This window comes from Notechis scutatus, chromosome 3 (assembly GCF_049901735.1).
Source record: "Notechis scutatus isolate UNSWTSFEM ecotype Mainland chromosome 3, rNotScu1.2, whole genome shotgun sequence".
Lineage (NCBI taxonomy): Eukaryota > Metazoa > Chordata > Lepidosauria > Squamata > Elapidae > Notechis > Notechis scutatus.
In genome coordinates this window covers 160,105,643-160,177,731 of record NC_142011.1, presented here as the reverse complement: position 1 = coordinate 160,177,731, position 72,089 = coordinate 160,105,643, and the positions used below count along the sequence as shown (strand labels likewise).

The window sequence follows — 72,089 nt, the reverse complement described above, 5'->3', positions numbered from 1 at the left end:
AAGTTCAGTGTGAAGTTTCCACAGTCTGTGTTGATTTGGGGAGCCATGTCATCTGCTGGTGTTGGTCCACTGTGCTTCATTAAGTCCAGGGTCATTGCAGCTGTCTACCAGGAGATTTTGGAGCACTTCATGCTTCCTTCTGCAGACGAGCTTTATGGGGATGCTGACTTCATTTTCCAGCAGGACTTTGCACCTGCCCACACTGCCAAAAGAACCAAAGCCTGGTTCAATGACCATGGGATTACTGTGCTTGATTGGACAGCAAACTCGCCTGACCTGAACCCCATAGAGAATCTATGGGGCATTGCCAAGAGAAAGATGAAAGACATGAGACCGAACAATGCAGAAGAGCTGAAGGCCACTATTGAAGCATCCTGGTCTTTCATAACACCTCAGCAGTGCCACAGGCTGATAGCTTCCATGCCACACAGCATTGAGGCAGTAATTGCTGCAAAAGGGGCCCAAACCAAGTACTGAGTACATATGCATGCTTATACTTTTCAGAGGTCCAATATTGTTCTATGTACAATCCTTGTTTTATTGATTGCATGTAATATTCTAATTTTCTGAGATTGTGGATTTGGGGTTTTCATGAGCTGTAAGCCATCATCATCTCAATTATGACAAATCATGGCTTGAACTATCTTGCTTTGCATGTAATGAGTCTATCTCATATATTAGTTTCACCTTTTAAATTGCATTACTGAAATAAATGAACTTTTGCACGATATTCTAATTTTTCGAGTTTCACCTATATAGACTAGATTTTTCAGCTCCAGTTTCATGCACTTTTTCTGATCATTCTCTGTTAAATTGATCACAAATATTCTAAGATGCTGAAGTGCTGTGATGAAATATGCAACATTAAAAATAAAAAGACCATGGGAGATCTGTCCACCGCCTTAATTTGCTAGGTTTATCTTCTGTTATTAGTATTTAATGGCATCAGATCTGATGGTGTGTGAAATATTCACCTCTCTGTTTGATAAATATTTCTGCCATGGAGATCCCTCTAACTCCCAATAAAATAAGCTGATGCCCGGCTTTTATGTCATCTTCCTTCAGGTAAAGCGGCAGGATGCCGTCCATGTCCATGTTTTGAGAAAGGTGATTATTCTGAGTTTATAAATTAGCATCATTCTTGCTATAGTTTCATAAGGAGTCAACAGATACTCACTTGCAGGGGATATTTAATCCATGCTGGGTTGTTGATAGCAAATTGAGCCTTATCCTCTTTTTTAATAAACCTAATTGTTAAGGAGAGAAAAATAAAAGGTGATAGAAAAAAACTTCTTATATTGAACTGAGATATATCTTTCTCCATAGTTGGTGGTTCGTGTAGCTTTAAATTTAAACTTTAAAAAGTTTAAATAACTTTGTATTCTTGGTCTCTTCCGTTATCCCTGTCTGTGTACTGTGCTGGCCAGTTTTATTGCAGTTCCTATAATTTTATTGTTACCTGAAAGGAAATGTTGATATGTTCAGCATCGTTGAGATATTTTATTCATTTAAAAAAATGGGGGGGGGGGGAATCTCTTCAGGATTTTCAGTATAATAATCAAACTACTAAAACAAGAGGACTACATTTCAAAAACAGTTTGGAAAAATAATTGAGATTGGGTAGGCATCATAGAAATACATTAACTGACCTCTAGGTATTTGAATTTATATTAACTAGTTCATAGTTCAATAGAAATCAGCAGTAGTTGTTAATAGTAGTTAGCAGTTATTGTTAAGCTTTTATTATTTGGAGTAGGTTGTATATTTCAGGAAGATTTCATCTCAGTGATAAAGACCATAGAATGCATAAGGTGCCAGAACAACCTCTAATATAGCCAGGTATAGAAGGAAAAATTCCAGCCCAAAATTCTGGATCATTTCCAGATAGTATAGGATTATTTTTGACTTAGTTTATTGTTGGAATTCAACCACTGTAGTTCCAAAATAAGTTTATGACTTTGTGTATTGTTTGAGTCTAGTTGCTAGAATATCTTGGGCCAATCATTCTAAGGTTATAGATTTTTGCGACACAAAAAGAACAATAAGTGCTGCCCTGAACATCTTGGAGAAAAGGTGGGATAAAAATTAAATAATTATATATGAAGATTATATGTGAAGATTATATGTGAAGATTATATTGATAATCATAATTTTTTTCATTGAAATAAATAGGAGCAATACAACTGCCATATTTTTATGCAGAAAAAATATTTGATTTGCCCTTAAAGTTTTGATTTTGGATGCAGCATTTCGATCTCAATTGTTGCATATATAAATGTGGAATTGAGAAGAAGTAATGAATATTTCACCATCATTGATTTATCAGAATTTACAGCACTTAGTTCATCACTCTGTTGGTCTTTTCCCTCTGATTGTGATTGAAGTATGGTGTAGCAATTATATTTCAGCATTATCTAGGAAATGGAAGGAATAAAGTTCAGAAGAAAAATGTTATGCTAGGGAACATGAATAGATGAATGGGAATGAAATAAGAGAAAACAGAAAAAGTGGTCTGGTCATTTGAAGACCCAAAAATCAGTAGGAAGATGACTGGCAAATATCTGTTTGGAAGAAAGTTCTGGTTTTTTTTTTATGCATAAGTCTTTCCTTTCATGCACATAGCAAAGGAATGGCTCCAGTTGAGTGGATCCTCTTTTGGGTGTAACATTATCACATTTGGAAACCAGCTTACATTTTATATATTGGGTTGAATTTTTAAAATGTTGCATAGGTTTTTTTTTTAATTTATTGCTGGTTTTCGTTCTATGTCAAAGAACAAAATAACACCAGAGCAGTGGTGGAATTCAACCAGTTCGGCCCAGTTCTGGCGAGTCAGTAGGAGCAATGAACAGCAAAGACCAAACCGGTTCTCTTCACCGCTCTGCTGTTGGGCCCACCCGCCCGCCCGGGCTCCCATGCTCACTTAGATCTGCTGAATTTGAAGTGCAGCTGCTTTGCATGGCACAGAATAGTGCCGCGCGGCAGCTGCTGAAGTGACCGGGATTGTGCAGGGTTGTAGGAAACAAGTTAGACCATCTCTGCGCCTGCGCAAACGCCTCTGCACCTGTGCAAAGTGCACATTTGGTGCGCACGTGCACGCAAAGCACACCCACCAAGCTACACCCACTGAACCAGTGGCAACAATATTTGAATCCCACCACTGACCCAGAGTTAACATTGTTTGAATTGGGTGGTCCTATAAACCCCATAAATAAATAAATAAACAAACAGACAAACAAACAAACAAATAAATAAATAATAGAGTTGAATTATGGAAGGTTTTGTGAGACTTTAGAGTTGAAATTTGGTTGCTAAGTATGATTAAGAATAGCATACAATGCATGTAAGGCATGAGTGAGTATATATAGAATTTTTAACAAATGGTTCAACATTGAATGAGATTAAGCCAAGGATGTGTAATAAGTTCTGAATTCCATTTTTATAACTATAAGGAACACTTATGAAGATGGTAGAAATATATTGATTGGGAAAGTATCTGTATTTTGCATATACAGTTTGTTGTTGATTGGGGATTCAAGTAATTTTCATCAAATGTTACTATATAGTATGCTCCAATGGAGCATGGAGCTAAAAATTAATGCATCAAAGACAAGGTATTTGTCTCATAGGAAAAATGAAGAAGCCGTATATTTTCACAAAGCATTAAAGATAGGGAAAATTGAGCATTAAAGATGGGAAAATTGAGAACTTTTAAGATGTGAAATGAGGGAATAAATGCATGTTATAGAGTCTGTTGTGAGAAATGAATCTTGTTTAATGAAATGAAATGAAACATGAATATAAAAGCATGTATCTGCCCACTATGTTTTATGGAAATGAGAGTTGGTATGTCAAGAGAAACATAAGAGTCAGTTGAATGGAGTGGGAATGGTGTGTTTAGGCAGTGTATGTTGTAAATAAAAAAGGAATTAGGATTAAGAATGAATGAGCGCTAATTGTACTCTATATGGCTTGAATTTAAAAGTGAATGATCAATGTGAAAAAAATGTGGAGATGAGTTGTTCTTATAAAGAGAGTAAACGGGGATTAAATTGCAAAAGAAATAGATGAATAAACAATGAACAGTTGAAAAGGGAGACTGAGCAAGTCATGGCTGAAGCTGTGAAATCTTGAAAGAGATGCAAAGTTTAAAGAATAAAAGGCAACCTTTGAAGAGATTGGCAGAGGCAAGGATGGTCTGTAGGACAAAAAGATATGGAGGGTATAGTGGATGATATGGGTATTTTAATCAGCTAACTCTTTATATCTTGTTTCATGCATTTAATCCCAGTGGCTGTTTATTCCTTTTATCCTTACCTCAAAGGATATGGACATATAGGCTATGGGTTCGGAAAACTGAACTGGTTCCTTTTTAAATGACCAAAAATAGTTACAAAGTTCAGTTTTATCACCTTTACAACTATTGTAAAAAATTATAGAGCTGAAATAAATATTTTTAATTATAATTTTGGTTCTCTATGGATAGAGAAATAAGGGAGAAAATAGAACTGCAAGAAAAAGCATTTGCAACCAGCCTGCCTTCCATTGAGGACCTGCACTGGTCAGAAGAAGGACTAAAAAATATCTACAGATCCCTCGTATCCTGGACATAAATTGTTTCAACTTCTCTCCTCGGGATGCTGCTACAGGGCAATCCATGCCAAAACAACCAGACACATGGACTGTTTTTCCCTCATGCCATCGTTTTGCTGAACAGCTAAATCTCTGTTCTCTCTTGCAGCAAATGGCAAATGTTCTTGATTTGATTGGGGTCATATTATTATTTGTTATTTAAGCTCTCAGTTATGTTTGACTCTTGGCAACTGTATAAGCAAGTGTTCTCCATGCTATCCTGTCAAGCACATGGGTTTTTTTTTTCCAGTTGTTGGATGTTCATCTTTGTATCAGTTATGATGGTCTCAAGCCAAGCCAGCGTGTTCTTTGCTTGATCCTTTTTCTTGTTCCACTAACCATTCCTAGCACCATTGACTTCTCCAATGAATTTGCACACATTGCCAGAATAGTCTAGTCTTGTGATTTTGGCTTCTAGTGATGTGTCTGGTTTTATAGAGTTGGTATTATTCATAAAATCAGTGATGTCACTGGATTTTGTGGGCCTCTTTGCTTTGAATCCTATAGTAGTGATATTTGTGGATGAAACCAATCTATGTAACCATCAAGAAGGCATGGCCAAGAGACGTGGAAGAAACTGCTTTGTTTTCTTCCTCCTGTACTTGACTCTTCCCACATATTCAATTTGGTGTGGCCTATATATAGCTCTCTTCATTTCCTACCTTGCAGAATTATGCTAGTTTGGGTTCCACAGTTGATATATAAGCAGGACTGTAAAAAACTATGGTTCTGGCTATTAAAAAGCAGCATGAAGGTATGGAAGGGAACCCACATGCTGCTGAGGGAAGTATTCAGTGTCTTGGAAGTGATTGTCTGGCCAAAGTTTTTGCTTTTTTAAAAAAAGAATTCAAGACAAAACCTGGGTGAGGAACATGTGAAAAATGCTTGGCTTCTCTTTATTGCAGATCATATTTTTGCTTTAGTAAGTTTCTCTTAGCTAACAGTTTGTCTTCATTAGCTGTTCTGTGTTCACTTTACCTTCCCACTTGCCTACTATCATGCTGGTGCAGTGACAGATCTTAATTATCTCCTGCAAGGATACCTAGGTAATTTACATATGTGCGTACAGTATAGTCTAGGATGAGGAAGTGACCATTCAGCATTTTAAAAAACCATACAGGGAACAAAGTATCTTTGCTATATGGTCAAAAATGCAAAAAACAAACAAACACCAGATGATGATGAAGAAGAAGACAAGTAAAAATGTACCCATATGAAGCAAAACCATCCATTAAAGCAATGAAAAATGAACACCTGATGCTATGCATTTTGATAAATATTGTAATTATGCTGCTTTCTGCTTTTGTAAAACAGATCTAACTATTGCCGTTGAATAAATATTTCTCTTTACTGATTGGCCTTGCCTGCTAAGGGGTATAGAATCATTATTCCACAACATTGGTACGGTAGTGTGTTTGTTGTTTTTGTTTAAAAATAAAGTTGTCTTGCAATTTGACATTAACCTACTGTGTCATTGAATCTCTTCTAGCTTATTTGAAATTTTAAATTACTCTTCAATTATCTCAGAGTAAATTGGATGGCTTCTTGCAATTCTTGAAGGTAAAAAAAAATCCCAAATTAAAAGTGCTGCCCCAACTGAAATTTGCCATCAGATTTAAGCTTAATTGAAAAGAATATGCAATATGTTTTGTGACCAGCTGCACTAATTTACACGGGACTATTCCATTCAGTTCTGGAAACATTAAATTTAAAACACCCATTAACGGTCAAATCTCTGAACTCCTCCCCCTCCCAATCTTCCTTGCTTACTTGGCGAGGGGAAAAGCAGCTCTAAAATGATGTTATTCTGACAAGGTTATTATGCATTTTGTGTGCCAAAGAGACTTCCATTAAGTTCGCAACCATGTAAGTGTTCCCACTGGAGTGGAGGGAGAAGAGTAAAACCTTCAGCTAAATGTTTTCAAGTTTTATTGCTGAGAAGGGGCCATTCTGCTTTTTTCATACAATTATTTTTTAGACAAGTGTGGTAATATAACCTATTGATCATTTTATCATTTTCTGTAAGGCCTTTGTATAACTAGCAGTAAGTCTAGGAAGATGTGGGCATTCTTGGTGGGGGTAGGAGTATCTTTGCTCAGAGTGCCTCATTCTGTTTTGATTCTGCCAGTTTAGAAGGAATAGGAAAATGGGTGAAAGTTCAAGGTACAAGATACACAGTTGTGCTTTCTCATGGGACTTTCCAAACTTTCCCATGAGACTTTCCGTGGCTGTATGATCTCACCCTAGCAAGGTAACATCTGGGACTTTCCAAGATTGTGTGTTCTCATGCTGGTGAAGTAATCTCCTGTTGAGGTCATTGTTTTCTGAATATGCATACTGTATATTTTGCTTGTGTGTTTTCTCAATAAATACTGCTACCTGAGTTCTCTCAGGGTTGGCATTTTCTCAGAGACAGTTCCCTGTGTCTCATTTCAATGTCAAACCACCATAAATGGTGACCCCGACGTGATAGCTTGGAAGGCTATCGTTTCCGCATCCTATACTCATCGTCGCGGACGCCGACTGGCCCTCATCTTCTTCGCTGGACGAAGATAGATTCTTTTCGTGAGTATGGGGAGATCTCTCGAAGGCTCAGAAAGAGCACATCAGGGAATTGAGAGGGATCATTGGGAATAGTTTTGGGTTTGGAATTGGCAGTAGGGGTTGTGCTGTAGGAAAGAAAGAAATTGAGGACTTACTACAGTATGTTTGGAAAAATATTAAGTCATATCCGGAGGGAGGTAGTATTAAAGTAGAGTCCTGGAAAAAGATAGGAAATTTTTGCACGAGGAACCTCGTGCCCCTTCTTCAATTTTGTTAACCTGGAGAGTGATTATGGATGCATTAGCTACTTATGAACAACCGCTCCTATCACCCCCGAAGAAGGTTTGCCGCTTTACCATGCGGTACGTTTGTTGCCGCCGACGGCACCTCCAGATAAATCTGGGGGACTGTCTAGCGCTAGAAATACTTTGTCAGAGGATAAGAGTTTACCTTTAAGGGTTCAGGTGGATGCAGTTACTGCAGCTATTCAAGAAGCAAAGAATAGAGGGGAATTATCAGGAGATGATTTGGTGGAGTTTGGAGTAGAAGTTCAACTTAATCCAGTAGAAATTGTCATGGATGCTGCATTAAATCCGCAGCGGGAGTGGAAGCCTTTACAGCTCAGAATTTTGAGGGAAGTTAAGCAAGCAGCAAAAGAATATGGTGTTAGAACGCCATATACTCAGGCATTGTTAGAAGCAGTTGGTTATGGAAATAAAATGATTCCGGCTGACTGGAAAGCTCTGTTGAATATGATTTTAACTCCAGCTCAATATTTGGTGTTAGATCAGAAATGGAGACAGCTGGCAGTCCAGAGGGGAACAGCAAATGTTACCCCAGATCAGCTTTATGGAGCTGGTAATTTTACAACAGTGGAACAACAGAGAGATGGTATGCCTGAGGAAGGGTTCATTCTTCTCCCACAAATAATTTTTCAAGCCATAGGGTCTCTCCCTGACGGCGAAGGTGGTGAGAAGACCTTTACTAACATCAAACAAGGGAACAATGAACCCTATGAAAATTTCATTAGCAGACTGAAATTGGCTATTGAAAGACAAATTGATAATCAATTCGCCCAGAAAGAGTTGCTTTTTAAGTTAGCAGTAGAACAAGCTAACACAGATTGCAAAAAGATTTTAAATCCACTTATAGCAAGTGGGGAGAGAGAAATCGCAGATTTGATTAATGCATGTAGGAAGGTTGGGAGTCAGTCTTTTAACATGGAAACTTTAGCTCTGGCTTTACAAACAGGACATGCTCAAAAGGGGAATTGTTTCAATTGTGGGAAGCCTGGACATTTTAAAGCGCAATGTCGGGCTCCTGGAGGAGGTCAAAGTCAGCAAAATAAGAGATCAATGGGACAGGGTGTTCGTCCTAAATCAGTGTGCCCAAAATGTAAGAAAGGATACCATTGGGCATATCAGATGCTCCTACAGTTTTTACTGATGGAGGGAAAGTTTTTGGTGCTTGTGTTTGGAAAGATACATCTGGAATTTGGCATACAAAAGTGACTTCAGAGCAGAAGTCTGCCCAGCAGGCAGAACTTGCTGCTGTAGTTTTGGCTTTTCAAAATTTTCACAATCAGGATTTTAATTTAATAGTGGATTCATTGTATGTGTATAATTTGTTACCCTTTGTAGCAGGTTCTTATTTGTCTCCTGGAATATCACCTGATATTTTAAGATTGCTTTTGTTGTTACAAGGATGTTTGGAGCAGCGTGTGAATGTGTGTTTTGTTGCTCACATGCTACGCTCAAGACCATGTTGACTAAATTAAATAAAAAAGGAGGGAAGCTCCTGGGGCTTCCGGCGATTCAAGATCAATTAAATCTAGCTTTGTATACTTTAAATTTTTAAATTTGTCTGGTAACCCCCTCAGCGCGGCCAGCAGGCATTTTTCTTCTCCTTCTACAGATGCGGTGAGACCTCGGGTGTTGGTGCGGTTCCTTCCGGATCCAGCATGGGTTCCTGCTGAGCTGATAACGTGGGGACGTGGTTATGCAGCAGTTGAACATCTTGGTCAAATTCGTTGGGTTCCTGGTCGGTGTGTTCGGCCTGATCATTCGCAGGCACCTGTGAAGGAAGTTTCGGAGGAGCAGGATGGCGCATCTGTGGTTCCTGATCCTGCTGATTCTGCCTAATCTGTCCTGGGCTGCTCGGGTGCGGAGAGAGCAGCGACAGTATGTTCAGCGTGCCGGAGATTTGGGCGATGATTTGTGGACAGATAATAATTACATTAAAGATTTGCGCACAACTGCCAAAAACTTGAACATCACCAATTGTTGGTTGTGTATGCACCTTCCTGGGAGAGTGGGAGAAGGACTAACATTGCATGGAGTGCCTTTTGAGGAAAAAGATTTAATAAAGAATGCAACCTGGAGAAAACAGTTGTCTTGTGCTACAACAGAGCAATTCCAGATCCTAACCATGGGAGGTAATCTATGGACACAAATTTCTCGAGGTCTTATCCCGCCTTTGGGAATTGCTATGAACTATAGAGATATTCATATTTTAAATAATTTTACTGTTGCTATGTTTAATGATACTATAAAGAATATTAAGATGATTAATGTAGAAATGTCTGAAATTCGTACAGTTACTTTGCAAAATCGATATGCTTTAGATATTATGTTAGCTGCCCAAGGAGGAGTTTGTGCTTTAATTCATTCACATTGTTGTGTTTTTATACATAATTATGAGCCAAACATTACAAAGACTGTTCAGGACATGGAAGATCGTATTGCTCAGCATCAATCTGGAGCTGATGGGTTTAATGCATCATTCTGGGACAGTCTGTGGTCCTGGCTTCCTGATGGATCATGGTTTCGCTCCTTATTGCAAGGGTTGTTATTATTATTGCTATATGTATCTTATTATGTTGTTTTATTCAATGTATTCCTAATCTATTACAAATGTGTACCTCAGTCTTCCGGCGTGAGGGATCAGGTCATGAGGGAACTGTATACTATGCCACTAAAACACCCCTATCTTTGAATAAATAAAAAAGGAGGGAATGTGGTAATATAACCTATTGATCATTTTATCATTTTCTGTAAGGCCTTTGTATAACTAGCAGTAAGTCTAGGAAGATGTGGGCATTCTTGGTGGGGGTAGGAGTATCTTTGCTCAGAGTGCCTCATTCTGTTTTGATTCTGCCAGTTTAGAAGGAATAGGAAAATGGGTGAAAGTTCAAGGTACAAGATACACAGTTGTGCTTTCTCATGGGACTTTCCAAACTTTCCCATGAGACTTTCCGTGGCTGTATGATCTCACCCTAGCAAGGTAACATCTGGGACTTTCCAAGATTGTGTGTTCTCATGCTGGTGAAGTAATCTCCTGTTGAGGTCATTGTTTTCTGAATATGCATACTGTATATTTTGCTTGTGTGTTTTCTCAATAAATACTGCTACCTGAGTTCTCTCAGGGTTGGCATTTTCTCAGAGACAGTTCCCTGTGTCTCATTTCAATGTCAAACCACCATAGACAAGATGGAAATTCCCAGAACCCCATGCTGCACTTAATATATCTGCCATGTTTTAGCCAATACCTTGTCCTAAGTTTAATAAGCTATTGAAGTTCTCATCTGTTGATATTGTCACAGTCTGACTGCTACTAAAGAGATGATAAGATTCATGGAAGTACTTTCGACATTAAAAATAGGATGGGTCGTATGTATCTCTTTTCCCCAAATTATAAAGAATTTTACTTTTTAAAATCAACGTTTTCCCCCCTCATTAGCTCATGAGACTTTTTTTGAATTAGTTTTTATTTGATTATAATCTATGTTAGTGCTGTTTCATTGTCTGTAGGATTTCTACAGTCTGTACTTCAACTGCGGTTATTTATTTTATTGTATTATAAAATTATGCATTATGTATTACTGTATTATATTATTTTAGTATTATATTACTGTATTGTATATTTACTGCATTATAAAAGTATGCATTATGGACAAGAAAAGACAAGAAGGGAGAATGTACAGAGAGCATATGTTATTATGATTCTTGTGCTGTAAGTAATAAGTGAGTTACAAATGACTTTTTTAAACTATCAAAACGAATTATCTTCCTCCCTTTGGGCATGGCATAGCTGATATAAATGGGGTAATTTTCTGGTACTTAAGACATATACATCTGTTAGGAATAACCATAGTTACCTAACGTTGTTTGGGTAAATAATATATAAACCATGATAGCAAAGTTTAAATGTGTTCTTCACTTTAAACTCTAAATCAGGGTCCCCAACCACCGGTCCGCGGACCGGCACCGGTCCGTGGAACAAGTCCTACCGGGCGCTGGCTTATAGCGCCGCCATCTTGTTTTGATGAAAAAGTGCTTCCGGTGAGCTTTTCCGGTAGAAAGCTCACCGGAAGCACTTTTTCATCAAAACAAGATGGCGGCGCCAGCTGATGTCGGTACCGGGCCGTGCCATAAAAAAGGTTGGGGATACCGGGCCGCGGCGTAAAAGGTTGGGGATCACTGCTCTAAATGATATAATTTGGGTGCGGTTGAGAAACTGCCATAAGAGGGAACTAGAGAACCTGGATTGCTACTGGATTGATGGTTGATTGTTCTGCGTGTTCCCTGTTGCTGACGTCGAAGGAGGAAAGAGTTTTGAATGCTGCATATCTAATCTACTGTGAGAAGATATTTACTGGACTGATTTATGGATTGACATTGTAAGTTAACTGACCTTTTTTTTGAAACTGGATTTTTGCAATTGAACAATCTCCGGACTGAACTGACTGAACTCTAGTGAATGATATTTGGACTGTTTGACCCTGCTAAACTCTTAATGGAATAAACTATTTAACTAAGACAGTGTATCCGTTTTTACTGAGTGTGTAAACTAAAAAACGCTTTCTCTCATATTTGCCTGACTGCCTGACTGCTGTGCACATTCTGCTAGGGTATATCCCTAACAACATCCTTCAGAGGTGACATCATAGGACAAAGATTGTGTGACTAACATTGTCTTTCCTTGTTTTTTTTTCCCACTTAGGTCTCATCACTAAAAATCTTAGACAACAAAGACGGACAAAGCCTAGTCCTGCTGCTTAAGCCCTTTTCCATTATGTGATAGAATTATCTAATCAAATGGCTCTTTTTGTTGTTGGCAATTAGTATGAGCAACTACCCTCCATTTAATCTCTTGTAGTTCTTTACATAATTGGTCTCAAGCCTTTAAAAAAAGGTACTTTATAAGACAAACTAATTGGGAAATATTGGTTATAAGCCAAGGTTATGAATCAGCAATTGCTGCTATTGAGTGAGGAAAATGAGGAGGCAAAGAAGCTGCCAAACTACCTAAATGGAGGTCAACAACTGTTAAAAGGAAATACACCCCAGGCCAACGCAAAGACTGTCTCTCCAATGGCAATACAGGCCCATATAGAAGATATCAGAGAAAGGGAGGCACCACATAGGATGGGTCATATACAACAGAGGAAAGGGAATAAATCTCAGCATATGACAGGGAGCACTCAGCAGCAGTGGGATGAAAGAGAGGGTCCAGAGAAATCTGTAGAGGTACAAAAAACAACAACAACACTGCACCACTTGTAACTCTTGATGTACAACAGCACTGGAATCACAATGGAAAGATATCATCTGTGCCTGCAAAGAGGATTCCCCAGAATGTAAAAAAAAGGACATTTTGCCTCCATGTGTCACTATGCAGCTAGAAGAGAATCTAGGAGGAGAAATGTCACTTGAGAATATCCATTGGCATTTTTCCAACACGCCTAAGAATATATCTCCCACGAAGCAGGAGGCACAACATGGGGAAGAGATAATAGCTGCTGAAATGAAACAGCAGCAAGCAGAGGAAAGGGCCTGGGTTGGATTCTAAGCATGTCCACCAAGAGGCAAAAGAGTCCGTTCTAAAAGAAACCCTACCACAGCCGCTTAGGTGGAAGTGGAACACAAAGCAGTTGATGCTGGAAAAGCTTTTGCAGGAAGAGCAAAAAGAAAATAAAGAAAATGGTCACTGAGAAGAAACTGCATAATAAGACCCCAAATGCAGAATCAACAGGAACATTAAATGCTCATCTATGGAATGAAAATGAGGAAGATTAAAAAAAAAAGTTTAGAGTTGTTACAGAAGAATTTTCTTGATCCACAACTAGTTTAACTCAAGGAGCACAAAGATACTGGTAGAAGTAAAGAAACCTGGGAAAGAACAAATAATTTATAAGAAACAGAAAAGGGATGTACCTAACTATTTTGTTGCAATACCAGTAACAAATGACCAGGTAAGTGATTAAATATGGCTTAATTATAGAAATTAAGAAATTTACAAACAGAGCCTTTGTCTCCGATTAGTGCCTGGTCTGTTACCAAAAAAGGTGAATTTTATTCATAATCAATTGTCCATATAGTCCCAGCCCTCTTAGCAGGAAAGACATTATTATGGTTGGTCCCCAAGCCAACTAGTGGGCGTCTATTCTGAATGGAGAAATAGACATGAGTGGATTCTGACTGATCATTATCCACAGGGGTGGGATTCAAAATTTTTAACAACCAGTTCTGTGGGCATGGCTTAGTTGGTGGGCGTGGCTTGGTGGTCATGTGACTGGGTGGACATGGCTTGGTGTTCATGTTATTGGCTGGGTGTGGCCAACTCATATCACTCACATCGAGGCACGCATCTCATCTCCTGGCCTCTCATGATTGTGGGGATGCTGCAACAGTCGTAAGTGTGAAAAATGGTCATAAGTCACTTTTTTCAGTGCCATTGTAACTTTGAATGGTCACTCCACACAAGCAAAGTACCAGCAAAGGAGGGGGGAAAAACTCCAGAGAAGTTCCTGAGACAGGAAGTCTAGTCCTGCCAAGAATGTAATAAGGGTTAACGGAGATGCAGTTTCTATAAGTAACACCAGAATGTTTCCTTCCTGCCTTCCTTACAGGATTAGGCCTGTAATTTCTTCTAAAAACCAGTTCTCCAAAGTGCTTAGAATGTTAACAACCGGTTCTACCAAATAGGTGCGAACTGGTAGAACTGATTATCCAGAAACAGATGTTGCACATTAAAAAAGCTATATTACCCAGTATCCACAGCAAAGTGCACGATTAAAGTATTTTGTCTATAAAGCTGAAACATTGGCTTTCCTACAAAGATGTTATGTAAGTGATTGACTAATCTTGCTTTACATTGTGAGATAAGAAAGAGATTAACAAAATAAGCAGTCCAATGTGTTGCAGAATTAGAAATTACTATCTCTGTATATTGTGTAGTCTGTTACTCTGTAGTTGAACTGGCAGCAGTCTGGTAACACCTTTGATAAAATATCCACTTGGTTTCAGAAAAAAATAAATAAAGAATTGACAGTTGCCGGGAATGGAGAACTCAGAATTATGGAAGAGGTATCAGAATCTGAGTGTCCTCCATTAATTAAATTAGAATTACTCCTATGAAAATGGCTGATAAACACTTATATGCTTGCCAACTCATTCATTTCTCAAACATTTCCACCTATGAGGGTACCATGTAGTGTTTTATACAGGGAAATATCCAGGATTATTTGTATGTTGGTTTTTCTCTCTCGTTCTAAATCAAATGATTGGTCCATTTGTTGTGCCGCTTTCTGAATCTCAAAAGTCTCTCAGTCCTTTGTCCTATTTGTGTTAAAGTTGATGATCTGATCCACACTTCCTACTTACAAGTTGGGGACAGTTCACCCAATACCAGAAGATTGTACTATAAGGCCTTTGAAGTCCTTTCCAATCTTATGGATTCTGTTCTATGAATTTACTTGCTCTGGATCCAAAATACTGTATAATTCTTTCTTCTCTGCTGGCAAGAGCAGGAAAAACTGATCCACCTGTTATGCTTTTTTTTGATCTACTGCTTTCATTCCAGCTGGCCAGTTTTCATTCTCTGTTTCCAAAGACAATTTCATACTGAGCTGCTGGACTATCAGTCATGAAAGGCTGGATCATTGGGAATATTTTTTTTTGGGCAGGGGAGGGCAGGGTGAAACAAAAATGGATCAATGAAACACTGCCCATTTCTTTCTTTCTTTCTTTCTTTCTTTCTTTCTTTCTTTCTTTCTTTCTTTCTTTCTTTCTTTCTTTCTGTTCAGCAAAAAAGGATAAAATACTAATTTCCTTTCTTTTTTATTTATTTATTTATATTTTTGCTGGCTTAGTTGACAAGCGTTCTATGTTTCTAGGCCAAATGAAAGAAAGAATCAGGAAAGGATTGTCTTTTGAGGACTCCTGAAAAACAATTCACCCACAGAAGGAAAGGAAGTAGAGCAGGGGTGTCCAATCTTGGCAACTTTAAGACTTGTGGACTTCAACTCCCAGCTTTGCTGGCTGAGGAATTCTGGGAGTTGAAGTCCACAAGTCTTAAAGTTGCCAAGGTTGGACACTCCTGAAGTAGAGCTTGCTTTCTTGGCATGTTTGAGAAAGAAAAATAGCCTTTCTGACAATTCCCTTTTCAATACTATTTTTAATTATAAAATTTTTGTCAGGCTTTCTTTCTTTCTTTTACGGCGTCCAGGGATGCTAATATGGTGTTGAATAAGAATAGCCTAGTCTTCATTCAGTCTTCCAGGCTCAGGGTATACCCTGAGTGTTAGTCTAAATAGGCAGGGAGGCGGTTGCTTTAGGCCTGGCTCTATACTGAAATGCTTATTGGAAGATTGGAAGACAACCAATCTAGGGCCACGTCTATATATGCTATGAACATAGCAAGGAGGTCTCCACCAGATTTGGTGGGCTCTGCTTGATCTGTTCCTTATTATGTGAAGGGATGATTGAGAGCTGTATTAGTGGTAATTAAGTGTTTCAATTTACTGTTTATTGTTATTATTGAATTATTGATTATTTTGTAGAATGTATTGCTGCTTCTAGTGTTTCAGAAGCTACTCAAGTGAAGACAGTCAAGTTTGTTACTGTCATATTTTACTTAGAGTTCTTTATATTGCTTTCATTGCAGGTTTTGTCATGAATTGTTTACTTTAGTTTTTATGATATATAAGTAAAATTTACTGTTGTGCTATAATTTTTATCTGGTATTGATAAAAAATTTAATTTATTTACATTTACCCCAGAATATTTTAACCATTATGGAAATTTTTGCTGATTGTTTTGTAAACCACAGTTTATATTGTTTTGATGGTATATTAGTAGAACAAAGAAATGAATAAATCATACATTTTGCTGATTCAGGATGAGTTGGTACTATAGATTGCATAAGCATACGGAGGAAATTTGCCTGTAATAAATTTCTAATCAAATTGTGTGAATGAATAGGGTAACCTATGCAAATCAGTTTTCAAAAATTTGATGACCATCCCAGGAACTGTCTCCTTCTTCTATTTGGAGTTAAAAGATAGATATCCTTTCCTTTTGTCAAATCTACCCATTTTGCCCTGAGACCCACCATATTTTTTAATATTCCATGTTCTGCAGTCCTGAGTTTTTATTCTGATAACACCAATTTATTTTTCCACTTTCTTTCTTAGGTAGTAAATGAACTGAATAATACTTGGTAGCAATTTTGATAAGTATTGCCCATTATAGATGCGTACATTTATCTTATTTTATGTGGAACGTAGGAGAGCTACTTTAAATTGCAGTTTTGAATGCGAATGGAAATTGCTGAGATCCAAAATTCTATAGTGTTGCAGAGATCTAGAATTATGACTTTTTTTTTTACAGCATGTGTAATATTACACCTGCCTGGAATGTATTAAAATAGAAAAATCCTTTCCTTCACTACAGTGGCTGGTCTCGGCAGCTACTATGACTGTATGGTCTTAGTAAATGATTGGTTTAAGGTGGTCTCTACAGATATGCCTATATGAGTTCCAAATCACATTTTGCCCATTAAATCTTGATCTCTGGATAGCTTTACTAATTTTTCCCCTTAAAATAAAGAGTTCTGGGTTATTGATCAGTATTTTGATTTCTTGGTGTAAATCCTATGATGAGATATCCTTGCCTGCCATAATTGAAATAACTCTTGATGGGCTGTCTACTAAAACAAAGGAAAGCTGTGACATACACTTGAAAGAACACCTGGAAGCCTGTATTAGTGGAGTCTGTCTGGAAAGAACAAAGAGTGTTTATTCATAGAGAATATGCACGTGTAACACTTTTAACCACTAACTAGGTGATTAGAGGACTGGTAACAATAACAAAGAGTTAGACCAGGTGTCTGGCTGGAGAATTCTGGAAGTTGAAGTCCACAAGTCTTAAAGTTGTCAAGTTTGGAGACCTCTGTGTTATACATTCTGCATACCTCAGCTAGAAGTTAGAAATAGGGATGGCCTGGAGCAAATAGAATGTGTATTAGATAACTCCTGGAGCATTCATTATCCAAGGCTTAGGAGTAGGAACGGCTAGAGGCCAATAGAACACATGGTTAGATCACTACTAAAATGTTTATGAGATATTTCTTATATATCCTGCCTTGGCCTGCCTTCTGTTTTAATGAAATTGTATAAAGCTCTCTTAATTCTTTGTTCTGGATCCTGGCATTTTGCTGGCTGGGACCCTTTTTGCTGAAGCACTTCAATAAAAAGAAACAAAACCTGCACCTCATGTCTGGTGCTCCTCATCAGTTTCAGCATCAGGCTCAGACCCAAATGGGAGACAACACACTTAAAGAAAAATAGAAATAGAAACAAACTTGTTTCTATAGAAACAAACTTGTTTCCTCATCTAATCCAATGTGATCTACAGTCAACATATCTCATGTTATCTATCAAGTTATATACCTGATCAGACTTTTTTTTAAAAAAAAATTGTTTCAATTAAATTGTGTCTAGCTATATAGATCAAAGGGACACGGTGGATCAGTGGCTAAGATGCTGACTTGTTGATCAGAAAGGTCAGCAGTTTGGTGGTCCGAATCCCTAGCACTGTGTAAAGGAGTGAGCTCCCATTACTTGTCCCAGCTTCTGCCAACCTAGCAGTTCGAAAGCATGTAAAAATGCAAGTAGAACAAAACAATAGGGACTACTTTGGTGGGAAGGTAACAGCATTCCGTGTGCCTTCGGCATTTAATCATGCTGGCCACATGAACACGGAGATGTCTTTGGACAGCACTGGCTTTATGACAGAGATGAGCACTGCCCCCTAGAGCCGGAAATGACTAACACGTATGTTTGAGGGGAACCTTTACCTTATATAGATCTGATAACATTCTTCAGAAATAAACACAGAAGATGACTACAACCCAGTTCTCCATACCTATTCCATGGAACAGGCAACGGAGAAGACATACTTCCTGGCTCCCTTTGGTTGAGCTTCTTCAGGAAAGACACCTAGTACATGACCAACATTAGTCAGTTTTGGTGGAATGAGTAGCAACAATCAAAGAGGAATGGTTCTGCAAGTAGCCTGGTCCTGTGGCATGAAGGATTGTATAAGTAACAAAATCTTGTAGCATACCAATTTTTAGTTGACAAGAGGTTTTTTTTTCAACTTTTCAGGAAACTAAATGAAATTTAGCAGAGCCACTTTCCTGCCTCCCCACAGTCTTGCATTTCTCTAACGTGGAAGAAAGATGTGTAAAAAAATGGAACTGCTTTAGAAGATCAGTAGTAATGTAATGTAGCTCATTAAAATGCCTATGTTACAATAACTGTTCAGATTACAGGAATTAATCTTTCTGCTGTGTTAATCAGGCAAAATTTGGATATGTTGTTTCCTGTAGGTCTGGGAATTTGGTTTTAAAAATTAAGAATTAATACATAAGCAAACAGAAACATATCTAGGAAAAAACGAACTGATGAAGGGAATAGAGGACAAGTCTTATAAAGATGTAATTGGAAAGTAAACCTTTCTTTCTATATATCATCTCTGTTCAATTTCACTTCTTCACCCGAAAAGTTGAAAAAAGTCTTCTAAAGTTGGGGAAATTGATGTGTTACAAGATTTAGGCAAAAAAGTGTCGATGCTTGGTAATTATATGGGAACGTATATTTCTTTAAAATGGTTATAAAGAAACATTCTTCTGATTTAATGTGTGATATGAGCTGTGGCGCAGTGGTTAGAGTGGTTAGAGTGCAGTACTGCAGGCTACTTCTGACTGCTGGCTGCCTGCAATTTGGCAGTTCGAATCTCACCAGGCTCAAGGTTGACTCAGCCTTCCATCCTTTTGAGGTGGGTAAAATGAGGATCCAGATTGTTGGGGTCAATATGCTGACTCTGTAACTGCTTAGGGTGGGCTGTAAAGCACTATGAAGCAGTACATAAGTCTAAGTGCTACTGCTATATGTCTTTAATTATTGGAATATATAATAAATATTGTCATTAGTAGAACACATTCCTGTATTTTAATCTGTTACATATAGTTGGTATTTATGTCTATCATCCTTTTCTCTTTTTAGAAAAAAATATATGTATGTATAAACCCCAGACTGATGATTTACTGACAATATATCCCTCAAGCTACATTTAAAAGGTTAGGTAGCTTTTCTACTGGAGGTGTTTTGTGGGCTGCAAGTTATTTATTGATTTCTTCCTGAAGAATACGGAATCCCTGGGGTACCATTTTTAATGTTAATTTTTCCTGTTTCAGATGGAACAGTCTCAATAATGAGGATCAGAAACTGCATAATGATAATAAATTTTAAAAGTGATAGGAGAAGATACCCGACTTTGAATATGAAGCAATAGCAGTAGAAAAGGTCTATGCAGTGTGTCTTTCAAAATGTCTAATATTTTTTTCAACAGTTAAGGCAATTAGTATCTTTTCTTTTTGCTGATCTGTATTTGAATTTCTTATTAAAGATCTATATAACTTGTGCATTGTGATACAGTAAAATGCTAAGTGTCTCTAAATGGTTGTTGCTTTCTTAATATATGGAAAATATTTAAGTGCTATTTTTTCTTCTTCAGTAACATAAATGTATTTTGCTCTGTTTGAATTATACTAATCAGAATTATAAATTACATCAAAGGTTTTTTTCCTTAGGGATTTCTTTCGTCTTTCATTCTCATCTCACATGCAAACTTATTATGGAAGATTCTTTCAAAAGAAGCATTTTTCTTCTACTGCTTTTATAAATCAGTGATATGCATTTGGAATACATTCCAAAGATATAAAATTGGGCCATACAATTTTAGAAAAATATTGTATTTAAGAATAACAAATTTAGTCAATTGAATGAATTTATTATTACAATTTATTACATGGAAAAATACATCAGTTTCTTTTTGTAGTCATACATGGTTAATTATGGAAATGCTATTCTATTTTCAGTCTACTAGCAACTGACAACTGCATAAAGATCATGTTAATACTTATCAACTTCTTTTATTTTTGTACTCATACTGAAACTGAGATCCAGAATACAGATGACATGTAAAAATTTCAAAAAGCATCTTATAGCAATGCTAGTTTTTAAGCAAACTGCAGGTGCTTTTTTCATTATCTCCAATTAACATTATTCAATTGAACGTTCTGAAGAGGCACACAAGATTTTTAAAATCTGTAACATAATGAAATAGTGTTATAAATGAACTGTTTCAATAGAAAGAGCTACAATTGTTAAATTTGAGTCACCACTTATCCCTCTTTATTTCAGATTTTAGATAAAATTGAAGATGCCCAATATATATTTACTCAGAATATATATTTACTCAGGAACCTAAACTGCTGAAAGCTCTAGTTCCAATTCAGACAATGCATCTAACCATTATTGTAGCTCATCTGAAAACAGAAGATGATATAAAAGGGTAATGGAACTTAAGAGATGTTTTTGCCAATGATACTATTCCAGAATGTTGGAAATGATTTTTTACTTTTTAATCTTAATGTAGATTTATATTTCTGGTTAAAAAAAACACAACAGTTATTTTTAAATTAATTTGGATGAAGATCAACTTAAAGATGGCTGCCATTGATACATACTGAGAACAGCTACTTTTTAAATCATAAAAAGAATTGCATCACATTTTAGCAAGTTCTAGATAAAAGATAAATTGGTCCTGTAGCCATACAAAGCAAGCGCTATAGTAACCTCAGTTGCAGCAGTAGGTAAAGCTTAAATTAACAGTTTATGGTGAAAAAGATTGACATAGATGTTAAAAAGTAGCGTATTTTCATGTTGGCATCTAGAGTGATAAATAGTCTGGAAAATAATGGCTAAACATGAACCTTGTCTTCTTCTGGATAGATGACATCTCCATCTAAAACTATTCAGAAAGAGCTCATCTCTTGCAAAGATTATAGAGATTTCATACATCATGCACAATTTCCAATTATAACAAGAAAAAAGCACAGTCTAAACATAAATACTTCCACACTAGGATGTCAGACAAGAATGATACAAACATCCAGCATTACTTAGCTTGGTGACTTCCAAGTATAGTTATCCACTGACAAAACGGCATGGTCTGTTTAGAGATAAAACAGAACAGAGATATTCTTTTAAGCAGAAGGATGCAATTTTCTTCTTTTATATCAGGTGGCTCCAACCCATGGCCCACAGGCTGCATGTGGCCATGGATTGCAAGTAATGCAAGATAATAAAAGATACCTAAAAAAAAAAAAAAGGAAGATTGTTAATTATATACATTACCTAAATTATATACAGATAATCAGAGTTGGAAGGGACCTTGTAGGTCATCTAGTCCAACCCACCGCCCAAGCGGGAGACCCTACACCATTTCTGACAATATTTTATGTATATGTTCTGATATATTTTATGTATATGTGCCCCAAAATTCCTCTTCACCCAGTGGGGACCCAGGCAAGCCAAAAGGTTGAACAGCCATGTTTTATATCCATGTGTTACAGATTTAGATTCACGTCCTGTCTTTTATTTGTGGTATGAGGAGAAGCAATGCAAACCTTCCATGAAATTTCATCCTAGGGTCTTTACATGTCATAGACTGACTTGCTTAATCTAAATCTAGACCCTAAGGTGCTTTTTCAAAAGGCATCTGCGCTTTGTTTTTCCCTGAAGATGTTTTGGTTCTCATCCAAGAAGCTTCTTCAGTTCTGAAATGAAGAAGCTTATTGGATGAGAAGTGAAAAGTCTTCAAAGAAAAACCAGAAAGTCCAATTTACCTTTGGAACAACCATGACCTGGATGACTGAGAATCTCCATAGATGTTTTGAGTTCAGCTAACCCAAAGTGGCATGTCTAGGGATCTCTTGGTTCAAAAACTGAATCCAAATTTTGCTCTGGTAGGTGCTTCAGAGTAAGGCATCAGAAAAAGAAAAAGTGCCTGTTTTGAAAAGTGGAATGGCCAGCAAAATATATTATTTTGACTAGAGCATTAGAAGAGCAAGGAGTAATTTTGATTTACCACTTTTTCTAATCTGTTGCTTGACAAAAAGGATTCGCTCTGCTCTAAGATGAGCCCATTCTTGCTTAAAATTACTTTTTTTTAATCTCAGAGAGAGTGAAGCAAATCAGTCCACAATAAGCTAATTATACACTGCTCAAAAAAATAAAGGGAACACAAAAATAAGACATCCTAGATCTGAATGAATGAAATATTCTCATTAAATACTTTGTTTATTACATAGTTGAATGTGCTGACAACAAAATCACACAAAAATTATCAATGGAAATCAAATTTAGCAACCCATGGAGGTCTGGATTTGGAGTTACACTCAAAATCAAAGTGGAAAAAAACACTACAGGCTGATCCAACTTTGATGTAATGTCCTTTAAAAAGTCACAATGAGGCTCAGTAGTGTGTGTGTGTGGCCTCCACGTGCCTGTATGACCTCCCTACAATGCCTGGGCATGCTCCTGATGAGGTGGCAGATGGTCTCCTGAGGGATCTGGACTAAAGCATCCCCCAACTCCTGGACAGTCTGTGGTGCAATGTGACGTTGGTGGATGGAGCGAGACATGATGTCCCAGATGTGCTTAATTGGATTCAGGTCTGGGGAACGGGCGGGCCAGTCCATAGCATCAATGCCTTCATCTTGCAGAAACTGCTGACACACTCCAGCCACATGAGGTTTAACATTGTCTTGCATTAGGAGGAACCCAGGGGCAACCGCACCAGCATATGGTCTCACAAGGGGTCTAAGGATCTCATCTCGGTACCTAATGGCAGTCAGGCTACCTCTGGTGAGTACATGGAGGGCTGTGCGGCCCCCTAAAGAAATGCCACCCCACACCATTACTGACCCACTGCCAAACCAGTCATGCTGGAGGATGTTGCAGCAGCAGAACATTCTCCACGGCATCTCCAGACCCTGTCACGTCTGTCACATGTGCTCAGTGAGAACCTGCTTTCATCTGTGAAGAGCACAGGGTGCCAGTGGCAAATTTGCCAATCTTGGTGTTCTCTGGCAAATGCCAAACGTCCTGCACGGTATCCCCCACCTGTGGACGTCGGGCCCTCATACCACCCTCATGGAGTCTGTTTCTGACCATTTGAGCAACCACATGCACATTTGTGGCCCGCTGGAGGTCATTTTGCAGGGCTCTGGCAGTGCTCCTCCTGTCCCTCCTTGCACAAAGGCAGAAGTAGCAATCCTGATGCTGGGTTGTTGCCCTCCTACGGCCTCCTCCACGTCTCCTGATGTACTGGCCTGTCTCCTGGTAGTGCCTCCATGCTCTGGACACTACACTGACAGACACAGCAAACCTTCTTGCCACAGCTCGCATTGATGTGCCATCCTGGATGAGCTGTACTACCTGAGCCACTTGTGTGGGTTGTAGACTCCATCTCATGCTACCACTAGAGTGAAAGCACCGCCAGCATTCAAAAGTGACCAAACCATCAGCCAGAAAGCATAGGAACTGAGAAGTGGTCTGTGGTCACCACCTGCAGAACCACTCCTTTATTGGGGATGTCTTGCTAACTGCCTATGCTTTCCACCTGTTGTCTATTCCATTTGCACAACAGCATGTGAAATTGATTGTCAATCAGTGTTGCTACCTAAGTGGACAGTTTGATTTCACAGAAGTGTGATTGACTTGGAGTTACATTGTGTTGTTTAAGTGTTCCCTTTATTTTTTTGAGCAGTGTATTATCCTTTGAAAGCCCCAAATCAGTGGGAATGAATAAAGCAAACAGTACCTGTTTTGTAAATTTGTATGTTGCAAAAAGTGAATTTGCTGTCCTACCATATGTGAGGAAGTAGTGATACAAGGTATCGTAGAATGCCAGATATCCATGCTCTTGTTTTTATATTCTAACAATCCGTCCGAGGATTGTGATTAAAAGAACTGGGTGAAGTTCAGTTCCTTTTTTCTTCTGTATGAACAGCTAAAAGCAAAATATAATAGCAGATCAATGCAATTTAACTGGATAATGGATATGTTCTGGGATAATAACAAAACAACGTAATACAAACTTTATATATTTATTAAATTTATATGCCTCCCATCTCATTGTCAAGCAACAGAACAATTACAAATTAATATTGGCTTGTTAGATCAGGTCAGACTTAATCTTGAAGAATATTTGGATAGTATTTGCTCCAGTGATTCTCTGCAGTTTTGGAAATGAGAGTCCAGTAATTTTGATTCCATCCATCTATCTTCCTCACAGAATTAATTACCTTTTCACTCCCACTTTACACTGTCTTTCTTTATTCTTGAAACCAGTAAAATACAATTGCCAATGGAATAAAACATTTGTAGCTCAGGGTTGAGCTGAATGATCCTTGGTGCCCTCTGAACTTGACTGTTTTGTTGTCGACGTTTCATTACCAAACTAGGTAATAACATCAGTACTGATCATATTATTTAGTTTGGTAATGAAGCATCTCCAAGAAAACAATCAAGCTTAGAGAACACTAGGGACCCCACAGAAATAAAGCTGTCTACCATTCACTACCAACTGTATATTGTTACTTTTCCATTACCAACTGTTAGTTCATTAAACTTTCTGTTTGTATTTTTAATGTTACCCATATTTTTTACTTCATATCCAGCAATGAGAAAAGCGTATTCTAACAAGAGAGGAAGGCAGTTCTGGCAGCAAGAATTGTCTAAAAGTTTCAGCTATGTTAATATAATAGCAATAGCACTTAGACTTACAATATATACGGCTCCATAGTGCTTTAGAGCCCTCTCTAACCAGTTTACAGTCACATATTGCTCTCAACAATCTGGGTCCTCATTTTACTGACCTCGGAAGAATAGAAGGCTGAATCAACCTTGAGCCAGTGAGAATCAAACTGCTGAACTACTGGCAATCGGCAGTCAGCAAAATTAACCTGCAATACTGTTTTCTAACCACTGTGCCACCCTAGCTCTTGTCACCATCCGTGGGGAAGCTGTTTGTCATTGCCTTCTCCAAGTTCAAGTTTGAAGTTGTGTGTCATTGCTTTTTCCAGGTTGAAGTTCAAAATTCCTTCTCTTGATGTAATGGGCTGGGAGAATAAACTTGGAGATAGGAAAAAGAGCTGCAACCAGGGCAAAGGATGAAGAAGCAATATCTCAGCCCATAGAAGGAAAGGGAATAGAAAAAGCAAACCAGAAAGGGCCTACTTTCTAAAAAAGAAAAGGCAGGAAAAGAAGAAGTACTTCCAGAATTGCAAGGTTCTCGTGGCTTTCTGCCTGGACTATCTCCAGGGGCTGACACGATGTCAGCTTCTTATATGCTTGCAAAGCCCTATCAATAGCTTCTTTCCTTTTAACCCCAAAAAGTGACCGTCACTTGGAGTTCTCTTACTACCAATATCTTTGTCAGGGTTAGTAGCCCATCAAAGTTATAATCTCCTGGGGGTGGGGACAGGGATGACTTCAAAATTTTTAGCAACGGGTTCTCTGACCAGTTGCTGGCTAGGCATGGCCATGGTGGGCGTGGCCTAGTTGGCCTCCTGCACTACGGGGGTGGTGGTGGTTGCGGTTTTGCCCTTCCCAAGCTCTGAAGGCTTTCTTTGAACTTCCGGGAGGGCAAAAATGGCCTACCTGGGCTTGGGAGGCTCTCTGGAAGCCTGAAATGGGCCCATTTCTGGCCTTCCCAAACTTCCGGAAGGCCCGTTTTTCACCCTCCCTGAGCCTCCATGTGAGCCCCTGCACTTACTTGTATCCAAAATGGACCGCGTGGGGACTCCTGGGAGGGGCGGGGTGGGATTTGGAGATTCTCTGAACTGCACAAAATCTTAGCTAGGAGCGAACCCCCCCAGCAGCCCACCCCTGGGTGGGGATCATCCTGAAAAATGCTTGATATTCTCACTATGAGAACAAGATTTAATGTAGCAAACTTTGTTTGGTATTTGCTTGAAAGGAAGATGACAGATTTTAAAATGAGCACACACACACCTCCAAATGAAAATTAGGCAGAGAAAAACTCATCCACGCCAATTACTATATTCCCAGGTGACCTTCTTTTTCTGAAGGTAAAGCTTTCAGAAAAGCTTTAGGTAAATACCATTTTTTCCCCTGCCTCTGACATGATAGATGTCGTATTATGTCACACTGTGTGATTTGAAGCTGGAGCTGGCTCTGTTCCAAGCCACACAGGGAACCATCTAAGGAAGCAGATGCTGAGAAAAACACAGCCACAAGTCACATGATCTGCCCTCTGTCCTCACAGCTAAGCTGCTGCAATCAGGTGAGCTGGAGAATCTGTTCCCTGTGTAATGCTCCTATTTCAGCTACCTAGTTTCTGAACGAGAGAGAGGGAGAGAGAGAGAGAGAGAGAGATATGATAGATGATAGATAGATAGATAGATAGATAGATAGATAGATAGATAGATAGATAGATAGATAGATAGATTTGGGCTTCAACTCAAGCATCAAATTGTCTCTGCCCAACCTTAACGTGCTTATTTGAGAGAGAGTGAATTTATGTTCACTTCCCATTCCTGTCCAGAATAAATATATGTTTAGGAAAAAGCTAAAGGGGCACCAAAAAAACGATGCATTTAAGTTAGAATGCTTGAGGGTGTATTCCTTAATTTACGAGCATTAGGGCAACTGCGCTAAATTATAAATGTCATCTTACATTTCCTTAGGTTGACCTTCTAAAATCCGCTCCAATGTGAATGTCAATCCTGTTACTGCTTTTTTACGGGTGTTTTTCCTGCTTATGAGTGTATCTCATTCATTTGAAGGGCTATTTCTGCTCTAGAGCACAGCAAGGCTGAAGTGCAAGTTCTATTGCAGAGACAACTCTTCTGCATGACATTTCATGGTATCGGCCAGTTTAACAATAAAGTGATTTATGTTAAAATGTCAGCAGATGAACAGCATATGTTAAGCAAAATTGCAGGTTAGTATTCAGATATTCAATATTTGCATAAAACTGAGTAGAAGTTGAAAAGCAAGCTAAAATTATTAATATGTTGAATTTGTATATCATTTTCTCTGGAACAATTGCCAAATATAACTTTATTTATTACGCTTTCTTTGGCATTCATTCTCTCATCCCTTCCTTTATCCCCAGAGCCTCTTTTTCAAACACAAAACATTAGTATCCCAGTTATTTATCCCAGTTAAGTCTGTTTGATTTATGAGCAAGAATACTGTATCCGTAATGGTCTTTATAAATATGCAAATGAGATCATTCCAGAAGCATACAGACATTTTGGTCTGACTCATTTGCAGATATGCAAGGCTGAAATCTCAGGTGATTGAGGTAAGTGGTGAATGAAATTTTCAGTACGCAAGATAATAAATATTTTCCCACTTGTTTAAAGCTTGCGTAATTCCATATTTTCCAACATAGAGGTAATTACAACGAAAACAACCCTTACAGAAAGGAAATAAAAGGCCTATGAACATCACAAAAAATGGTCTTCATAATGATTCTGATCACTTGGTAGTGAAATCTTGGTAGTGAAGGTGAAGCAGATGAAGAAAGAGATGCTATGTGCGCCTAAAATTACTTTATTAATACTGGATAAAATCCACATAATCTTGAAAGTCTGAATCTCTTATATCTTCATGAGAATTCAAGGGATGTCTTCATACCACCAACCAAAATCTGGGCTTAGGTGATATTTCTGTGTTAATAGCTTTTTAATCAGCCTTCCATCTCTCTCTCAAGGACATCCTCTTTACTCTCCAGCTCCACATTTATTTATTTCACCATTCTCTATTAACAGAAAATTCTGGACCATCTTCAAGGGAGTCCAACATGTAACACACTGCAGTAGTCTGGATGAGAAGTTACAAGGGCATGGATTATTGTACTAAGGTTTTCTCTAACCAAGTTCTCAACCGGGTGAATCAGCCAAAGCTAGTGAAAAATGCTTTGTATCACCAAGGCCAATTGTGCCTCTAGTGACAGGGTTGGATCCAGAATTCCCAAGCAATGAACTTGATCCTTTAGGGATAGAAGTCCAGAGCAGGTTGATTTCTATTAACCTAGTCAGATAAATATCATCATCATCATTTCTGTCTGTCTGGGTTGACCTTTGGTTTGTTGGCTCTTATTCAATCCATTATTGTAGCCAGGCAATTCAGCAATTCCTTTGCCTCACCTAAATCTGATGAAAAAGCAGAGGTAAATTTAAGTATCATCAGCATGTTGATGACATTTTATTTTATTTTTTTGAAGGTTCTTATTCAGTTATTTAATATAAATATTGAATAGCAAGGGAGATAACATAGAACCTTTTTAACCCCAAAGTTTAAACATAGTAGGGTCAGGCAGAAAACTCTAAGTACCATATTTTATAAATTGCCAGCCAGATATGAGTGGAACTGTTCTACTCACACTTGATTTAGATAACCTCTCCAGAAGGATATCATGGTCAATGATATTGAAGGCTATTGAGAAATATGGGCAAACCATTAAGATTATATCCCCCTCTCTCTCACAGTAAAGGCAACCCAAGCAGTTTCAATGGCCAAATTAGGTTGAAACTGTGATTGCAATGGACTTAGAAATCTGGATTTGATCAGTCATCACCACTTGAGTGCCTCGTCCTGAAAAAAGATATTGGCCATTAATCTTAGATCTTCAAGGTCCAGTTAAGTTTATTCCATAAACGGCCATACAATAATCTACTATAATTGGGATGAAGGGATTCAAACCTGCCTGGATATCTTCTTAGTAAATATAATAAGCCATGAGGGAAGCAAACTTATGTTAGCCAAAGTAGGCAAAACACCTTGTCTGCACCATCAGACAATAAAAATTAAAGCTCCTCCATATAGTTAGCAGTGTGTAAAAAATATATTGACTCAGTCAATACACTGTCCACAAAATATGTATGGTTATTAAAGGAAAATTACAAATAAAACATCACACACACACACACACACACACACACACATATATGATTAAAGTTTATCCTAAAGACCTGAACAAACAAAACTCAGGACATTTGTACAGATTGAACTGCTTGGACTGTAAAATCTAAGGCTTGACACACTTAAAGACCTTTGACCTAAAAGTATTGAGCAAAGACAAAAGTAATAGTATCCAAAGCTTGCCAAGTTATTTTAGAACTGCCTCTCTCCATCCTTGGCAGTAAAGATATAGTAATAGATTTATATAACTAACATTTGCTGATCTTTCATGATCCCTACAATCTGCAGTTTGAAGTGGCTATCTGATAGCCAAGTCAGCCCTACTGCTTACTGGATATCTTCTTCCTTGAAAAATAAAGACTTGGAAATTCTTATTTTTATGAAAACTAATGGATGGAATACTTGACTTTTCGTGATCTTGGTCTTTTTCTCCCATCTCCTAAAAGATTAAATTAATCTTTTATGAACAAGAGAAGATCCAATTATGGATCATATGATGGATTTCTCATCTCTGTAACTCTTAGGCTGCCTAAAGCTCTTGTACTACAAGGAGTTACGAACTCTTCCTTGTATCCCCTAAATCCAGCAGTGGGATTCTACCGGTTCGGCCCAGATCAGGTGAACCGGTAGCTCTGAGGATCATCTGGGAGCAAACCAGTTTGGTTTGCTCCGATGATCAGCTGTTGGGCCCACCCGCTCTAGGCTGTGCTTTATAACCCAGTTTTCAAGATCAGCTGATTCGTGCGGCACAACGATTGCCACATGTCAGCTGTTTAATACACAGGGATTGCTGGAGAAGGTTAGTAGCAAATGTTCTGCACGCACATGAAGCGCACGTTTGGCATGCACGCTCACAAAACCGATTATTACACCGGTTGAATCGCAGCCTTGCTTAAATTCCATAATGTTCAAACAACTTTTTACTTGTAGCCAGACTAAGTAGAAACACTCAGAGAACTTTGGCTTATTTGGAAAAGCTAAGAAAGATTAGACCACCACAAAATCCCAGGTTATACTGATTAGTGAAAAAAATAAAGACAGTGGCAGCTTTCCCCATACTCTGACCAAGAAAGCCACAAACATCACAAGTTCAATGAGATGGAAACTTTACTTTTATTTTTCATTCTCCAAATTGTACTCTCACAACTTTCAATATGTGATGCTTGAAGGAAGTCCCCACTTTAGTTGGGACTGCTTCCAATTCATTCCGCATCTGTATGTCAACAAATGGCTTCATTTTCACCCCCTGTCTGCAGAAATGGTACTGAACTCTTTTATGGAAATGAATATTGATGTCTCAAGCAGCAGAGACTTTAAACCACACCTGACATTTCTAAAGCTCTCCAAAGCTCCTGCATGGAGACAGCAGGTAAATAAGAAGATTTAAAGCTGCAGGTTTTTGCTTCATTATGATTAGCTTTTTTTCATCATGAAAATAATTCCAACTTATTATGAATTGCCACATTGAAAAGAAATTGCTAATTTTATTCATTGTTATTTCTAACAGAGGGGAAGGATTAAAATTGATGAGTTAGGAACCACTGATTTTCAGCTCTGTCTCCTGACCATGAAGAGAACAGACAAATTTCCCTTTAGTCAAAAAAGCAGATGAGAAAACCTAAAATTTGAGTCCTGGAGTATAGGCATATACTGTATATATTAGGCTTCTAATTTGACATACTGGCATATAGATCTCTCTCTCCCTCCCTCCCTTCCCCCCTCCATTTTTTCCCTGCATTAAAGGATCTAATATTGCAGAGTCATGAGTCTTGCCAAAAAAGCCAGGTTCCAGAATAAGTGGTTGGTGTTTGGTAAGCTGAGATTCTCAGTTTGCCTGGGAAAAGTCTGATACAAACTAATAAAATGAAGGGACGATTCATGGTCTGAATTTTGATCAAAGAAGTAATTGTGTTGACCTGAAAAAATACACCTTGTTGCAGATTATATTGAGTCCCCTCCCTCTCTCTTCTAGCTCATCCAATAATTTTCCCATGTAAAAATACTGAACAGATGATGTTCTAAACTGGGAGCTAGTTAGGCCTTGTGTTTCTTCTGTAAATTAAACACAGAACTGTAACTGTCTACATCCTTATATCACTTTTTATATACAGTATCATAATGTAATGTTTTGAATGAAAAAAAGACAGTACATGTGAACGTGACATGAAAATGTAACTCTTTTAAATTTAACCATCTTTTTTTAAAAAGAGAGAGAGAGAGAGAGAAAATTGTGCTTCTAGTTCAAATTAGGAAAAAATGGTTTTATTGGATTCAATCCCATCCAGCTGCAGGAATAATTATTTTTTTTATCTAATGGTTATTTCAACTGAAGGAGTTGTAATTATTTGGGCTTTCGGCTGCCCTTTCCTGTGCTCCTTTGAATATTGTTCTGGAAGGTGTCCATTTTCTGGAATAAGATATGCTGCCGGTTCCTTTTTCGTTAGAGAAGATATTTTAAAAACCATTCTGTGAGCAGAGCAGCATTACTGCATTGAGCCTCTAAATAAATAACCATGCTTCTAAAAATGGCATAGACTAGAAGGATGGCAATGGAGACATGCTGAAATGAAAGTACTCTTGTTGACTGCCTGGAACATCACAGCAGGTGATGAAGCTATCGGTTTTTTGTTTTGTTTTTAAAACAAGATGGAATTAAGTTGGTCATTTTCTTGCTATTACAATGCTGTTCCTTTCCATCCCAGTTCTCAAAAACTGCATTTTATGTGCTTTCCCCACCAATCTCACAATTTTTTTAAAATAAATCTGGCACAGTCATAATCAGACAAAGTCCAATTATTGCTGTTTGGCTGTCCCTTCTAATAGCACTTATATACTGCTTCACAGTGCTTTACAGTCCTCTCTCAGCGGTTTTCAGAGTCAGCATATTGCCCCCAACAACCTGGGTCCTCATTTTACCAACCTCGGAAGGATGAAAGGCTGCGTCAACTTTGAACCAGTCAGGATCAATACTACATTCTAACCACTATGACATCACGACTATACAACAGAGAGAAGAAGGGCTGAAAACTTCCATGCATGTGTGATCTGAAGCAAAGTTATTTCCAGAAGACTTCTGAAAGAGTATAATTCCACAGGGCAGGGTTGTCAAATTCAAGGTCCACTGGATCAGGCCCACAGGGTGTGTAAATCTGGCCTGTGGGGCTGGCCTGGAAATAGCAAAGGACTGGCCCTGCAGGAGGCCATCCAGGCCAAAAACAGGGCACAGGGGGCCTCACATAGCTCCCCCTGCCCTGTTTTGGCTGGCAGGGTGCTACAGGAGATATCTGGCCTGTCTCCCACCCACCCACCAGCCCACGGAGGAGAACTACAATGCTGATCCAGAAGAAATCCAGTTTGACACCCCTGCCATTTTACCACCACTCACACAATACTTGACAACACAGTATCAACAGTAGAGATGTTCAAGGTTCTAGGTTCTATAATATCTCAAGACTTAAAATGGACACCTAACATCAAAAATGTCATAAAAAAAGCACAACAAAGAATGTTCATTCTTTGTCAACTCAGAAAGCTCAGATCACGCAAGGAGCTGCTGATACAGTTCTACAGAGAAATTATTGAGCCTGTCATCTGCATCTCTATAACTGTCTGGTCTGGCACTGCAACCAGTCAAGATAAACACAGACTTCAACGGATAATTAGAACTGCAGAAAAAACAATTGCTACCAACCTACCTTCTATTGAGGACCTGTATACTGCACGAGCCAGAAAGAGAGCTATGAAAATATCTAAAGACCCCTCGCATCCTGGACATAAACTGTTTCAACTCCTACCCTCAAAACAAAGCTATAGAGCACTGCACACCAGAACAACTAGACACAGTTTGTTTCCCAAATGCCATCAAATAATTCTCTCAACATTATCCGATTGATTAAATCTGCATTACTATTAATCTTCTCATCATTCCTATTATCTATCTCGTTATCTTCTTATTACTATAACTTTGTATCTTATGATTTATATTGTTTACTTAGTAGCCTAGTATGATTTATGTTGATTGCTTATTTAGTATCCATGTCTATCACTAGGTGTTGTATCTAATGTTTTATGATGAAAGTATTTTTACAATGACTATAATGATCTATCACTATTGTTGTATGTACACTGAGAGCTTACGCACCAGAGACAAATTCCTTGTGTCTCTAATCATGCTTGGCCAATAAAGAATTCTATTCTGATAATTATACATCATGTTGGGTGTCATTTCCAGAAAATACACGTGGGAATTAGCTGTTTGTAATTTAAAGGAACTGTGAGTAAATCCTTAATGCAGTGGTATAAAGATGTTACCAGCAAGGCCTAAAGGTAGTCCTTAGCTTATGACCACAATGGAACCTGGAATTTCAGTCATAGAGTGTTGAGCTCATAAGTGAGTTACTGCAGTCATTAAGAAAACCATGTCATCATTAAGCAAACCTCACCATTAAGTGAACAGAGCATATCCACGGTTTTTTTTTTGTTTTTTTTTTTGCCATTTTCTGCTGGAAAATGGCAAAAAACATTGCATATCTCATGACCACAGGATGCAGTAACTAGTCATAAATGCAAACAAGTTGCAAACCAATTGCCTGAAATGCAATCATGGGCTATTAAGATAAATAAGAAACATTCTTGCTTTGCAAAAAATTTGAAACCTGTAAGGGGAAAAAAAGAGATGTAACAGTCAACAGCTATAATTATAGGAAGTATTCTGATGCCATCTACTGGTTATAATTCTGAATAATGCTTCTGAATTACACTTTTAAACTAAGTATATAAGAATTTAGTATTTCCCATTAGAAACATGTTTATAGAATACATAGTATTATAGCAGCAGGTAAGAAATAAAGATTTTTTTTTATTTATTTATTTATGTTGATTTGTCAATGGCTTACAAGATAATAGGTATAAGAAAATACATAGTTATGAATACATGAAATGGGTACATTTAAGAAAAATAAATGAAACAATAGGGTAGGGACAGTAGGCACGTTGGTGCGCTTATGCACGCCCCCTACAGACCTCTTAGGAAAGGGGTGAGGTCAATAGAAGACAGTCTAAGGTTAAAGTTTTTGGGGTTTGGGGAAAAAAACCACAGAGTCAGGTAGAGTATTCCAGACATTGACCACTCTGTTGCTGAAATTGTATTTCCTGCAATCAAGTTTGGTGCAGTTAACTTTGAGGTTGTATCTATTGTGTGCTCTTGTGTTGTTATGGTTGAAGCTGAAGTATTCATTGATAGGGTAAGTCATTGCAATGTATGATTTTATATACCATACTTAGATCAGACCGAAGATGGCATAATTCAAGGTTTTCTAGGACTAGAATTTCAAGTCTGGTGGCATAAGGTATTCTACAATGAGTAGAGGAGTGGAGAACTCTTCTTGTGAAATATTTCTGGACTTTCTCAACTGTGCTAATATCAGATACGTAATGTGGGTTCCAGACTGATGAGCTGTATTCGAGTATTGGTCTAGCAAATGTTTTGTATGCTCTAGTTAGTAGTGTGATATTACAAGAGAAAAAGCTACGTAGGATTAGGTTAACAAATCTTAATGCCTTTTTGGCTATGTAGTTACAGTGGGCTCTAGCACTTAGATCATTAGAGATGAGTATTCCAAGGTCCTTTACAGAGCTTGGATCATCAACAAGGTCTTGACTATTCAGCTTGTATTTTATTTTCTGATTATTATTTTTGCCAGTATGTAAGACAGAGCATTTATTTGTTGAGATTTGAAGTTGCCATTTGTTTGACCATTCTGATACATAGTCAAGATCTTTTTGAAGGGTAGCAGTATTGCCTGTGGTATTGAACAGCTTTACATCATTTGCGAAGAGAACGCAAATGATTAATGTGATCACAGAGGTCATTTATGTAGAGTATGAAGAGAGGTGGTCCTAGAACACTGCCTGGGGACACCACTATTGACAGGTACAGAATTTGGGTACTCCCAATATGTTATTGGTATAGTTTGATGATTCTTTTGACTTCAAGTAAAAATATGTTGTAATAGTCTTCAACAGTATTGCATCCAGTGAATAGAGATTGCCAATCAAGGGATGAATGATCATTGTATATAAGATCATAGTTGCCTTTTTTGAAGTTATAATTGGGGATTACGTCATTGTGATGATTTTTGTGTGGGCGTATGTTGAGACAAAAGTCAATCATATTGTGGTCACTGTTGGAAAAGGGTTCTTTAGTTTGCATTCTGTAAATTAAACTCTAACTATTGCAGAAGATGAGATTGAGGCAGTTGTTAAGTCTAGTATTGTTGGTTACTACCCTGTTTCTCCAACAATACGGCCTCCCCCAATAGGAAGTCCCAGCATGTTTTATAGGCATGAAATGAAATTAAGCCCCTCCCCCCAAATTAAGGCCTATATTAAAACATGCGAAATGGGGGGAGTGGTGGTGGGGCTTGCCGTTAGGAAGTACTTTTGTTGCACACCCGGATTTGGTGCTGCCTGCGTTGACCCCGATATGAAGTGCCCCACCAATGCCGAGGTCAACATCCAAGCCATCGCCACCCGCCCACCCAAAGATGCAAGGGGGGAATTAAGTCACCCCGAAAAGACAGCCTAACCATTTTTTCGGGGCTCAAAAAAAAAAAAAGACCCGGCCTTATTATATGAGAAACACGGTAGTTTTTCCAGTCCCAGATTTGTAACAGCATTGTAGAAGGTTACATGTATGGGTTCAGTTGTACATTCGTTTAGGGTCCAGTTAATATGAGGTAGATTGAAGTCACCAAGAAAGATAAAAGCATGTGGGCAGGATGTTGCCCATGTTAGTAGTGAATTTAGCTTGTTTACATGTTCGATGTCATAATCAGGTGCTCTGTAACATAGTAAGAATCGAAATGTGATATTTAAGGACAATTCACAGATGATGGTCTCAGGAAGAGCAAGCTCCTGGGTAACTTGGATGTTTTTTAGATGTAAGGACTTTTTATAGAAGATAGCAACATCACCTCCTCTACGAATTTCACGATCTGATTGGTAAACATGATAGTCCCTTACTGTGGTAATGGAGTCAGGGAGAGATGCATTGAGCCATGTTTCACAGACAAATATGATGTCGAATTTAGCCATATTTAGTAAGAGGAGAAATTCAGGTATTTTATTCACAAGGCTTCTTGCATTGAGTAGCTTGCATTTAAGGCCAGCTGTAGTTGGAATAGAGGTAGTTAGGGGCATGCATGCCTAGTCTTGGATGATGGTGGATTGGTTGAAGTAGGGTTGTGGTTGAAGGTTAAAGCTGAGTTGTGGGTTGTGTGACTTACTTTTGATACAGTCAGCAGGGTAGTCAATATATAGGTCCTTCTCTCCATTATCTAGATGTTTTTTGAGTTCTGTGCAGAGTACACTGGAGTAGGCACGTTGCTGTATGGTTAGGTCAGGGCGAGAGTGGAGGTTCTTATGGTTGGTGTTGCTTTTGGCAAGTGAATTTATAGGATAAATGAATTTACGTTTGCTTGATTCATTTTTACAAATGACCCTGCAGAAGCGTGGGGCCACAGAGCATCAAGAATCAGATATTCCTTAGAGCAAAGAATAATCAAAGACTCAATTGTCACCTTCAACAGTTTCGTTATTTTATAATTAATAATTTTTGAATTATTTACATTATTACGCCATACAATTAAAGGTTAAAGAAGGATAGTTATGTGAGTTGGCTATATATTTTTTAGACTGATGAGTAAAGGTACCTTTGGAAGTTGGTTTAGTTCCAATCACTAAACATGAACACAAAGCAACTTATTGACAATGTGACAAAACAATGTGTTCTTTATAAATTTCTATTTACTTTTATTAATGCAAAATATACTAATAGAATAGTTTGTATCACACAATCAAATAATATGTAGAAGTCAAAATGAGGTGCAAACTACTCATTCAGATTTCCTACAGTTATATATTTTTCATAAATAAATAGCATAATTATATAAAATGATCCTTATAGTCTAATATCCTAGTTCACTTTCTTACAGGAAATGTAAAACAATTGACAAATAGATACTTGAAAGATTAGCTGAAGCAGCCTTTTTTGCATCACAAAATACTCATAAAATTCTGCATTATGCTGGACTCTGTTTTGTTAATCTAAAACTTTTCATGTTATAAGAGATTTTAATATTACAAGTGTTGTCACAGTCCATTAATGGATGCTTTGAGCACAGTATTAGACACAGCTTGATTTGTACTGATAACCAATCAATAATCAGTGGATTTTGCACTTTTGAATGGATGTGTACAAGATGGATGTTCTGGAAAGAATAGCTGTTCTGCGTAGTATGGGCTACATTATTTCTAATACTGGAATAGAAAAATCTGAAGGAGCTTGTGTATTCTCACTAAATCAATTGCAAAGATGCCTAAAAGGAGATTAGCAACTCAGTGTGAACTGTTGAATAGGAAAATGAGCTACAAAATTATACAAACACATGTACATAGCTCATTGATGCTGATTAAACAAATCCATGGAAGGCAAAAATTTTAATGGGTGCCAATAATTTTGGCCAGGAGTCAAGAAGAGGAGGATTGTTTCCTTATGTCCGGCTTCTTAGGGTCATCTCACTGGCTAATGCATAGACAGAATGCTGCACTGTACTGAAACAACTGGAGTCTTCTTATGGATTTCATATAAATGGTTCTGTTCTTTTCCTCTATAAATAAAATATTTTCCTAAGAAATGGTATAAATTAAAATGTTCAAATGTTATTATGCCCTGATGCTAGTATGCTTAGAAACAATAGTCAAAATAAACATCAGAGTATCTATAAATGTATATACTGCATTGAAATACTAAGCTATATGACAATTGAAATAAGAATACTAGTGATGATCTTAATGTTTATATTCTTTAGAAGTCATTATCTGCTACCTCCTAAAAGCTAAGTAGAAAAAGTTGGCAACATTAAACATAAACATAGTATTTATTGGCTAAAAGAACATGGACCAACTTGAATATAATAAAGTTTGTTTTAGCCAATAAGAACTATTATATTACATTTACTTATTTATTTATTTCATTAAATGTGCCAATTAGTGCAAAAGAGAGAGATAGAAAAAATAAATCAAAGTATCACATCAATTTATAGATGAGTGAATAAATTAGAAAAATGAAAGATGGCACAAAAATTATAGACATAAATATAAAAGCTGATGAGCTGTTCTGGATAATTTAACCTATACAATCTCTTATCTATAAAATATGTGAATTCGATGTACTACTTCCCAATCATTGGTTAGGTGCCCCTAAAGATAAATAAGAAAAATAAAGTACATAAAGTAAATGGGATACCCTTGAAGAGCATTCAGAAACTACAACTGGTGCAGAATGTGGGGGTGAGGGCAGTTCTTGGGGCCCCAAGAATGGCCCATAAAACACCACTTCTGCGCGAGCTACATTGGTTGCTTGTCTACTTTCAGGTGCAATTCAAGGGGTTGGCAATCACTTTTAAAGCCCTTCATGGCATGGGTCCAGGCTACCTGAGGGACAGTCTCAACCCACCTGGGTTGGCCTGTTCCACCCATTTTGGTAGAGGAGGCATGCTGTGAGTGCCATCAGCCCGATTATTCCAGCTGGCCAGATGTAGGAGAAGGGACTTATCTGCTGTTGCACCTGCTGTCTGGAACATCTTGTGTCCACCCCCCCCCCCATGTGAAGTGAGCCCCAACTCTCCTGACCTTTTGTAAGAGCCTGACTCTGCCAGTTAACTTGGGGCTCCAATGGGGGTATATTACAATGAAGATGTTTGATTTCTACTTTAAGATCATTAAGGCAAATTGTTGCCATTGTTTTTCATATATTGATTGTAGTAAGTTTATGTAAGCAGTGTCTAAGCCTTGGTTGAGCAATGCCTTAATTATTGTGGGAACAGTAAAAGCTTATATACCACTTCACAAGTGCTTTACAGCCCTCTTTAAGCAATTTACAGAGTCAGCATATTGCCCCCAATAATCTGGGTCCTTATTTTACCAACTTGGGAAGGATGGAAGGCTGAGTCAAGTGAGACTTGAACTGCCAAATTGCTGGCAACCAGCGATCAGCAGCAGTAGCCTGCAATACTGCATTCTAACCACTGTGCCATCCTGGCTCTTACTGAGCCAAACACTTTTTGGCCATCAATGAAAGCCATGCACAAAGGCATGGTGTACTCTTTGTGCCTTTCAATGACTTGCTGAAGAACCTAGATGTGATCCATTGTGCTGTAGCCACTTCTGAACCCTGCATGTTCCTTTGGCTGTGTATCATTTACTGTTCTCAATATTCTTTGCTATTAGATGAAAACCTCGTAGATGACCAAAAGAAGGGTTATTGGGTGATAGTTCTTTGAATCATCTTAGGCCCTTTTCTTGTGTATAAGAATTACTACAGCATTTTTCCATGCATCGGGTGCATTTGTTCTCTGAGGCATCTTGAGTATAGTTTTGCTAGTATCTTGTGTAAATTGTGACCAACAGCTTTTAGCATTTCAACCGTAACGCAGTCATTTCCTGAAGCTTTGCCATTTTTCATTGATTTTATGGCACTTGATATCTGGTATTTCCTCTTTTGTGGGTTTTGTTACTTTTGAGTGATCTTGATCTTTGTATAGCTCTGAATAGAATTGTCCAATTATTTCTAACATTTCCTGCCTTGTTCTACACACAGAGCCATCTTCATGTTTTAATGCAAAAACTTCTTTCTTGTATTTATAAGCTTGCATTTTGCTCTATTAATCCCTTTGTTTTCTTCAATTGGCTTTTTCAGATGCTTATGTTAAACTGACACATTTCTTCTTGGATACATTTTCTTATGGTCTTGCAAAGTTCAATGTACTCCATTTTATTAGTGAAACTTCTGGTATTCTTCAATGTCCACCATTTTTTAAATTAAATCAATAGTTTCATCAGAGATTTTTGACTGTACAAAGTATTTTCTGGCAGTGCTGTAGATGTAGCAGATTCAATGATGTTTTTGACTATTTGTTCATTTTAATCCATAATGTTCATATCTTGCAAATCTTGCAATAGAACAAAGCAATTTGAAATAGAGCTAGGTTATAAATTCACCAAAGAAAGAAAACAAATTTTATTTTGAGAAGACCTTGATGTAGTAGACCATACTTGGCCAACAGATCTCAATGGAAAGTGTTACAATAAAGGAAATTGAATGGCATGTTAAATCTGATTGGCAGGTATTTGGCAAACTAAGCATAATTTCCAAGAACAACCTTCCTCTGTGCCCAGAGAGAAAAGTGTTTGATCAGTGTGTGCTACTTGCTATAACATATGACAGGAAACATGGACACTAAAACTGATACAAAAGCTAACAGTGGCACAAAGAGCCATTTGAAAATACATGCTCAGCACTACAAGACAAGATAAAAAGACCTGCAAATGGATTAGAGAACAAACAAAAGTATACATTATCATCAAGAGAGTAAAAGAATTGAAGTTGAAATGAGCTGCTCACCTAGCAAGAAGAACTGATGGCAGATGGGCCAAGGCAGTCATAAAATGGATCCCACTTGATAAAAAGCATCCACGAAAGAGACCTAAAACAAGATGGATCGACAACATCAGCAAGTATTGCAGGCCCAATAGGCAAAAGAAAGCTCAAGACCATATTGTTGGAAACACGCAAAAGAGACCTTCATCCTGTAGTGGATAGACAATGGTTAAAATGACGATGATATATATATACACACCAGTGGTGGGATTCAAATTATTTACTAACGGTTCTGTGGGTGTGGCTTGGTGGGCATGGCTTGGTAGGGATGACAGGGGAAGGTTACTGCAAAATCCCATTCCCTCCCCACCCCACTAACCTGCTTTCCAGCTCTGTTCTCCTGTGCATGGCAACAAAAGAAGACCCAGCCAATCAGCTGGGACTCAAGAGGCAGAGAAGAGATGGGGGCAGGACTAGTCAGAGGTAGTATTTGCCTAATACATATATATTGTGTATGGATGTATGTGTATGTATGTATGTGTGTATGGATGTATGTGACAGATGGACACAATACAGAAGCCTGATGATATATAATCTCCAATAATAATTGGGTTGGGAAGGTGCGTAAAGATAAGGCTAGGGGCTTTGAAAAGCATTGGGAATTTTACAAAAAATAGACAAATGGATTAAATGACCACCCTTCTATGTCTATAATTATTTATTTATAAATTTGTTGACCTGGTCCCAATCTAAAATTGTGAAGAGATAGCAATAGCACTTAGTCAAATATACTGCTTCACAGAGCTTTAAAAATGTACTATTTCCTCAATTAGAGACAAAATGGCTTTATAGAAAATTTCTTGCATCATAATAATTTTATGCTCCAATAAAGTAATCCATAACCTTACATCTTCTTAGGAATTTTTGACATATGTGTATGTTGTGAAGACCGTGGTAATTGAAGCATTTACAACTTTAAAACATAATTTCTGTATTTCTATGCTGTGAAATTCTATAGGCTTCATCATCAAATTCATAAAAGCTTCAATCCTTTATGATGGGCTGAAAACTGCACTACAGCTCTGTGATGTGAAAGCATGAAAAGATGTTATTACAGTATGTTAATTTGTTCTAAAATGACAAAGATCACTGCACATAATATCCAGACTGATGAATAAATGACAGCGCATCGTGCATTCATATGCTTTGGAACAGAGCTTATTTATTAAAAGGTGGCTTTACTTTGACACTTCACTTTACACGTTATCACAGTAGTAAAATGAGTCTTCCAAATTTACTCTTATTATTAAACAGAAAACTAGTTTGATGTAGTGGTTAAGGTGCTGGATTAGAAACCAGGAGATTGGGAGCCCAACTCACTCTATTGGATTGTTGTTGTGGGGAATATAGGAAGAGAAAACAGTATTTGGATTATCCATTGCCATGGATTTCTCTCTCTGTGTGTCCCTCTGTTTCTCCCTCTCCCTCCTCTCTCCCTCTCCCTCCCTCTCTCCTTCCTCTCTTTCCCTTCCCCCCCTCTGTGTTTGAGAGAGAGAGAGAGAGATGGTATAAAAAACTAAAAAAAAAAAACCTCCGCCCCAAACCTAGCTATACAAATAACATAACTTCTAATATCTGTTCATTCTAACAAAATAGATTATTTTGATAGTATGCCGATAAGATAACTTACATAAATATGACCTTTATTTCTGCATATAGACAGGAGTGGGACTCTACCTGGTCAGTCCGGTTCTATAGAACTGGTTGTTATGATTCTGCCCAGTTTGGAGAACCGGCAAATCGCACCACTGGCTGGCCCTGCCCCTTCCTGCCCCGCCCACTCACTCCTTACCTGGCATGCATGCCATCAAACTTGCCTGCATTTGGTAAGTTTCTATTTTTCCTTTTTTTCCCCCTGACCATCAGCTGTTCTGCTGTGCCGGGAGATTTAGATTTTTTAGAAAGCAGGAAATCATTGGATTTCTTGCTTTCTAGCTAATGTAAAAGCAGAGCTGAACCTTCCTTAGGACTGAAGCTTCTATTTTTCAGTGCAGACTCAGGTAGCAGATCGCAGAAAGATAGATCTCTAAGAGAATCTGCGATTCTGTGAGCAACTCAATCTGCCTGCCTGCTTTGCCTGATTTTGGGTAAAAGTTGCTATTTTTTCATGAAAAAAAATTCAATATTTACATACATAGTGTGTTGTGAGTTAATTTTGTGAGTTTGCTTGCAAGCAAATTTTATGTGACAGACTCAGGTAGCCAATTGCAGAAATATAGATCTCTAAGTAAATCTGTGATTCTGTGAGCAACTCAATCTGCCTGCCTGCTTTGCCTGATTTTGGGTAAAAGTTGCTCTTTTTTAATTAAAAAAAATCAATATTTACATAAATATTTACAATATTTACATACAAGCCATGCCCACCCAGTAACATGACCACCAAGCCGCACCCACAAATTAGGCAATCCCCACAGAACCGGTTGTTAAGAAATTTGAACCACACCCCTGCATATAGAGTTCTATTGTAAGACGTAACTACTAAGATGGAGTTGTTCTGCTTAATATGATAGATGATAGAAAGGAGGTGACCTACCCAAAACAAAGATATATGGATTCTGAAAAAAAAAATTGCTGAAAGTGATCCATGTACATTGTTGAAAAGCTTCTAAGCGTAATTAATTGAAACTGGAACATAGGAAATTTCTAGCAGGAGAATATTCTGGAAGTGGGGAGGGGTAGAAAATATCACTAATGTGGCAGAAATATATTATTTATTTTTGTAATTTTAGACCTTACAAGCTAGACTTGGAGACATTGGACTTATATGTCTACTTATTTATGCAAATAAGGAGGAATTCTAACAAGCTGTAGAATTGTACCAAGGAAGAATTAAGGAAAAGGATAAATGTTTAGTAATTGAATATCTAATAAATGCCTATCTTATCAAAGCTATTAATTATAAAAGCAGGATGGACCTTTTAAAATAATCTATTTCATGTCTATTGTATAATAAATGTATTCAAACATGAAGGGATGGGCCAAAGGACAAGAAATGAAAGAATATTAATATATTGAAATGTTAATAAGTTAACCAATAAGTAATTAATATTATTCTCATAAGAAAGTATGAGATCATTATGGATATAATTACTGAAATATATTTAGATACTATTGCTTAATGGATTTATCCTTAAGACTATTTGGGAATCAAAGCCTTATATTATATTTGGTTTTATTTACCTCCTTTTTGCTTGGCATCCCAGGCTAGGGTAACTTCACTCTTCAGTTTCCTGCACAATCATCCTGTTTCACTGCACACCATCTTCAGACTAGGAATTAGCTGGTAGTACATTTCTATAGGTAGATATATTCTCAGGTAATTTCAGGTGTGCACAACTTCAGTTCAGTAGAAATATGTTAATTATATCATAGTCCCTCTTCCAGAAGATAATTGATTTATAAAGTTATGGGAAATCTCAGAATAGGCAAAATAAGTGTGTAAGTAGGTAAGTGAAGTAAGGGTTGTCTGAAAGATAAAGTAATTCAAATACTCATGAATTTAAAAATCTATCCAATGATACTGTTGAGGTAATAAGCATTAATTTAAAATTTTGTCCTTTAAGCATGGAGTATTGATGGAATTTGCTTGTGTGTGTGAAAGAGAAAATATTGAGGGTGTCGGACTAGTGGAAACAGGACAGGTGTTGAGGGAAGAACAGCTTATCTATGTACATTTGTTTATCTAACTGTGGACTTAGAATATCCCTAGGAGCTTGCTTTCTGGTTGCCATGGAGAGTTATGACCTCATTAACAGGACTAGGGAGATGGTAGATCTCCAGATTCTGCTGAGCTACAAATTCCCCAACATCACCAATGGCTACTGCTGGGCTAATGGGAATTGTAGTTCAGCAACTTTTGCTGTCTAATGAAAGTTAAACAGCAGTGTTGCATAATTGTACTCATGCCAGGCATTAATGCTGGCAATACAGCCAATGGTAGAAATAAAATTGCCACTGGAAACATCAATCAACCAATAATTGTTGAGGTATTTTTCAGTTCTGATTTGAGAGAAAACATAATTGCTCCAGTAATACCGTTTGTACAAATGTTAGTACAAATGTTGATGAAGGAAGCAGAAAACAATGAACATCATGTAAGAGGAATAAGGAAATGATATGAATATATAATTGCGTGCTTGGGTTTACATTTTGCTATCTTTAATTGAAGTATTTTGCTAAAGCATTATTATCCTGCGGGATTTTTTTTCAGGACTGAATTAGTGGAACTGCTTATCTGAAATGTATACAGTACTTCATAATAAAACAGCTTCTGTGTAAAATGTTCTTATTTGGGAATTTAAAAAACAACACTTGAATGTAATACTTAGCTTATAAAGGAAAATATGTTTTATAAGAGTGAAAACTACAGCAATACTTAACAACATTGGATTCTCAACTTTCATGTTCTTTGAGCAATAAAGAATGCAGTACAAATATGATGCATTTGTTTATTAGAGACAAACGAGTGCTTGAATATATATATACATGAGTTAAAACTGGTAATATATGTGAACCAAATCATAGCGTTCCACTCATTTAATTTATCAAAAATAAAATATAAAATTATTACATGGTCTGTATCTCTTTTATCTAGTCCTGTATGTATTAAATTATGCTATAACATTACATTTCTGTTGGATATTAGTAGCACATTTTGTCCAGCAGAGGGCGCAAATGAAAAAGCTGGTGAAATTTATTAGAAAAGTTGGCTGCTTTTAATTTTAAGCTTGGCAGTCTAAAAGCAGCTATATTTTTAATTCCTATAATAAACAAATTTACTACATCATTCCTATCCTATTGATAATAGTAGATATTCACAAAGAACATTATTAATTTTTGAGACATTCTAATTCAAGGGGCTCTTTTACAATAATTTGTCCTGTGACTCCCGTCCCCTGGTTGAGTCTTTGGATATTGTAAAAGACCCAATTACCTGAGGAAATGTCTTGTTACATTCACATTAACGTGTACCACCTGGTCAGGCATTGAGCATATATTACAAACCGCATAGGTAAAGAATTTTGCCTGGCTGGGTCTAGGATAAGAGCTTTCCCAATTTTCAAATGACACCAAGCTGGGGAGAATTGATAACAGTTTAGAAGATAGACTACAGATCTTGACAGATATGAGCACTGGGCCCTGTCCAACAAAATGTAGTTCAGGGGTGAGAAAAATAAGGCCCTGCACTTAGGCAGGAAAAAAACAAATGCATAGGTACAGAATAGGCAATACCTGGCTCAACAGTAGTAAATAGGTGTACTAATGAATCACCACTTAAGCATGAGCCAGCATTGTGCTACAGCTGCCAAAAAGGCCAATGCAATCCTGGGTTGCATCAACAAAGGATTAGCATCAAGATTGCAAGAAGTGATAATACCACTTTATAGTGCATTAGTAAATACTGCATATAGTACTGTTCACCATGATGCAAAAGAAATGATGCTGAAACCCTAGAAAGTGCACAGAGAAAAACAACGTAGATGATGATGGACTGGAGGCTAATTTGTACGATGAATGGTTGAGGGAGCTAGGTATCTCTAGCCTATTGAAGAGAAGGATTAGGGAGAACAAAACTGTATTCCAGTACTTGCTGTCACAAAGAAGAGGGGATTGATTTGTTCTGCAAAGCAGAGAGGATAGGATAAAGAAGTGATGGGTGATTAATGATTGAACCTAGAATGATTGAACCTAGAAGTAAGGAGAACATTTTTGACAATGAGAATAATTAATGAATGGGATAGCTTGCCTTCTGGATGGGTGAGTGCGCAATCACTGGAAGTTTTCAAAAATAGACTGGACAACCATTTGCCAGGATGGTGTAAGATCTCATGCCTTGAGCAGGGGTTAGACTAGAAGACCTCCAGGGTCCCTTCCAGTCCTATGATTCTATGCTCTAAGTCAGTAAACTAGAATACAATATATTTATGTATGGTGAAAGATAAACTTTGGATCAGCATTGAGTGTGCACCAGGCAATTACAGTGCGAAGACAATGTCTGTCCATTAATTGTTGACTTCAGTTGGTGTTCAAATGCAACAAAAATATTTTTTCACTTTTTAAATATTTGCTCATATAAACATAGGAATGATCGAGAGCAATATCTTTAAGACTCTTCAAATGTTTAATTACAACTCTTTTTATGGATGTAATTGGCTTATGTGACCTTAATTCCTCCATGCAGCAATTATTTTACTAAAGCTCATTAATTTTCTGTAGAGCATAGAAAATATGTAGTAAGCCATGCTTATATTGTTTTAGGATGGCTCGTCTATTCAAATTACAAGCTTGTATAACAGGTCAATACTGGCATTTGTATGTAACAGTTATTCCTTTTTCATGATGCAAAATAATTAAGCTTCACTGTTCACTTACAACAAAGCAAGTATTTACCATGTTCATTAACTTGGCATTCTAATTGCAAATGGCAATAATGTCAAAATTAGCTTTCACAATATCCAAATTTCTTTGCATTCCAAAGCTGGAGATGAAACTAACTTCAAACTTTAGAGCTTTATTGGTATTCACCTGCTCCCGCGGGAGAAGAAGCAGACTCATATCTTCTTCTATGCCTGCATTTTTCATCCAAATTAATTAGGACTTTGTTTCATACTTCAGAGTTTGAACAAGGTGAGTGACAGATGGCTTGTCAAGTGAGAGCAGGGATGTAGTTCTGAAGTTGATGAGCCTGAGCCTGATTTAATCTAAAAAATATGAATTGATTTGTAGAACTAGAGACTATTATTACCTCAATGGCACTATCTGTGATTAAAGAGAAACAGGAATACGCAACAGAAAATTTTCAGCTCTGTAATCTCAGAGAGGATGCTAACAATACCTTTTTTTTGTATGGTGACTCATTTGTTTGTTGAGAACTATCATGCAAATATCTAAAAGTAAAAGGTTAAGGTTTTCTCTGTCCCGTTGTTTCCGACTTTAGGGCATGGTGCTCATCTCTTTTTCCTGGCTAAGGGAGCCAGCTTCCATGTGACAGAAACTCCAGAAACAGTTTCCATGTGGCCAGCATTGCTATACACCAAAAGGGACATGGAATGCTGTTACCTTCCCAACAAAGTGGTACCTATTAATCTACTCACATTTGCATGCTTTCAAATTGCTAGGTGGCAGGAGCTAGGGCAAGAATGGGAACTCACCCTGTTGTATGGTGCTCGGGTCTCCAACCCAGGCTGTCAGCTTTCCAGCTGACAAGCTCAGTGTGTTCAATTGTGGAGCCATCATGCCCCCTTCTGCAAATGTCTATGGGTATTGAATATATCTGCCACAGAAGGTACTGTTATCGTATGAAATCTCTTCCACATATACGTACACATATTCATGCTTTGGATGGCCATTTTTCCATTGCTACCCATAGAAAATATGTCATGTCTGAAACTCTTTAATCACATTCAGGCATTCGTTATTTGTATGGTTGCAGTCCATGGCTAGGACACACTTGGCATTTTGCCACTGTCCTTTTTTTTGGTCCCTGCATCAATGTCTTTGGTCCTTACCTAAAGCTGCAATGCAAGGAAGGGCTGTGGGAGCATGACCGAGTGACAGTGGGATAACAAGGCAGCTGCTCAACATGGACCTTTCCCTGCTCTGCATAATTGGATAAAGGAAACAAGCTTTTCAGCTGATGAAGTGGGTGATTGTATTGTACAGTGGTAAACCAGGGAGTCTTCAACCTTGGACTTCAGCTCCCAGAGTTCTTTAACCGGCTTTGCTGGTGTAAACTGATGACATTTTCGTTATATGAAAAGGTGAGCATTTTCTTATATCTTTCTTCATTGTTAATGTTATTTCTGGCCTTAAGTTATTTCCAGAAATATTTTGGAACAGCATTATATGTCCTTCTGAAATGCTATTCTTCAAAATGGTATTGCAGTCTGACAGAAGTCATTTTATCTATCTACTTTGTCTTAATGAAATGGTTGGAAACCATTGTTTTCTTTTTAAGAAGCCTACTCATCTCACAAATGCATTTTTCTCACCGAGAAAAATATGAACCAAGAAACACTCTCAAATATGTTAAGCTCTATTTAATTACTCCCATGTCTCTTCAAATGCTCTTAGAGCCATGGATAGGTCAGTTGAAGCTATATACTGAGACATATGTGCTTTCATTAGTACGAGATTAAAAGTTGGGTCACCGAAGTCATCTTTTGAATGCTTTCACTTGGAGCCAATTCACAGGTCAATTTCTATGAGGATATGCATGCTATCATTAAAAGGTTCCATGCTTTGATATATAAAAAAAGAAACTAAAGGCTTTTTTAAGAACATGAACCAAAAAAAAACAAACCCTATTGGATTAGAAGAGTTTTTTAATATTCAGTTTACCAATGGACTAGGCAACCAATTGCAGGATTGAAATATTTTTAAAAAATAATTATTCAATTTCTATGACTGCCCAACTTAACCAAGTGGTCTGTGGCCCTCTTAATGCTACTAACATTATTTCTGACAACCCCAGACAGCCTCCTGGCCTCATCAGTGTTCCTTGGAGAAGATGGAATTCTTCCAGAGATTGTAGATTTAGTGGCTACCGTCTGAATTTTTTATAGGGGTTTCAGGGATTATTTATTAGTTCATACATAATTTATATTTACCATGGATATTTTATGTTATGTGAATTCATTAACTCCCAGGAGTCCTGGTAGATTATGGAAGGTCAAACAACTGAATAACTTCAAGCAGAAGCAGGATAGATATTAGATTCCTGCATTAAAGACGTTGAACTGAAAGGGCCCTTTCCCGCTTTTTTAACTTACTCATGACCTTTCATCTGATCATCCAAATGATTAGCCAGTTCATTGTCGGCTTAAAAAATAGTGACTCGAAAGTTAGTAAAACAAAAAATTGTGACATAAATGTGCTTAATGAAGGTTCCTTTAGTATTTTCCAAATATATACGAAAAGGGTAATTATGCTATCTGAAAATATTCCTCCGTGCCCAGAAAAGATTAAAAAAATATTTAATTGTTCGTTTGATTTCATACTTGTGAATTCAATCCCATTAAATTCAATGGCACTATTTTGGAGAAAGCATAGGATTGCCACCTATCTTGCCCAGATATTTTTTACCTTGAGCAGCATCTGCAGGCCTCAGGCCGAAGCTCTGTCATTAGTTGCTGGATTTAGCAAATAAATTGGGAGCATATTGTGTGTTTTTTTTGCCTAAGTCTTGTTTTTATTTGGTATTACTTGCATACCAAAAGGCGTAATTAGAAGTGGCGTATGAAGAATCTGCAAGCTGAAAGGGGCTTGTTTCAGAAAGAAAAAGAGAGGAACAAGATAAACAAGAAACATCGTATGAATGCATTTACTTGATGTTAAACATTTCAAACTGGAAAATAGGCAGTATTATTTGATAGGACCTCACCTTTCTCTGAGCATGCTCTCTTCTAACAGTTTAATTGCACTGAGAAAAAGAATGGGGCTTTCTTTGAGCATCACCAGTCAAGCAAGGTTTCACGGTGATGAAAAGATCGTAAAGCATGAAAAACACATTGCTTCCCACCACTTCCACCAATAAAAACATACTTAAAAATCACCAATAGAAATTTTAAACTAAATGTTCATGTTTAGGAAGGCATAAAAGCAGAGCTTCTTTTGCAGACCATTTGTGAGAAAAGTTTGGCACAGCTTTTGGTCTACAAGTTAGGAATTAAACAAACAGAAGTTGCATTTTGGATTGATGGTTACCCACTCTTCAGCTGTTATGTTTTATTGCCCTAACTACGATTCACAGGATGGCTACTACATGCGTGAAGTGGTTGATAGGTTATGTCAAGGAGAGGGATGTGTGTGGCTTACTAGATGTTTCCGTAGTTCTTGGCTTTTCCATCAGCATCCTCAGGTAAGGTATGCTAGGCGTTAACAGTTAACATTGCCCAGGAAAGGAGACAAGAGCAGCTGATCTAAGACACATACTATTAAGACATAATGTGCTATTCAGATAAATATTTATACATTTCCTCCGCAATATGAACCCATATTTGGTCCTTGACAGAGGATTCCACCAGCATTTACATTTATAGCATATACTCCAGCTCCTATTACTACTAATAAATGATGTTGTGACATGAAAATATGTCTGCTCTGGCAGAGAAATACTTGTGCCTTGCTATACCTCTGTGGCATTTATGACCTTGTAGATTAAGTATGTTCTGTCTAAATATTGGAGCAAGGAGAGAGAGATGTAGCCCATCAGCTGAACAACATCCACCTGCTCCCACCATCGGGCTCAGTAGTGGAAAAAGCTAAAACATGTACTTCAACAAAGTACTTTTGAAAGACCGCACATTCTCAGACCTGCGTAAATGTATCTGCATTGTACCCTTCCACGTTGAACCAGGTAACTCTGATCCTTAAGTGATATTCTTTATAGCATTATTTACACAGTATTGCTCCCTGAGACAGATGGAACTATCTGCATGATAGTGCAACATCGGTGAAATCCCTAGTTCCCAATAAAAGCAAAGTTGTTTCAGAGAAAATAGGATATGAGCGCTCAATTGTTGTAAGAATATTGGCTATTGTTTAAACACAAACATCCTTTAGCTTTGAGCTGAATCACACAGTGACTCTCTTGGCAGCTTTCATCTTTAAATCAATCCATCAGTACGGCTTTTATTTTTAGACGTATGACTTAATTATAGTGACAAAAGACTTCTGGTTCATTGCCATTACATTTCTATGGATAGGACTATTCAATTGTCCAATGCTTGGGATTCAAAGGCCAAAAGAGGCATGCAGGGTATGAACAAAGAGCCTATCTGCAGTTCCTAAAAAACAGCTATGCCTTTTTCCAGAAACAATCATGTGCAAATCCCCAAAAAGGACATGATGGTTGTAGGAGGAGCAGACAGAAGAGGTCTATTCCTGGATATTTGAACACTATTTTGCATTCAGTAATGCTGCACAGCCCTAATAAGTCAACACTGTTGTATTGATCCATTGTGTCCCATTTAATATTTTGTAATTAATACCAAAAGGAAGTGATTGCAAAATCCAGTTTGTTAAGAAAATTTAAGTCATTCTCACGTTAGCTACATGCAGATAGGTGATACCTTGGTGGAAGAAGAAACTATTGAAGAAACTTTGATTATTCAATTATTTTCCTCCCAGAGTAGAACCATCACTGAAGTACTGCACAGCGCAGTGGTTAGAGTGCAGTACTGCAGGCTACTTCTGCTGCCTGCCTGCAATTTGGCAGTTCAAATCTCACAGGCTCAAGGTTGACTCAACCCCTTCTGAGGTGGGTAAAATGAGGACCCAGATTGTTGGGGGCAATATGCTGACTCTGTAAAGTGCTTAGAGAGAGCTGTAAAGAACTATAAAGCGGTATATAAGTCTAAGTGCTATTACTATTGCTACTTCTAAAGGAATGTATTTGGACTTGCCCTTCATTTTCATGCAAGATCTTGCAACTGCATCTTGGTTAAAAAATCCAGTTGCTCTACTCTCAGACAAATTATTAAGAAATCCTGAATAGGTATCAATAGCGGTTACTGTCAAAGTGAGATTCTTATACCCTGTCAAAGATACTGCTATAGTGCATGTTCAGACAATGCAACTTTACAGTTTACAAAATTAATAATTATAAATAGAAAAGCCAATTTAGAAATGCCCTGTACAACCAACCTACATCATTTTTTTTATTTTATTAAACCAACACTTAAGGAAGTGGGAATGGAAATTAAAACTGTATTGTCACACATTCTGATACTTGGAATGGCTGCTACAGGATCAGAGTTCCTTCTAGGACTCAAACTAATTAATGATTTGAAGGACACTTGTGCAAATTATCTTTGGATCAAGCAGCATGCTTTTAAGTATTGTTTTAGTTTTTGATTTTCCAAATCACGATGAAATCTAGTTACCCTTTAATTTCTCTTAGCACTTTAAAATGGCTTACTATGAAATGAAAATGGGTGCAAGATCCAGTTGCTCTGTTTTCAGACAAATTATTAAGAAATCCAGAATAGGCTTCAATAGTGGTTCCTGTCAAAGTTAGATTCTTATACCCTGCCAAAGATAAGAGCTAAACTGCTATAATACATGTTCAGCCAATGCAGCTGTACGTGAATTACAAAAATTAATAGTCATTATAAATAGAAAAGCCAATTTAGAAATGCCACGTACAATCAATATTCCCCCTTTTTTTTTTTTGAATAAACCAACACTTAAGTGGGAATGGAAATGAAAACAGTATTGTCACAAATTCTGGCATTTGAAACAGCTGCTACAGGACCTCAAAAGATAAAGGTATTGATTGCTGGAGACCTAAGATAGATCCTTTAGATGTAATTCTGACACCACTTCACAAAATAGAAGAGTTTGTAAATCTCATGAAATTGAATTTAACATTACAGCAAAACCTCACATTTATGGACCAATTAGCAGGAATGGATATTTTACAAAATATGAATTCCATAATTAAACAAATTATGTGAGTTAAGCTTTGTCCAACTCTATTATGTGGGATAATGCTTAAGTTAAATTGAATCTGCTGAATATGAGGTTTTCTGAATGGAGATTTATAAAAAGGAGTGTTTTTTTCTACTGGAAATTTTCTAACATGTTAGATTATTGTCAGAAACCAGAATAATGATATAGAGAATGCATGCTATTTATATGTCAATAACATAATCTTTCAATAGATGCTGGGAAATTTCCATCTGAAAATCTAAAGCTGTAATCATGTCAGAATTCAGGCAGGCATATATATAACTCATATCATACCACTTTAGAGTTTTAAAAACAAAATGTATCATTTCTTCTACTTCCATTATCATTCCAGACCAGAAAGAAATATAGAAAGTGTTTAAAGAGCTTCGTCCTGCAAAACTGATGATGGGATAAGGAAATGATGGCTAGATTAAATGGAACATAATGCACTACAAATTGCAGATGGGACTACCTTGATCCAGACAAAAACTACAGCCAAGACTGGTATTTATGATACTTCTCAACTGCACTATTTTGGATATTTAAATAAGATTTGTTTGTACTGATCTAGATGGGCATCGTACAGTTCTGCGCAATACATTATTAAAGCTCTGCAGTGCGTTGGATTTGATTCCGAAATGGTGATTTGGAACATGTGGAAATATAAAGCTATCATGTGTTGCAGCTCTTTAAAGCAGCTGCCTCTTTTCCTAGGATCATGGGGCAACAGATCCCAGGAACTATAGGATTCAGAAAAAGAAGCAACTGCTTTAAATTGCAGATAGGGATATGCACAGTTTCTAATTTTGTACTTCTACACACTCAGAAGTACACACTCTATCAAATTTAAAGTTTATAGAGTTTTAATGACCACATTGCTTCATACCAATGACTATAATGGAACAGAATCATCTTGAAACTGCTGATTGATACTAGTTGACTCACAGCGCAGTACATCATTTATCTGTTGACAGTGGCCAATCAAATTAAGTTATTAACTATGACTGACAGTCATTTGGATAGCAGGTTTCATGGTGATGCTGAAATAAGCATTTTAGGATTGGCTAATCAATCTTAACTGGCAAAAGCTATTGTAAAAGCAGTCTATCGGCAATAAACAAAATTATATCCAAAATCTTCTCATTATGGATCAATATTTGGTTATTATTATGTGGAACTTATAGATATTTTAAACTGTGGGGCAATTATGGTATACAAAAGCAGGGCTCTTATTCTCAGGGGAGGTTGAGCTGGCAAAGAAAACTTTCTCATAATTAGATTAAGGTATTTTATACTCAATTTTAAAATATATTAAATCAGCCCATTAAAAAAATAAGTATTTCCTATAGTTTTAATAAACAGATTTGGCTTAATTTTCAGGCTCTTCCATAGTGAAACCCGAAATACTTAAAATACTTAAAATATGATTGGTCTATAAAAACCTGAACAAAGAGTTGAAGGTGGCAGCTGCAGAACATTTTATTTAATGCTGTCTACTGGTCATTTGAATTTTTAAAAGTCCAGTTATGGGATCCGTAATGCATGAAATAGGATTTCCCAAATAAAGTAAAATAAAATAGGATTTTACTTTGCTTCTATGACTGAGTAAATACTTAAGGATATATTCTGTTCCACCCTGAAGACTAAGAAAATCCCTGATTCTTATACGGAAAACAAAATTTGGTTTCTTTTGTAAGCATTTAGCAGAAAAATTAAATGCTACCTAAATATGTTTTGTTATTGCAAACGTATTTTATTTCACTTAAAAATGATTATTATTAATGCTATTAATTGATACATGTGCAATAATACTCAATAAAGTACTTATTATTTGAATTTAGGAATCTGCTTGTTCAGCTGGCCACAGTGCTACCCCTTTTTTCTTCTGATACTATTACAGAAATAAAAACAGTGCAGGTTTTTACCTGCCATCTTTTGCCTAGTATTCATCCTTTGAAAACAGTGTTCCGTACTAACAAAACATTAAGAAAGATGCATTTTGCTGGCTTGAAAACCACCTTTATCTAAAGATGGGGAAAAGGTGTGCAGGTATGTCATAGCAAAAACAGATAGAAAGAAAGTGGGCAAATAGAATTTAAAAAAAATCAGTAAAGTGCACAATTATTGTCAAACATTCAATGTTATTATATTAACAATGTTATTCCAATGAATTTACTGAACAGTCATGGTGGACTACAAATTGGCTTGAAAAGAAAAGAGGCTTACAATGCAAACAAACACCTGGTAGGTGCTTCTCCTGAAGACTTTTATAAGAATTGACCGAAGCAATTCAAGGATAACCTACTTCAGCTCTTTGGATGTTGGCCCATTTCCTAGCTCCACAAGGGGCAGAAGGATTAAAAGTTGCTTAGATGTTTGTCTCCAATTTATTTCAACTTTTAAATGCCAATGTTTTCCAAATCTGCATCTTCCAGGCCAACAATGGCATCTGATCTGGAGATCATGAAAAGTTTCTCTTTATTTGTATACTGTCTCTGAATTTTCAAAAGCTGCTGCTCTGTTTGTTCCTTGCTGGTGCTCTGTGAGGAGCCAATTTCCTCACTGGAGCTGACTTCACAGTCTTCAGGTGCTTTATGGGCTGGGGTATTGGCAACAGACTCCAAGGAGGTGCCCGACTCCTCCAGTGGAGTGTAGCCCTTATTGCTTCTGTACTGATCACACTGAGTGCTCTGGGAACCTTTCTGATCCACAGACGGTGTAGGCAGATGAGAATCCCCCAAATCGAGGGATCTGGAGTAGCTGAAAGATGAATCTTTAGCTAAAAGACTGGAGTCAAGGTCAGTGCTACTACCCAATGTCTGAGAGGGCTCAGGGAACAGGGATCTCCTGGAATCAGGGAGGCAGCTTGTGCTCTGGCGTCGGAGCACTACTTTGCGCTTGTTCATCCTGGACAACACTGTCAGTTCCTGCGCTGTGTCTAGGTAGCTGCTCCTGAGATCTTTTAGACTAAGTTCAAATTCTCCCCGAGGAATTTGTCGGCCGTCCTGTTCACCCAGCAGACTCTGCCACTCACCACAGTCTCTATTAGACATTTCCCCCTGAGCCAGTGGTAGCAATGTGAAGGTGCTCAGTGAGGAGCCCACAATGGAACTGGCAGTGCTGTGCTGGTCCCAACTATCTGTGGGGGTACGAGATGGGTTATGGGCACTTTGGGCCATTGCAGCTCTTTCTTTATAGATGCTATAAACGGCATCAGCCAAGCTGGGTATTTGCTCTTGCCTAGAGGTGGAGAAGCAGCGAGGTGAGGAAGCCAAGTCAGGAGGGGAGAGGGGTGCACCCACAGATGGGTGCCAGGTATTCTTGGTAAGCATGGCAGTGGCTCCCAAGGTTTCTCCTCCTGAGCTGCTGCCAGGTTTCAACTCCAGCCCACGAGATTGCACACAGTTCACAAAACCATTTATTGGGACCGAGGCCACGGTAGAGGGAGCCCCATCCTTTGGCCAAAGACTGTGTGCATCTATGACAGTGGAGTACAGGTCCCTCAGATTGATAACCTTAGTTTTCTTGTCACGATTCTCATGCAGCACTGCATTGGCACAAATGAAGAGGAAGATGCCAATACCCATGATGAGGGGTCCAAGCACTTTGAGCTTGTCTGAATGCAAATATCTAGAGAAAAGATGAAAAAGCAAATTTGTTGAGCCGGAGGGTGATGAGGGGGCAGGCAGAGGTGGGGAAAGTGCTTTCTGGTTGCCAGAGAAAGAAGAGTTGATGACTTCTAGGTAAGTTTCTCTTGTTTCTTGGGTGTGGTTTTTGGTGTGGCTTTCAGGGGCATTCCCATACGATTGCAATAATGGGCTGTGGCCAAGGCCCCCTGTCCTATAAAGGGGTTTGGGCCAGTAGCCAACCACAGCCAAGGCAATCCCCACAAACAACACTAGAATGCCACAGACAGCAATGAGGCCAGAGAGGGAGCAGATTTTGAGCTTGCCCTTCACCACCACCACATCATTCTTGAGTTTTTTTTTTGCTTTGCGCTTGTGTTTGGAGACTTGGCCCTGAGGCCGTAAGGGATCCTGTTTTCTGGCTGAGATCCTCAAGAGGCCTCCAGTGGCAATCATGGCTGGCTATCCAGGAGAACGTTCCCTACAGCAGCATCGGCTCCTGTGGCAAAATGGAGAAAAGAACGTAAGAGCGATGATATCTTTTAAACCAATCTGTCTTAAACCTGCTCAGTCACTATTGACTAATCAGCCTCATGTAAAGAAGCATGTGAAACTTCTGGTGCAACATCTCATACTCATTGACAAGCAGAAAAGAATCCTTCACAATAACATATCCGTTTTATTATCACCAAGCTGACCACCAAGCTGACCACATGGTCTTAGCTACGCTGCCTTTGGATGATGATGATGATCATCATCATCATCATCACCTACTGCTGGATTGACTGAAAAGGATTATAAGCTTTCTTTTTTTTTTGTTTACAATAACTTAGCATCAGATGAAGTGCTAGAACATTTTCTTCGGTGGGTATGAATTCCAACAAATCAAGGCTTGGAATTTGTTCAGGAGGGAACAATCTGAAATATACACAAAAGAAAATGCAAATTCTGATAGTCTGGAATTTTACTGTTTTGCATAGAGTCCATATGTGCTTTAATACCACATAAGAACAACTTTGCACATCGCTAGCACTCCTGAACCTGGTATGTTCGTTCTATCTATAGATTATATTAGCTCTAAAGAACTGTTCTATCAAAAGAGGTACGCTTCTGTAAGCTTTAGTTTAGTTGTACTCTTTCATTTAAAAAATAATAATCAAATTTTATAATACAATAGAAGTCTAATCCGCAAATCTATAAATCCCTTTCTTCTTTTAGTAACCATGTAAGGCAGCGGTGTCAAACTGGCAGGCTGGGTGCGTCATGCACAGGCTATGCCCACCCTCTCCAGCTCTGTGGAGGGAAAAAGGATCGCGATACATCATGTGACAGCATGACACCATGAGTTTTGACACCCAGCCTTTTAAAAAGTCTTTATTGTCCCTCTCCCCACCTCCCCCAAACAGATCAGGTTTGCAATTTCTGCAAGCGCTGTCCATTTGATAATCCAATCCTCTATTGTAATCATTGTATTCCTCAGGTAGGACTGCCTTTAAAGATTGTTCACAAACAGCAACTAGAAAGTGCTGACACCAACAAACTGTTGTGGCTTAGTGGGTGGAACACAACCATTCATTTCAACTTAATTTCTCAGCCCAATTAAAATGCTGCTATTGATTTTTGAAGACTGAAGGATTGCCTCTTTCATATTGCTACATCAAAGCCCTTCAATCTGTTCCAGTGGTCTTACTGTTAGGTCTACCTCCACTGACTGCTTGGTTTACAGGGATCAGGTAAAGACTGTTGTATTGGTAACTTTTATTTATTAGACCAATTAATTTATTGGTAGACCTTTTATTGGCACAATCTTTTCCTCATGCTTGACAACTACCGTAGACAGGAAGAACATTATTTATAGATGGGAGTTTATTTTATTGTTCTAGAACTATGTTTTGGTATCAGTTTTAGGCACGATAGTATTATAATTTGGCTTGTTTTATTTTTCTTTTGAGGGCTTAATGAATTAAATAAGATCTTAATCATGTTGACAGACAGCTTATGACTGACATGAATTACATAAATAAATAATCCTAGAATCAGGGTTTTCCAGAAATTCATGCATGACACCATGCTCTGACTGTAACCCAATTTTACATCTGTCATGTGCACATTCCCAAATCTCAAAGTATGTTAATTTCTCAACATTTCATATTCATTGCTAATCCCATCTGCTTCTCTTCCCTTCTGGTCACCATGTAACAATTCTACCTTAATATTTTCTATTGTGATATTGGGGTATACTAATGATGAAAAAGTATATTCACACCTCAACTTTTAATGAAACTTCATTTTAATTACATGCACCATCTCTTTTAACTTGCAATGGACCTGCATCTTAAGGAGCATTTCTTCTTTAAAAAAAAAACCACTTGGGAAAATGATGTGAAAGCACTAAGTGACAACCTTCTTGTTCACAGTTCTGATCAGATAAAGTTCAAAAGGGAAAAGATGCTGTTGTGGAAATTATTAGTGACTAATTGCTTTCACAACTTTGCAATTTCTTTGCAAGCCAAAGTTTCATCAGACCCCGGAATTTTTTTTCATGAGCAAGTCAGTAGCAAAAATATCTAGTTATAGATGCTCTTAGTAATGATGTCCCTATCTGAATGTCAGGCCTTAAGTTGCAAAAATACAGGAAGGAGCATGCTCTCTTTGTTAGTTCCAAGGACACGGGTAACTTTCTCAAGATTTCACCATGTTCACTATGGCTTTGGGCTAAATAAAAACAGGTGGAGATGGAGTATCATACTACATATAATCTGAAAAACTAAAGCCATTTTCACGTGTCAGTGAACGCAATAATGTATGTGCATGTTGGCATGCATATAGGGGAATGAATGCTACTCCTGTTTAGACTATGTTAAGACTAACCTTGGAGGTTACAAGTAGCAAATTTGACCATATGAGTAGCATATGAGTAATTCAAAGCACACAAATAATTCAAACTTCTGAAACAATGCATTTGTATGCAAAGGAGGTAAACATAATGTGGATTGTAGAAGGCTGTAACAGGCATGGATGGTTGAAGAGGTAAATTAATTTCATAGCTTTATTCTAAACTGTAGCTCATACTTCTTTCCATGCTGCATAGAACTTTTCCTTTGTATATCTATCCTTGAGTGAAACTGAAACATTTAAATCCCTTAAGGATCCTCTACTGTAAATAGAAGTCTACCCATTTCATAGAATCTTCAAACTGACTTCAACTCAATCGTTCTGGTTCACAATTGGTAGTAAGTACTTGGAAACTTCCTTAACTCTGTCTCAAATCTTCACAACTGAATGTATATTACAAACTGATCTGGAGACTAGGTTTTTACTTCCTAGGGTTGTTATTCTTTTTAAAGGCTATGGTAGCATTTATTGAGAACTTTGTTAAGAATCTTGAGGTATCTTTTGACCCCAAATTTTATTGGGTTTTTTTTGCTGCACACCACACCCATTTTACTTCTGTTCTGGCAAAGATCCACGAAGAATAAAAATTGTGGTCCAGCCTGATGTAGGCAGGAGAAGGAGGGAAAAGGTTTAGTTTGTTTAAATGATTGTCATTCCCTGTTTGAATATTAAAGGAATGAAAAAGGAAATCTGCCAAGTTAAATATTTCCTGATGTGATAATTAGGAAAGGATTAAGACACAAACAATGTTGCAATGCATGTATTCAAATATCCACTGCAATATTGTGTGGAACTGTTATCCCAGCACATCATAGCATAGATAAAACTGGAAAGTCAGAAAAATACAAACAAAACAAGGAGCTTTTAGTTTCATAAAATAAACTAATAAGGAAAGCCAGGTAGACAAAATTATGTCTGCTGAAAAGTAGTGCATAAGGGAAAAAAACCTTTCTTTTTATAGTACTATAATCTATGACCACCTAATATATCTTAATACTGTGGAGTAACTGATCTATGGAATTATTCACAAGATACAAAATTGTCACCAATATGTACAAATGGAAGAGTATCAAATATATTTATGGAAGTCATTATACTTACTAATATTCAGTACTAGAAAAAGTATGCCTCCAAATACTAACTGGCATGGCACACAAACTTGGAGATGCATTTGTGCTCATATTTTACTTGCATAATTTCCAGAGATAACTGACCCTGTTAGAACAGAATGCTAGTTGAGATGGGTTTTTTATTGATTCAGCAGGCTATATTTGTATGCATGGACAACAGGAGTGAAAACAGAATACACAGTGCTGATTTCTTTCACCCTTTCTTTCATTAACTGCTCACATTAGAGAGTCATGAAGTAAAATTTAACCAAGCATTCCTACATGCATACATGTGAGCTAGATGGAAAATAGTATGATACAACTGGAATTAGCAACTGAGAGCAAAAGGTGAAAGATCTGTGGGAAGGTCAACCAATTAAAGATTAATTTCAACTATTCTATGAAAATACTTCAAAATCAACTTTATACCTGCCAATTGCACTTTATAGCCTCCCTTTAAAGTTCTTTATGTTGCAGTTTTGGCTTTTTCTATATCAAAATAATCAATATTTGCAATGCAATATATTTGCATTGTTTTAAAAGGGGAAAAAAGCTTGATAAAGCCTTCATCACACTTTGTGTTCCTGCCTGCATTTAATATTTCCTGTTCTTTTGCTATGAATGTGTACCTTCTTATGGAGATTAGATCAACTAATAAGCTGTTTCCTGGTTTCAGGCTATTGTTTTTGAATGAGGCCAAAAGATTAGATTGCACAAGAAGCTTAGTAATGGTCATCTATCTTGCAAAGAAAAAGGAATTAAATTAGAAAATGTTGGCAATGAAACTGTGTATTGAGTCATTAGCATTATGTATATTGTATACCGTTTTGAACAATATAGGGGTTTTATTTAGGTTAGACTTTCAATTTTACTGTTGTTGTTATACTAAAGAAATAAGCCAGATTTTAATATCAAAAGTTTGTTTTAAGCAAGGTATCGATATTTATTTTCTATAAACAATATTTTTTTGAATTTAGGGGATGAATATATTCTCTGGACATATGCCTGATTTGGAATCACGTATGATGTTCAAGGTAACTGGTTATGTAACATCAGTGAATTTGCAGCCTATCAATGAAAGAATGCAGTGGCAATAGAGATGCACAATATTAAACCTGCCTTTTTTTAAAGAAAAGACACTGTTTTGAACAACCCAGGGAACAAAAAGCTCTGTGTTGAAAAGCAGTTTGAAATAATATGCAAGATTTTGTTTATATCACTGCATGAGGTTTTATAATCAGTTATTTAGACAACTGAATTCTGCAGTTCTTCACAAATTGTTCAGAGTTGTCTGAAAATATTAATTAAGGGTCATTCTTTGCTTTTCCCAGAGTGAATGAAATACATTATAAGAATGAACGGTAACAGCAATCATTTCAACGTGTCACATAAAGTTACATTTTTTGCCTTGAAAACAAAAAAGAAACCAGCATCCTAGGTAAGCTTATGTCCTTCATCAGCTAAATCTCCACATTTCCTAAAAAAACCGATTCAACAATGCTTAATTTAATTAAATGTCATGCAAGTCCCCCAAAATCCTGATTCTGACAATATGCCTCATGTAATTCATCAACCAATATGATCTCTTGCTTCCTCTTTTATTGTATTTTAAAATAAGATTTGATGTCACACAGAGAACCCAGCTTTTAATATTGGGGGGGGGGGGATACATATAGACAGGATCAGGGTTAACTAATATGGAAAGTAAAAGACTCAGAGGTAAAATTCCTCAAAGAAGCCCACCTACTGTTCATTAATATCATGTGACTAAATACTCTTGATTCTAGATGGACTTGGGAAACATGCAGAGATACATCAAAGTAAGCTACATCAACGAATCGGTATACCATTACCCTGCTACATAAGCAAAGCAATTCCAGATGGTGTTTCAGGCCGTTTTCCAGGATTTCAGCAGCGTTTCGTGTCTAAAAGGTCTACCAGACTACATGCATGCTAGATAGAAGCCCACTCCCGGGTACTTTTCTTTGCCTTTCCCAATGGATGAATGCGTAGAAAAGAAAAGAAAACCAAACCGGGGTTGGTTGGGTGGGAAGCCACCTTCCAAGTCCGTCTGGATATAATTTAATCCAGCAGCTTTCCCAAAGAGCAGCTTGTTCTTGGGAAAGAGTTTCGAAACGTCCCTGCAGGGACAGAGCCTACTAAAACATTATGGCTTTCATACCTGCTGCTCTGCTGTCCTATATAATGTAATTAGCCAAGTGGCCTGTGCCTCTGGAGGGTAATTTGCGAAAGATGGAGCTAAAGAGGATTCCCGGCATGACGGAAAGCCGGAGAGAGAGGGAGGGGGGCGGTGAAAGTGGCCATGCGGAAGACCGGTTTTCGCTTTCGCCGTGGGGTCGGTTAAAAGGGAGACCGGCGTCTCGCTCCGAGTTCCCAGAACAAAACTTCCCGCCGAAGAGACATCCATTTACAGGCGCTTTCCATCTGCCAGGCGCCCATTAACCGGAGGTCGTCTCAACTCGTCTGTCCCTCAATTTAGAAGCTCCCGAAGGCGATTTCTCTACGGTGCCATTTCCCCTTTCGGTGCGCCCCCAAGAAGAGAGAAGCCGCCACGAGAGCCACCCATCATGGTGGCCCAGGAGGAAGGGGCTCCCAGCGCCGCTTTTGTGGCGGACCGGGGGCGAGGGATTGGGGCGGGGTGAGAGGGGGGGGTGGCGGGAGCTGCAGAATCCCCGGGTGAGTTTCTGGTTCAAAATGGCAGCATTTAGCAAACGCAGAAGCTCCATCTGGTCTCTTACCGGGGAAAATCGGCGGGGGAGGTCAGAGCTGCAGGCAAGTTCCTCGACGGCCAGAGAGAAGCCCGGGAGAAACTTTGCAGCCCGGCCAGTGGGCGCCGAAGACCCCGCAGCCCCTCCAGCCCGCTCCCCGTCGACTCGGAGCCATCCCCGTCAGAGCAGCCAGGCTGTCGCTCGCCTCAGCCTCGCCGCATCCGCCACCGCCAGGCGCGGCGAGCAGAAGGACTGCAAAGTGCGTCGCCCGCCGCTCCAGCCCGCATCCTGCCCGGCGCTCCGGGTTGCGGGGTCGCCCCTCCGCTCCAGGCGCTCCTCCCCTTCCCCTCCGCCTTCACCGGAGGCTTTTGTTAAGGGTTGCGATTGCGGCCGCCGCTCGACGCGGACGGCGTCTCCTGCCCCGCGGAGCTACTGCTTGCTGCCGCTGCTTCCAGGCTGCTGCGACTCTTGGTCCTGAATGGCTCCGTGTGAAAGCGGCTGCTGTTGCTGCTGCCGGCCCCGACACGCTGCAGTTGCTAGGATACCGGAGCCATGACACAGGGAAATTGCTGCAGGATGGCAATCATTACCTTCCAAACTCTCGTTCTCTCTCTCTCCCCCCCACCCCTTCTCCTTCAGGAGAGACCAAAGCCTCGCCCTCAGCTCTCCCCGCCGCGCTGTTGCTGCTACCACCTCCCCTTCTCTCAGGCCACCTGCGAGCGAAGTGGCGGGCTCGTCCCTCTCCAGAGCAAGCAAGCCGCGGGAACAAACTCTAAAAGCCCTTTGACACGCTCGCTCCATACAGTCCGACGGCCGGTCCTTTGAACGAGCGACCCCCCCCCCCAATCCTTTGGGGAGATTGCTCTGGCGTCGTTGGATGGGCCGGGAGGAAGCCAAATTGTCAAGTGCGGGGTGGGTGGGTGGGTACTGCTTTCTTTACATATTCTTTCGCTTCCTTTTGCTTTGTGCCACCTCCCCCGCAGCTGCTTAGCCTGCAAAATTCAGAAAACTTAACGCACGTTCTGCACTAGTTTCATTGAAGGCATTGTGGCTCAGCTCCAAAGTGAGTATGCTGTGATTTGCATTTTTTTTTCCTTTTAACTTTTCACTCTTCATTTGGATTTTGCACTGCGCCTGCCTGAGGGACTCCTTTAAAAAAAAAAAAAGATTAGTCGGGTTCTTTTAATTTTATTTTTATTTTTATTCTTGACTTGACTTGAGCTATGTATTGTCCTGCACCCCAGTTTGGTACTTACATTCCAGTTGCAACTGATTAGATGGTTTGTTTTTGACTGTCTCTGCTTTCAACTGGTTTGAATAAATAACTGTGAAAATTAATTCTCTGAATCCTGTGGGTGATTTAGTAGAACTCATAAATAATTGAATACATGGATGATTTTATTTTGTAAATGAACAGATTTTTCTGAAGAAGCAATTGGTTTTTACATTCTTCCAAAACATTATTTCAAGCTGTGTTTTAGTTTGTAACTGTACATACTGTACAGTTATAAGTGTTTCAGAAAAAGCTGCACAACACATCTTCCAAAATTTACAATTTTATGCTACAAAAGAGTAATAATACAGTTATTACGACAATTTTGTGGAGTAATCCAAATCATCAGATCCAAAGGTTTCCCCACCCTGCTGGTGTTTCAAAGAGGTCCCAAGACCTGCTTTTTTTTCTGGCCTTTTGTGAAGGTGACTGGAGTGTCTTTAAACAGGTTTGTTTTCATTTGTTTCCATTCTGTTCAATGTTTTTCCACCTCTACCTTCTTTCAAATTTCATACTATTTGTCATGTTTCACGTTTTACATCATTTGTAATCTACCCTGGGTCATCAGAAATCAGACAGCATATAAATTTAATAACATGGTGTATGAAATGAAGTGGACTCTAAGCTATACCAAATCTCAGAGACTTACTTGGCTATCCCTCTTAATTTAGGCTGCAGTTGTGATCACATTCTGATATTTCATCCAGGTAAACATCCAGTGTTGCATAGGTCCTAGTTTACGACATACCTAATCTAGAAAAGGAAATTTAGCTGACATTGTACTATTTTTTTTTCTTTCCCCTTAATATAATAGTTTGTGCACAGCTAAAGAAGGCTCTTTTTAGTTTCTCGGAATATTTCTTTGGGTTGTTTTTTTTGAAATCAAATTTTTTTGAAGTTTCTGAATTGCCTTACCTTTCCCAACATTTCAGCCGCTAAATGTAATCCTCTTTGAAAAGACTAAATGACCAGCTTCATGAGAGGTTCTGTTTTCACCCTCTTCAGTTCTGATGGACAGATGAGTAACGTGTTGCAGATTGAGAACCACAGTACGCAGTAACCTGATGCAAATAAATCCTGCCTTTTCCCAGCTTTTCAATGCTCTTCAAAGAACATTCTCGGTTTCTTGGACTGTAAGCAGTCATTATCACACAGAGCAAGCTACTCAGAAGAGAGGCGAAGGGGCTTTTGAGCTGCACCTGATACAGAGAATGTTGGTGTAAGAGCCTTGTGCTGCTCTTACAAGATGCAAAGAGAGGAGGAATGCGCGTGTTCATCCTTTTTGCAAAGGAGAGATTCAGTTGAATATTGGATACAGGGATGTCTGATTTTTTTAAAAAATAGAGCATGGTGAGGCTAATGAAAATCCAGGGGATAGAATGAAAAAAAACAACAAAAAAAACCTCAGCTGCTAAAGGGATTTGTAAAATCTTGGCTATGAGGCCCAAAACTATGGTGTAGGACATACAAATGCCAAGATCATAGGACATACAAATGCCAATATCAGAATTGTCTTTGGTTTGCAATTTGTCTATCAGAAGATCTTAACATCCATCCACCCAATTCTGTGGTTCAGAGCTATTTTATTTTAAATATGTAAACATTCAGGGAATAAACTACGTGTTATCTTGAACTACATTTAGGATTGTGGCTTGCCATTGATGATACAGGTTCATCTGATTTGCATAAGTCATTCGATTTCAATTATGTAATTATTGTTTATTGTAGCTATTATAATTATTGTACTTACAGTGTATTTACATTGGCAAACTAAGAGAATGTTGGGCTAAGAAATCCAATGGACCTGTCTGTCAAAGTAGAGTACTCACTTTCCTCCATCCTTACTAAATATTACCAATTAGCTACAAGTCCGTTGAATAATATAGTAATCAGTAATATGTAGACAGATTTAATTATTTATGCAATGCTGTAGGTTGTCCTGAAGAAAGAGAACACAGCAGCCTATTTTTTTTTTAAAATCTACTTTTGAGCATTCTTAGGACAAATATTAAATAAAATGCATTTAGTTTTTCAACCTTACCCCCCACCCCACCTCACCCCCAAAAACCTAGAATTACTTTGTTGAAACCCAGTGTAGCTTGGGGTTGGGTCTTTTGCATAGGATGGATCATATCATCTGAAAATATTTTTTTCAGTGATTCAGGACGTAAATCAAATGGTGAGTTTGACCTTTCAAACACAGATCTTTGCCTTCTTGTCTATATAACGATACTGTTATTTATAAACTTGGTTGTTGTTTTTTTAAATGAAGGGCTGCATCTGATCTGACTTTTTATAAAGTAGCCTTGGCTTTCATTGAAGCTGAACAAATTTCTGACCTTGGGCCAATCTGCATTTCTTTTCTACCTCTACAAAAGGCTCTTGGTGAACCTTTTTTTCAGCCTTACCAAGCATTCAATTTCAGGTGCCTATAGATAAGGCAGTACTTGAACAGTGACATTCAACAGTGAGTGAAAAAGAAAGAAACAAAGTTGAAATACCATATTTTTATACTTGAATCTTCAGCCTGATTTGCAGCTAAACTAAGTAATTGGATTATTTTAGACCCTTTGTCCATTTCTGATGGTTGCTAGCATAGTTTGAAGAGTTCTGTGCAATATTCTGGTGCAGTATTCATAAAACATAGGACGATAAAGAAGATCATCATAAGCAACACAAGGACATAAGTGGTCTATTTAAAAGAACAACACAATCATTTGAGCATACTATACAGTGCTGTGGAAAATTTTAGATATCATTTCCCGAGCAGCACGACATGAGTGATTTTAGCTAAGTTGAGTATCTTTCCTAAATTTTACCACCAACTCATAGCCAGTAAAACCAACATTCTATGTTTTAAAATATGTGGTTTTCTATTTTATAAAGATAACTGAAGATTTATTTATTTAGTTAATTCATCTAGTGGTCCGTGACGAACAATATTTAAAATCAAAATTTGAGTTACTACAACTGCAAAAACTAAAATACAGAACAACTAAGAAAAATACAGCAATCTCTAACATAACCTAGTGTGTTGGCTCTTCATAAACTCAGGGCCCAAATGCTGCGTGGATCTTTAGGGCTTTGCAAAAGAGCAGAAGGATTGGGGCCAACCTGATCTCTGGACGGGGGATATTCTGAGGGTGAGAACTGGCAGAAAAAGCTGGCCTTGTAGGCCCCCCCTGCCAAAGATAGCATTATATAATTTTGACGAGTATCAATATCTGAAATTTAAGGACAGCATTGCAAGAAAGATGTTTTGGACTACAGATAGTCCTCGACTTACAACAGTTCATTTAGTGACAGTTCAAAGTTACAGCAGCACTGCAACAATTGACATGACTATTTTTCACACTTACAACCTTTGTAGCATCCCCATGATCAAGTGATCAAAATTAAGATGCTTGGCAACTGGTTCATACTTATGACTGTTGCTGTGTCCCGAAGTCATCTTTTGATAAGCAAAATCAATGGGGAAGCCAGATTCACTTAACAACCATGTTACTAACTTAACTGCACTCTGTTAACGTTGAACTGAACTTGGCTTCAGCCATTGTTCTGTTCCTCAGTTGCCACATGGGGAAGTGGGGAAGGAGGTTGGAATGCATTACTAGACACAACAAAGAGCTTTCCCATGAGAACCAGAGTCATCTCTACTGGCAACCAATAAGGTTGGGGAAGGAGTGCCTGAAGAGCCTGCCAATTAACTCAATTGGCCAATGTGACCTGTGACACTTGAGGATGGGGTTATTTCCTAGTTTAAGTATACTGTAATAGCAGCAAAGAATTAGATTTGGTTTTCCATTGAAGCTGGGCTGATATGATGTACTCATTAAAGACCTTTGAGAAGGAGCCAAGTCTCAGAGTTCTGATTTGCTTGAGTTCAGTAGCTGGAGCCTTGACATTAAACTAAATCTAAATCTTTCCCGTGGTTACAGTATAATTAAACTAGGAAATAACCCCATCCCCAAGTGTCACAGAACATGCTGGCCCATTGGGTTAGTTGGAGGGCTCTTCATGTACTCCTTTCCCAACCTTATTGGTTGCCAGTAGAGATGATTCTGATTCACTTAACACGTATGGCAAGAAAGGTCATAAGATGGAGCAAAACTCACTCAACAAATGTCTCAATAGAAATTTTGGGCTCAATTGTCGTAAGTCGAGGACCACCTGCACTTACTTAGCCATCCAACATACAGAATAAAAAGGGTTCAATTTTTAGGCATATCTGCATTACAAACATCTGAATGGCTGCTAAGCGTGACATTTCTCAATCAGATTTTCAGGCATCGGTATTCAGCTTCTGTTTTTCCAGAACTATAATAATGTATTGATTTTACTGATATGGAAATAGCCACGATCACATGAAACCTAGGATGATTTAATCCAGCTGGTGGTGGTAAAAATGAAAATGTCATCAACATGTAAGATGTTTGAAACATAAGCACAGCAGGCTTTGATTGTACCTGTAAAGAAATAAATGATGCAATTACGTATCTGATTTTTCATAGCAAGTTTCTAAAATTGTTCATGTATATCTTCATGCTATCATAGGTTTTTTTTAAACTTGCTTTATCTTTTGATAATATATTTGCTTGTTGATTTCCTAATTTGTCATGGTTTCCAGGAGCAGCAAAATATGCATACACACACACACACACACACACACACACACACACATATATTAAATAGGGTTTATATGTGTATCAGATTTAAAATACAAAGATTCCATATTTAAAACAATGCCTTGACCTAAGAAAGATGGAATACAGATCGTCCTTGATTTATGATCACAATTGAGTCCAATATTTCCATTGCTAAGCAAGACAAATGAGTCTTGCCCCATTTTACAACCTTTCTTGCCACAGTTAAGTGAATCGCTACACCTAATAACATGGTGGTTAAGTGAATCTGGCTTCCCCATTGATTTAGCTTGTCAGAAGGTTGCAAACCAGGGACACTGGAACCATCATAAATGCATGCCATTTGCCAAGCATTCAAATTTTGATGTTCAATGGTCATTAGTGTAAAAAACCACTTTTTTCAATGCCCTTGTAACTTTGAATGATCATTAAATGAATGGTTGTAAATCAAGGACTACCTGCAATTCATCATGACAGCATGAATAAAGCAGGTTAAATCCAGTACTGCTTAGTGCTTACCTATAACCTCTGTGTGAAGAGCATTTATTGCTGTTACATGTAATTTATTGCAGATACAGATAAAAGTTTAAAAAGTCTGAAATATAACATACAATTAATTTTCCTTAAAAGTTACCTAAAATCATCCTTAATTTTAATTTTTTAATTAATTCTGATTTAACTTACATACATTAGTAAATCATGTTATTTTTATTGGTATTTTTGTAAACATACTTTCTTAGTTCTCCTAAAAATATTACAGCTTGTTGTGCCCAATAATCACCTAAAACTAAGTATGCTGTCCTAGAAATGTCATAGATAAAATAGTAAAAATGGTTTTCTTCAAGCCAGGGAACTTTTTTTTTATTTTCCACAACTTATCCTGTTTGCTCTCCTATGTCGGGCAATGTGTTATGATGTCTACAGAAGAGGTGGGGCTGGTTTTTGTATTGGGGTTTGGATTTTTTTTCATTTTGAGGGTTAAATTGTCAATATTTGTTAAACTACTTGTAGACTTAATACAGATTTAACACATCCACTTCTTTTCATTCCTTACAAAAAAAAAAAATCAAAAATCAGATAATGTAACTCAAAACTTATTGCCACGGATCTAACTATTCCAAAATCTGCTATTACAACCATGGAAGTTTGGGACCAGGTAGCAAAATATGGATATCACAAAGTCACAATGCAAGTTCTACTGTAAGTCTTTTTTTAGATGTGTCACAATATTACATGTGTGTATATTGGATGGAGCTTGCTTCACAATGCAGTGCTTCTTGTTGTTTTCATTCTGACAAAAGCCCTGAAATCTGCAGAAGTATCTGGTTATCAAGATAACTCAGGATCATAGCACAAAAGGCACAGCTTTTTTGCATGATTGTTTTGCCTGGGAAACAGGTGCTGCAGACATGGTAGTAAATGTTTGGCATTACTATATTTTTATAAGAGTGTAGTTGATGAAGTTGAAACCACTGTAAAGTGGGATTTAAACAATAAAGCCTAAACAGTCATAGTGAAACCTTGTTCATATTAAGAAGACCAACAATAGCATGTTTGGAGAATTTAAGACCTTAGGATTTAAGCAGCAGAGGTTTTTTTCCAAATAATAATTTGCTCCGTGCATCATAAGGATTTCAAACTAGATTGTTTCGGATGTGCAGCCAATATTTCTTTCAGGATTATTATATTTTTGTTTTTCTCCTTTCTCTTCACAATTCGCCTTCCTGCATTATTATAGATAAAATGGAAAAAAAAAAACCACCATAATATGGTGGAATGTAGTCTGGAGATTTAGAAGCAAAGAGACCGTGGAACTTGGAATGCCTGGTAGGCAGGAAGAGACCAAGGACAGTCCCTCGCAGGGTGGAATTCAAATTTTTAACAACCTGTTCTGTGGGTGTGGCTTAGTTGGTGGGCATGGCTTGGTGGTCATGTGACTGGCTGGGTGTGGCCAACTCAACATCACTCACATCGAGGCATGCATCTCCTCGCCTGGCCTCGCATCACTGTGGGGATGCTGCAACAGTTGTAAGTGTGAAAAATGGTCATAAGTCACTTTTTTCAGTGCCATTGTAACTGAATGGTCACTCCACACAAGCAAAGTACCAGCAAAGGAGGAGAAAAAACCTCCAGAGAAGTTCTTGAGATAGGAAGTCTAATCCTGCCAAAATGTAATAAGGGTCAGAAACTGTAAGCAACACCAGAATGTTTCCTTCCTGCCTTCCTTACAGGATTAGGCCACTAATTTCTTCTAACAATGGTTCTCCGAACTGCTTAAAATGTTAACAACCAGTTCTAGCGAATAGGTGCGAACTGGTAGAATCCCATCCCTGGTCCCTCCCTAGCAGTATACTGTATAAGTTATGCAGATAATTGCTTTAGTCTGGTAAGGTTCTGTCTGTAAATTAACAACAATAAGGAACTGCTCATAAGTAACTACATGTATCATTCTTGATTCTTAAGCCTAACGAGCTATTAATATAATAATTATGTTTAATTGTAGTAAGTTTGCAACATTATACTCACTTACTTGGG

General features: G+C 38.0%; 2 protein-coding genes across 3 annotated transcripts; one reads left to right on the top strand and one right to left on the bottom strand.

Moving 5' to 3' along the window:
* Positions 1-12,349: 12,349 nt before the first annotated feature.
* On the top strand, positions 12,350-30,713 carry LOC113414808 (A-kinase anchor protein 7-like). The gene is given in 6 exon segments (XM_087959005.1): positions 12,350-12,736; positions 13,315-13,429; positions 20,726-20,764; positions 20,767-20,876; positions 27,181-27,338; positions 30,583-30,713. Coding segments are annotated over 6 exon segments (870 nt in total). The 5' UTR covers positions 12,350-12,419.
* Positions 30,714-48,519: 17,806 nt separating this feature from the next.
* Positions 48,520-64,537, bottom strand: TMEM200C (transmembrane protein 200C). 2 transcript variants are annotated; one of them, XM_087961557.1, is made up of 2 exons: positions 63,092-64,537; positions 48,520-57,404 (listed from the first exon to the last, which is right to left on the bottom strand). In XM_087961557.1, the coding sequence occupies exon 2, from the start codon at positions 57,359-57,361 to the stop codon at positions 55,679-55,681; it is 1,683 nt and encodes a 560-aa protein (XP_087817683.1). In that variant the 5' UTR covers positions 57,362-57,404; positions 63,092-64,537; the 3' UTR covers positions 48,520-55,678. The 2 variants fall into 2 exon arrangements, with proteins under 2 accessions (XP_087817683.1, XP_087817682.1); XM_087961556.1 differs by having other exon boundaries at positions 63,669-64,537.
* Between the last annotated feature and the right edge of the window lie 7,552 nt (positions 64,538-72,089).

Bases quoted from the DNA above. Each gene is read 5' to 3' on its own strand.
- TMEM200C (XM_087961557.1), bottom strand. From the start codon at position 57,361: ATGATTGCCACTGGAGGCCTCTTGAGGATCTCAGCCAGAAAACAGGAT.